Here is a 72,089-nt window from a genome sequence, read left to right on the forward strand (position 1 = left end):
GGTAGGTAGAGCTCTCGCTAATGGAATCATCGCTACAATCGCTGACGTACCAGCAGTGGGGCAGCGCAGAGTGAGTGTGCTGATCCGGGAAGTGCGAGGGTCCCGCAGAAGAGCTGGAGGTGAGAGATTTGTTCTTACTCTGCACCTAAACTCCGGAGGGAAGGGTCGAGGGGTGGGAGAAAGGAGACTGTCCTCCCAGCGCTCCTGAGCCACTGGCAAAATGCACCGGACCTGCGAGCTAGAAGCATAGCGTCCCAGACTGGCAGATTTCGGGCTGTCACATTCGGGGAAGTGGAAAAGTGCTCTTTCATTGATGTTTTCATGGCAGTAAAAAGTGCCGTTGGAAATGGGGCCCCACCCTCCAGCGGGGAAAGAGCAAGTTCCCTCTTCTCCAAATGAAGCGGACTGTCGACTTCAGGCATATCAGCCAAGTTTAGCCCGAGGTGGCGCTCCTGGACCACTAATGTGCACATCGTCCTCCCCAACGCACACGCAACAGACCTAGTGGTTCGAAGAGCATAGTCAGATGCGGTGCGAAGCTCACAAGCCTGGGTTGGACCCACCCTCGTGCAGCTCGGCCAGCGCCTGCACTTGGAAGCGCTGGTAGGTGGCCATCGCGTGCAAGGCGGAAGCAGCCTGGCCCGCAGCCTGGTAAACTCTAGCCCCGAGGGAGGCAGATAACTTACTGGCTTTGGGCGGAAGACGAGGCAAACCCTGCCAAGAAGAGGCGCCACGCGGACAAAGATTGACCGTAATCGCGCGCTCGACCTGAGAAATCGCCTCATACCCTCTGGCTGCTCCACTGTCAAGAGTGGTGAGGGCGGAGGGACAAGCAGCATGGGCAGAAAAAAGTGCTCTCCAAGACTGCGTGAGCCTACTGTGCACCTCCGGGAAGAAGGGGACGAGAGGCTTCGAAGGCTTAGCACTCTGGTCCTCTACGCAGCACCCATCTAGTCGGTCCAGCCGAGGAGCTGGGGGATAAACCATCTCCAACCCTCAGCGAAGCAGCCCAGGAAAGCACGGCTAAAATGTCCGTTTCAAGATCCGTTTTGACAGTGCTCACCTGCCCGAGGCGGGCGAGCGGGCCTGGATTCCCGTAGGACAATGAAAGCCCACCCTCCAATGCAGCAGTGGACGTCTGGACTTTTTTTGTGAAGTTGCAACTTTATACGCACCGCTCTGGAGGACCGGACCCAAAGAACGCCAGGCAAGGGAGAAACCCAGCTCAACCGTCTGCCGCTGCGAGTACACACTCTGGACCGGGAGAACGCTCTCGTTTGCTCGAAATCGCTGGATCACGGCAGGAAGAACCCTCATCGACTCTCTTAGAAGGCTGTAATAGTCTCTGAAGTGAAAAGGATGGCATTTCCTTGCTTTCCCTGTACTTATATGCAGAGCTAATTGACAATCAGCTATATGTGCGCAAGTTTACGCTGCCAACTCATTCAATTGGCTTTCTGAAACAAAATCCCCATTCGTGGATTAAAATCCACTGATAGCATTGAAGTTCCCCACCCGAAGGGGAAATAGAGTCATACAGTGTCATAGTGTCAAACCGCCCTGTAGCATTTATTTTATATACAAAAGAATATAATTAAAATTATAAGAATTAGAATAAGAATTAAAATAAAATGATAATTCATTCTGTCTGTTTAATGTGCACAATTCATCTCTACATGTTTCATTTTTCTTAAAGAGAAAGTGTTTTCTTTTCTTTTTCTTTTTTCTCAGCCTTACGGTATTGAAGACATATATGTCATATAAGAGTTGACTTTTTATTCAGTAAGCCAATAAATGCAATTAAAAAAAAAAAAAAACATGTCCTTTGTGATTCATGAAATGTAAGACAATGGTCACTGGCACTTTTGAATCACTAAAAACAATGGCCAACTGACTTTTTTCCAAAGCAATCCAAAGAAAGCCTCCTGATTTTTAACACGTTTTCTGATCTTACCATGTTCTCACCCTGTTATTTACTTGTTTATTTTATTTGTTGCCCTTTTTTTTATTTGATTTTTTTTTTACCTGCTTTCTGGAAGCGTTCATCACAGGACTTGAACCCCATCAACTCTGCATCTCAAGTCCGCCTATGTACATGGCTAGCTACTGGGCAAACTGGTAATAGCGAAAAATCCATCCACATGGAGTTAAGCGATCATAGTGCAAAAAGAAACAGGCCATCTGCAGTCTCATACCGCCCTGTAGGGTTTATTTAAAAAACGAACTAGGGCCCACTAGAAAGCCTTAGTAAACTCCCTTGGAGGTCGCTTGATGACTTGGGCACATTCGCAACAAGGAAGATAACTACAGTATGAGCATACACTTTTTAAAAAAACATGTTCTCTGTGATTCATTAAATGCAAGGTAATTGTCACTGTCACATTTGAATCAATAAAAAACATGACTGCTGTTGGTCTGTGCAAGAAAATCTGCACAATTTACCACATTATTAACTTTAAATCACAGCCTCAACAACCCGTATGGAGCATAAACTTCCTGTCTTGTCATCTCATATGTGCAGGCACAAACTCACATGTGAGCTGAACCATTACATTTAACCCAGGCTCATTACTGATAAGTACCCCATACAATTCTGGAGATTGCAAAATACAGGAGCTTCGTTCTCTGCAGTTTTTGTGAATTCACCACAGGCTGCTGTTTACACATTTTCAGATCTCAAATTTTACTCATAAGTGCCATTCAGGCCTGGTGTTCTTGTTTAAATCCACCAGAGGCCACTGTCGACTGACTGACTGACCAACCGATCCCCCAACCACCCCCTTCCCTAAACCCAACCAATAGTGTTTTCAAAAACACTAATTGGCCCAATCACCCCCTGCCCTAAACCCAACTTACTGTTTTTAAAGCAGTCCTGAAATAGAAGAGCCCTCGCAGCCGTCTGTTTTTTAACTTGTTTTCATATATTACAATGTTCTCACCCTTATTATTTACTTATTTCTTTTTTTGTTCCTTTTTACCAGCTTTCTGGAAACCTTCATCACCCGACTCAAACTGCATCAATGTGGTCAACTCCTTTCTGCGTCTCAAGTCCACCGAGGTACATGGTGAGCTAAACTGGTAACAGCGAAATAGCCATACACATGGAGTTAAGCGGTCATAGTGCAAAAAGAAACAGAAGCCAGCAGCGACATCATACCACCCCTTAGCATTCTTTTAATAGCTCTGGCTGCATAATTTGCGCTCTCTAGAAATGTATACAGGGGTACATTTTTACAATGAGCCTGTGTTGATTTTATTTTTGACTTGTTGATCATCACAATGGTACTTGGTGTTTGATTCCTGCAAACTATACATAAAAAGTAAGATTTGTCTGAGGGACATAATTACTAGTTTTACAACGAACTACTGCAAAAAAATCCAATGGTTAGCATTACTGTTGAAACTTTGTCAAACCAGCATGAGTCAGCATGCAATGTTTTCTAAATGGGTGAACACATGGCAGAAGGAAGTTAAGCTTCTTTAAAGAACCCAATCTGAAGCAAATTGTCTTATAGATTTTGACATTTTTCCTTTATTTTTATTTTTGTGTGCCTTAATTTAAATCCACTGATACCATTCATTGTTGAAGTGAACTTTTGCCTGTATGGTAAGTAGACTCAACTAAGGCACTGTCTTTTTAAGGCCCTACCATGTTTTTCTATGTGGGTTGCTTGTTCATCTATATGCAAATACAGCGCCAGGTAACTGAAAACAAAACATTTTGAAAAATCCTGCCAAATTGAAGATTTTAAAAACCTGTCCTTACAGTGTTGTTCTGTGGTCATTCTTGCCTCCTGACGTTAATGTGCTCACTGTTTCCTCCTTTGTTTGACATCAGATTTTGCGCAGATCAACTTTTGCAGGGTTCTGATTGGCCAATGTGGCTTTATGCATAGGGTTTTATCGCCACCTGTTGTTTTGGCATGCACTAGCATGTTTTTTGCATATTAATGTGCATGGAAATTGAATAAAAATTTTTTACCTGTTTATAGAAATGATTATAAAATATAAATGTGCATGGCTTCGAAAACCCATTTTATTCTAGCATATTAACACTTCCTTCACCATTGGAAAGTATTTACAGCAATCCAGGTTTTAGGTGTATTCCTGTGCGTTTACACCGAAGGTGGTGAGAGTGTCAAAGCCAGAAGTTATTCATTTTCAATGAGAGCCAGCGGCGCGGCACGTCTTCGGCAATGTGGGCGGCAAAGAGAGTTGAAATAACTTTATGGTAATGAGCTATGATACGGTTCAGCAGCAAGCAATCAGAATGTAGAAGTCCACTGCTTGAGAGGATTCCAGAGAACACAGTCTTGTGAACGTTGGTTCCGACCACAGTTTTTCCCAAAAGTTTGAATATTGCGGTTGCTGGATTTCCACTTTCTTATGATGTTTTCTTACAGGGACACACATTTAAAAGTTACTGGCAAGTTACTGATGTGCATTAATGTTATTTTACAAAACAGTATTGCTTCTTCAGAATATCTCAGACAGATATGGACATATTGGATTAGTGGAGCAAAGCCACACCACACGCAATAACTTAATCTTCCATAGTTAAATGAATTTGATAAAAGGCGTGCAACATTTTCACGCTAGAAAAAAGCACATCTTTTAAATACTGAAATGTAATATGCTGCAATGGCCCCTTTAAATACAAGACGCTCTTGCTACCGAAGTTTTGAATAGACAACGTTGTCACCAGGGTGACCAGAGTGAACTTTGACGCTCACGCCGCCTTCAGCGAGAACGCACAGTTATGATAAGTTAAGCTCTAGCCTATTCAGATTAACATACAGAACTTTTGGGTCTAACAGGTACAAAACACAAAGATGATTAGAGAAAATGTAGATTATATTGCATGTATAAAATAAAAGTGATCAGATTGCATGTAAAAATGAAGAGGTAGATGAATATGCAAGCATTAATGCACTCTGAAATGAAGAACACAATACAATCTCAGACATATGCAAGCTAAGCTGCATGCAATGTTTTTAATGTGCAAACCTAACCCCGCCGCAAACCCTACAGTACTCCTCTCAGTGATGGCACTAGCTTCATCGGATACATTGTGTCTGAGATTGCATGTCTGAGAATTGCGTGTCTCAGCTTGCATAGGTACTATTGAGTCAGTGACAGAGATCTATTTAGACACAGAAGCTTCTACAGTAGCTGTGTCACTTTCCTTTTACATAGTAATAGAAATAATCTTTAACCATTTTAACAGCAGAAAAAATAAATCATATATATGTTGTTGTTGTTTTTTTTATCTGGAAGTTTGATCCCTTTTTTTTAAATGACTTTACATAACATTAGAATAAAATAAGCATTTTCAATGTTTATATTATCAGAAAGGCTAGAGTACAATGTTTGTCTTTAGGGTAAATTTTGACCCCTTAGCTTTAAAGTCAGATTTACACCACAAAGGTCTCGTTTACACTGCCAGTTAAATGTGACCCAATTCCGATTTTTTTGCTCATTTGTGACACAGATTGGATCTGTTCTATAATCACAGGAGAAAAAAAAAAAAACACATGCATTCGGATATTCAGAGGTCAGTTTCAGGATCTCCTTCATATGTGGAAATATGTGATAATGTGACTATCAAGTAAACAAGCAGATCGAATTTATTGAGGCATTCCATTTTGTGTGTCATTAAACTTGTGACAATGTGGTACTCCTCCACGATTTAATGATGTAGAAGGAAAAGCGTGTGGAGATGCCGTTGTAAACAACAACAACAAACGAAACATGGAGAAGGAAAGTGGTCAGTTGCCACAATTTGCTCCCACCAGAACTGAGTCTCATACCCACATACTTCTCTGAGTGGTGGAGGACACCATATATAAACCATAGACGCAAGCTGCGAAGATGGCCCTTTCCCTTCTCCTCTGACCTCAAAATCATTTTAAAGTTGGGCGAACTTATATTTAGCAGAGCTAAAAGCAAGACAATTACTTCCATTGTGGCTTGTGTGGCGCAGATACTAGAACCCGCCTTTATGTATTTGCGGCTTTATAAATTGTATAGCAAGTGTAAACACATTAATCAGGTATGGGTCACAATTAAAAGAACGTGTAAACAGAAAGGCAAAAAAAAAAATCCGATATACAGTAGGCAACAAATCAGAATTGGGCATGAAGACCTGACAGTGTAAACCGAGCCAAATACTGCAGAAACGCACATGTACACTCCAAAACTCGCACACAATAAAAATCTGCTGCTTTAACTTTTATGAATTCTGTTGTGCTAAAAAGTTTTTACACCTATGTAGGTACCTTTAGCACAAAAAAAGCATAAACCTTTTTTTTACCTTTACTTATAAACCTTCACTTAAAATTTTAATAAACAAGCGGTGCCGTCTGATTAAATATATATGAAATATAGCACACTGACAAGGGAAAATCTAAACATTCACAGGGTTTGTGATGAATATTGAAGTTATTTTTTCATGCAAAATAGATGTGAGAATTAAAATTAAATTTTGCTGCTTTATTTTAGAGGTTTAGTCAAGGCTGGTCACTTCTGCCAAGCTGAAAATAAAAAATTCAAAGGCTGCACAAGGGTTAAAATAGTGAACATGCCTCTCTTTTTATTTTAATAGCATTTGCATTGGTTTTATATCGATACAGTGGGAGCTCTTCTCCCCAAATCCCTACATCCCCACCTTCACAAAGAAAAACAACAGCAACAACAAGACTGTAACTGATTTTTAAACCACAAGAGGCAAGAGAATAAATATTTTTTTGCCAACCTTGAACACCAAGTTGTCAAGGAGTGCTGCAGTCACAGCGGAGTAAACAAAATATATATCACACACGTCTGCTTTAATGAGAGTTTTATTTAACTTTGTTCTATTACTAGACCATATTAATGCTCTGGATTTCATATTTAATAACTCAAAATGTCAATTGCATTAGTGTGGATATTCCAGATCTCTGGCACTATGTGATAAAATAGAAAAGCCAGTTCTGTTTCGACCCTGAAAGCTTCAGTCAAAATGAGAATACATTTTATATATGTAGAGAAGAGCTATGCAAAAGTGTGGTTGTTTAGATTGGTATTGTTTTGTTGATGCGTGCTGTTAATGGACCCTGGTGAATAGGTGAGCATGATAAAACCCTGCAGTATGTGTTGAATGAACTTTTTTTTTTTTTTTTTTGCATATCCTGTGCTCTGCAATCCACATCAACCTCTTTTGTCTGTTGAATTGTTGAATGCAATTTATGCTGAATGCACTAATTTACTTCCTCCTGCCACAAATTCCCATATATAGCATATTCCCTGAAATCCTCCTTTTTATGTGTCAATCATTATGCTAGTTAAAGGTTATAGCTCTCTGCCTCCATAGGGTTGGTTTTATGTAATTAAACTTTTTTTGGCAATATCATGCAATTAGTTCCCTGCTATATTAAAGTTATCTCTGAAATAGATGTTCTCAGCTTTGTGAAATAAATAAATAAATACATACATAAATAAATAAAAAATTCTAGACTCTGGCCAGGTAGGCGGCACGGTGGAGCAATGGGTCGCCTCACAGCAAGAAGGTTGCTAACTCAAGCCCCGGCTTGGTTCTGTGTGGAGTTTGCATGTTCTCCCGTGTTCATGTAGGTTTCCTCCGGATGCTTCGGTTTCACCCCAAAAGTCCAATGACATGTGATATAGGTGAAATATTACAATATAGTGTATGTATGTGCTGTATTTTCTAGTCCTTCAGGTTGGGGTTTGAGCATTGGGCTAATGACCCACCTCATAAAAATTAAATATTATGATATTAAATATTATTAAATAATAAAATGTAAAAATTAAATATTATAACTAGGTAGTGCTGTTGCCTCACAGCAAGAAGGTTGCTGGGTTGCTGGTTCGATCCTCGGCTCAGTTGGCATTTCTGTGTGGAGTTTGCATATTCTCCATGGGTTTCCTCCGGGTGCTCCGGTTACCCCCACAGTCCAAAGACATGTAGTACAGGTGAATTGGGTAGGCTAAATTGTGTGAATGAGTGTTTGTGGATGTTTCCCAGAGATGGGTTACGTCTGGAAGGGCATCCACTGCATAAAAACAATCTGCATAAGTTAGCGATTGATTCCGGTGTGGTGACCCCGGATTAAATAAGGGACTAAGCCGACAAGAAAATGAATGAATGAATGAACATGGTGCGGCTAAATATTAATTTTGATATAAACGCAATAGAAGTAAGTAAGCCAGAGTTTACTGTGATTTTCAAATTAACCAGGGGCTTCCTGGAGAAGACTCAGGACAGTTATTGTGAATCATTTTGTTTATTTAGGTTTCCTGACACATCTTTGAGGTACATTCTTAGGCCCAATCCCAATTCTACCCCTTATCCCTTCTCTCTACCCCTACCCCTCGTTTTGCGTTTTTAAGGGGTAGGGGTGTCCCAATTCTTTTAACCATGAAGACAAAGGGCTAAGGGGAAGGTTTATACTGTATACCCCTTCGAACTGAGATTTTTCAGGACCACACTTTAAACCATAGGGTAAGAACATTTCCCAGAATACACCAGCCACAACAGCAGCATAGCTTTACCCGGAAGTAAGGAGATGCACAAATTATTATTTGTATCATTATTATGAAATTTTACAACAAACAAGCATATGTTTTAATACATTCAGAACCGCTTTCTTTTTTTACAGTCATGCTAAAAAAAAAAAAAACACTAAAATAAAAACAGCTGAATTTTAATATCTAAAGCACCTAATTATAACTCCTGTACAGTAGTCCCACAACATTCTGTCACTCGATGACACTTGAACTCAAAAAAGTCTAGTGGCTAAGAATGAGCTTTTTACAGTGTCAGCTATAAGGTAATGTTGTTTTAGTGTGTTTACATAGATGAATATGGCCACTGTGTGAATACACAATACAGTTACGATCTATTGCCACATTAGATCATTATGATAACATGATATATGCCTTCAGTGATTTCCTGAAGATAAATACCAAAAAATTACACAACTGGAATAACTACAGCAGTCGCGATCATCGATTTCATATGAAGCAAGAGATCGCCATGACAAATGATGAAGTGTGCTGTTGTAGTGTTGTCCCATTCCTTAGGGGTACATTTTGAAGCCCTTCCCCTTCACACTCTGTTTTAAGGGCCAAGGGGAAGGGGTATGGGTACAAAAATACAATTGACATTAGGCCTTGGTGTATATTTAATTTCTAAGCTTAATTGTAATTTTTTTTGTGATTGTAAAAGGTCTGGAAATTTTTTAGTAAAACCTCTATGACTTTTTTGTATGCCTGAGGTGAGTCACCAGCAATTACAGCTTTACTTTCTGTGAAAATGTTTTTTAACATGTTTGCAAAAAGTCAGCCTTTGTTCTTTACTTTGAGCTTTTAACAACATCTAATTTGACCATTAAACATAGATCTTAGATTTTAGATCTCTGCGAGGGGGAGGGAGCTCTGGGCTTGAGGATCCAACGCAATCACACGGCAATTCGTAACTTTTTGATTTAGTGGCTAACCCGTATGAATTCATACAATCTAATTCATACAATTCAATATGATTTGCTCATCACCCAATGATGGTTGGGGTTAGGGGGGGGGGGTTGGGTCTCACCCCTAATTTTTAAAATCGTAGATTTTCATACGACTGAACTCGTACAAATTTGTACGAAATAGCCACTAAACTGTAAAAACGTAAAATACTTACGTTTTCTCGTAAAATCAGGCTGGAGGATTCCTTTAGCTCATGGCTCTCTCCCGGTACATGCCAAACAAGCTTATGACAAATCATCCGCTAAGTATAAACTCTTGAAACACTATGTAAACGAGTGATTTATCAAGGTTCTTTTTACATGTATACAAACTTATATTTACCTCATGAACACTGAAAAAGCAATTAGTTAATTTGCTTTACTTTTACCTCACTTCACTTTAGTTTACAAAAAATAGTGAGAGAACCTTTTGCCTGAAAAGCAACAATTTGACTGATTTTGACTGATTGAATAAACACCTTGTAACATGGAACTGTTAAGTTGACTTTCGTTATAATTAGGCACATATTTAATTTACTTAAAAATATATAGACAACTGTTTAATCATTTTTTTTAAAGTATAATAATTGCTTTAAAATCAGGAGGTTTCCTCAGTTTTTTTAAGTCAGACTATTGCTTTTTACAGTGCATAGTCTAATATTTCCAAAGTACATCCTGCAAAATATACTTCACAAACACTCTGTTTAGAATGCACGCTTTTGTTTTTGGTGAAGCATACAGTTGGCAACCACCAGTGTTTCACAAATCTCAGTTTGGGGAGCTCTGTTATAAACTATGAGGGGCCTTGGAATTTAAAAAAACTGAGAAGCGCACAGCGTTAGATGGATTTACAGTCATACGGTTTCATTTGTTCATTTAAGTTAAGGGATGTAAATCTCTGGAGAGCGCTTGGGTGACACTGCAGATATATAGAATCAGATTCCATTTTCAATTTGTGTCTGTGTGGAGAGTTTCAGCTGCAGTGAAGGGCTCTCACACCACAACACACACTCAACGATGGGCCTGATGTATGGCTGTAATAGACTGGTGGGCAGTTCGCTTTATGCTTCTGTGTCCTCTCTCTCCTCATTTAGTGATTTTGTGTGGGCTTTTGCCAGCCTGAAAAGGACTGGGTGTTCATTTTCAGAGCCTGTTTGAAGGAAATTATCTTTTTCTGAAGAACTTCTTTCAGTTTTGTAGATTCTTATGCAAGGCATTTTCTGAAATGTACTATTCTGCCCTATAGTTTAATCAATAGTGCATCTGTTTCTCGTTGTGCTTGTGAAAATGATGAAGTGTTGGCTTTAAAGGAATTTAACATATTTCCTGTTGGGTGAGGTGCGTATTTGTTTCAGATTAGCTTTTTGTGTTTTATTGAATGTGTTGAATGTGAAGTGTGTGTTTGTTTGTGGGTGTGGGTTTTAATGGATGAAAGTGATCTGCTTTTTGGGAGTCTGTCCCAGCGTGTGTGCTGCGCTGATAATGAAAGCGTGCGTAACTGTGCCAACACTAAATGATGGAACGCTAATTGTCACAGCACGCTAGGGCACACGATCCAGACTGCACCCAGACTGGTGAAATTGCTCAGCTATCTGTGTGATAGGATGTCTTTTTGATATGCACACTTCTGGAAATGGTGGAAATGACAGTCCTGGAAATGACATATTTAGAATGAAATGCCTGACTCGTGTGTGTTGACTTTTCCAATAAATTACTCGATAAAAAATAAGAGAACAACTTTCAATTTCCAGAATTTCATGGTTCACCAAGGTCTTATTTGAGGTTTGATCTTAACAGCACTTAAAAGAGCTGACTTCTAAGCATATTTCATGAAAAGAACAGCTAATAAAAACTTAAATTAGATATTTTTAAAGGAACACTGAAATATCTTAAAAATAAATAAATAGATTTGCATTCCTGATTGATGTTAATTTTGCACATTCTGGTAATTTCCTCAGTTATCTGACAAATTTAACTGGAAGCATGAAGTCGCAGTCTTACAGTGCACTTTTCACCCCATAGACTTCCATTTAAACGCATACAAATGCGACAGACCAGAAACTAGAAGCTCGAATGACGAGTTTCTGAGTTTTTTGCGTTGCCAAATTCAAGCTTGGTGAACTCTGACCTGCAAAATCGTATCATGTCCCTGCACGAGACATATCGGAGGACAAAACATGACCTCTCTGGACAGAAATTTTTTAATACAGACCAATTACTCGCTTTTCTTAGTGTCTGATCATCATTTAATCCTGCCTCATTTCACAACGACTTATGACAGAATTTCGCATACTCAAACTCTAGTGTGACCACAGCATACGTTTTCATTTTTTACCAAGAGTATCCAGCTGTAGACCTGCGCACATTTCCGAACACATCCAGACCATTAAAATCCAGGTTGGATTTTGATTTTAAAAAATGTAAAAAGGCTACTGTAAAAATCTGTAACAGCCCATTCCTTAGTATATTTCAAGAGTTCCCACTTAGATATGCTTTGCGTTTATAGCAGGTTTGGCATGCTTGTCCAGGGAGAGAACCCTGAGCTCGAAGATACTTGAGCCCAAGGTTCCCGCCTGGTCAATGAGCATATCAGGGGATCCGAGATCAGGTACGTCTCGAGAGCTCCCCCTTAGAAAGGGGAAAAAAAGGAGGAGATGGGGTGAAGGGGGGATTCTTCCAAAACGAAGATAAAGCAGTAGGGAGAAAACAATCTATTTATTGTAAGCTTGGATGACTCTGATTGGATTATTACTGATTACAGATGAGAAGCGAGTCATGCTCAATCATATCACGTGCTCCTCTCGAAATTAGTTTGTGAAACTTCACATGTTAATAACCCTAAATTGACTTTCTCAGAATTCCCTGCATGACATTTCATTTATTTGCCCTTTGTCAACATTACTATGGTTCTTTTTAGTTTTCTTTCTCATCAGTGATATACAGCATAGTTTTATGTTATATATATACAATGTTTAATTATGTTTATTGGATTGATTTAACTATATGTGTATTATCATGATGGCAATTAGTAGTTGGGTAACACTTTATTTTGATGGTCCATTTGAATATTAGTAGTATTAATATTTGTTGATATTGCTTCTTCAACAGACATTTAACTGACTATAATAAACTTTGCAAGTACATGTCAACTTACACTAACCCCAACCCCAACCTAACAGTCTACTTATAATCTAATGAAAATTAGTTGCAATGTAACTTAAATTCAACAAACGGACAATCAAAATAAAGTGGTTGTGTAGTTGTTTGAAATATAGTAGTTTATTGTAAAATTAATAAAATTATTTTACGATTTCCACTGCATTTTTAACGATAACCACAGATGTTTTTTATCATGAATTTTACCATAAAAAACTACTGACAATGTACGCGTAATTTTTGTGATGCTGTAAAACAATAAATACTATGGTAACACTGTATAATAGCTACACACTATAAATCATTTATCAAGCATTAGCAAATAGTGAATTCATTATCCGTTAAGCATTAACTCTACATTAATAAACGTTAGTAAGCAGTTTATAACTGCAGCTACAAATGCTCTATTCTTGACTTATAACCACATTTAAAATGTTCTTAATAATTGTATTTTCATACTTGGTAAATGATTTATTTTTCATTACTAAATAAAGTATTGCATTATTTACAAACCAGTTGTATTTAAGAGTAGTTGAGGGTTTTTTTAGGATCATTCAGAATGAGTTAGTAAATGATTAATAAACTATTGAAATTAACGTTTGTATGTCTTATTATAGCCAGACTGCAGTTAAAGTCCACCATTTAATAATTTGTCAAACAATTTGATTACTGACGTCCATGTAAACAAAGTCACTGTCTTTCTCCCTTGTGTGTGTGTATGTGTGTGTGTGTGTGTTTGTGTGTGTGTGTGTGTGTGTGTGTGTGTGTGTGTGTGTTTGTTTTGCCTCTGTGAATATCAGCGTGTGCCCAAACCGTCACTCCCATTTTTATGCAAATTTTTTTACGCCCACTTTCCTGACTTTTTCCAAAGTATAGGTGTGAAAAAAACCTGCCGAAACAGGGAGGTTTCATGGCCCTATAAGCAGTCCAAAACCCATTGTTTTAGTTGTGGTTTTAATCAAAGCATTTCTTATTCTGGATCCCATTCTTAGCAAAAAGGAAAATTTGGCACAGCCTACATTGAAAGACAACAAACGGCACTGGCAAAAGGCTACAATGTCAAGCAATGGTGCACTGATTCACACTGAGTTCTGTATTTTGTATTTTGTTGTCCGTTGTGTAATGCTTGATTGAAAAAGCTCATGCACTTGTTTGCAATTTGTGTTATTTGAAGGCAAAATTTGCTTTTGTTGCATGTTTTAAATGCTTTGGCAAAGTTAGAGCCTTTTGCATGAGTGCCGCTGTTTAAGCCTGTGTGTAAACTGTTTTGAAAATGTGAAGTTTCAGTTTACGGCTGCATCAAAGCAAACAAGAAAAACTGTAATAGCCTTTTGTATAACTTGAAATTTCAGAAATGTATAACATTAATATTTCTTTAAAAGGTAACAAAATTAAGGCTTAATCAAAATGCATGGGATTTTAATTTGTTTAATTTTACTCATCACTTGCATTGTTTGCTAAAAAATACAATACGTTTAATTTTGAAGGGTAAAAGTTGGTGACCCAACTATGATTAGTTTTTTTTTTTTTTTGCTTTTTGTTTTTTGTTATGACTGGAAGTCTCCATTGGGGACAAGGGCGAAGATGTAAAGAGTTAATAAATTTTAGCAAAAATATGTATGATAAGGTATAAATAATTGATGAAACTGTTATGCATGAATGATTACAGGAAAAAAATACTGTAGATTAAATAAATGGATTGCCTGACACCCTTTGTCCCCTCCAGCTTCTTCAGAAACGTTTGTTCATTTATTGGCTGTTTACTGTTAAGGCAATCATGCAAAGATGTCGCATTTGTTCTTTTGGCAGAGTTTAGACCACATTGCTTATTTCTGCAGTTTCTGTAACAGTGACTCACACTCCTGGTTCCAGTCCAGCTGATTTATTATATCATGAAAATGTACAGCTCCATTATAAATTTATACTGTCTGAAAAGTGAATAATTTATGGTCTCTGGGAAAAGATGTAGTACCCTTACACCTGTAGGATGACTTTTGATCTTCCCACCTTGCCATCTTTTCTAATTGATAGTGAGGTCTAAACCTTGGGAAAGGTATAGAGAACATTGAGCTTTTGTGGATATTGTTATTCTGGTGTGCTTAATGTGTTTTACTCCGCTTTTTACACGAATAGTGAGTTTGAATATCCCCTGCAGGTACAGGACGTCAGCATGACGTTAGATTGACGTTGTACTCCTATATCATGTGGATGTTGCATTCTGTTTGGAAATGAAAATTGGATTGACGTCAGAACCTAAAGTCAGGCCGACGTCAATGTCCAACGTTCCAACCTAAAATCAATTACATATCAATGTTTAATGATGTTACAGCTTGACATTGTGTGATCGTTACCACTATGACGTCTTTCAGACGTTGGATTTTAGTTGCCATACCTGACAATTAAATGTCTGTCTTTGACATCAATATGAGGTTGGTTTGAGATGTTGTCTCAACATTGGATTTTGGTCACTTTCTAACGCAACCCAAAATTAACCAAACATCAACATCATCTGACATCATTGTTGAAATGTCAAAATATCATCCTTAGATGCTGGCTAGACATTGAATTTTGGTCTCCTGACATCATGACCTAAATCTAAACTAATATTAATGTCTTATGACATTGTGTGCTGGGATAGTTATTTGCTCAAGCATTAGCTTTATTTTTAAGTTTCTAAAATGATTAAAAGATTGTCTCCTTCATTCCACAAATATATTCTATATATTCCTTCCTGTATGTTGTGATTAGTCTGCTGCTTACGTTATGTGTCAGAAATTGTTTAATTTCATATCTGAATTTCAGCAGTCTCACCACTTGTACATATAGTTTAAAAAAAAGAAAATTGTTGACTCAACTTAAAATTGTAAGGCAACTTGCTGCAGAGCTTTTTGAGGTGACTCAACTTAAATCGGGTCGAGTGGAGTACACTGTAAAAAAAATGCTGGGTTCCACACTATTTCTTCATTTAATAGTTTTTACAAATTTAAGTGTACTGAACATACATTAAAATGTCCCAAGAATTATGTAGATTCAGCTTCTTTTAAATAAGTAGTTGGTACAAGCAGCAAAATTATTTTTTGAGTGTCCTTGGGTTGAGTCAACTCAAAAAAAAGCTGTGCAGGAAGTTGCCTTACAATTTTAAGTTGTCAAATTTTTTTTACAGTCATGGCACCAGTTTTATTGTATTTTTTATTGTAGATCATTTTATCGTATATCACATGCTTCAAAGCACAAAAACAGCATCTTCTCAATATGTCGACAACAAACTATTCATGTCAAAGGCCTTGGTTCAAGATGCGTTTTCCTCAATCCAATCACATGTAAACAAGGTAGACACATAACTGTTTACACCTGGCATTTTAATGGGTCTGTTTTGACCACAACAACTTATTTTATGAGGGAGGATCTATTTGTTGATAATAACTTTCTCTGATGTTTCAATCTAAAGCTGCGTTCACACTACAGTTTTAGCTTGCAAAAGTCGTACGGCGCTGCGAAAAGGGGCAGGATTAAAAAAGACAATTAGACATAAACAAAAGCCTGTGATTGCTCCATATTTTAAATTTCTGTACAGATAGGTCATGTTTTGATCCTTGATTGGTCTCACGTAGTGAAGTGATGCGATTTTGCAGGTCAGAGTTCACCAAGCTTGAACTTTCCAACACAGCGATCTGCAAACTTGATGCATGACCTTGCGTGTCCAGTCTGACACATTTGTGGGCGTATAAATAGAAGTCTATGGGGAGAAAAGTGCAGTGTGACTGCAGCTTAACGTTGGGGTCACACATATATTAAGTACTCACGTTTATTACAAATACAATACATACAGCTTAGTAATTAAGTATTTGCATGTCTATAGAAAGTCAATGCGAACAGAATTTGCCTCAAGTCCAAAAAATGTTTCTCAAGTGGAAAGTCAGTGTGAGGGGAAAAACGTTCCATAAGTAAACTAATGTAAGTGACACATTGTTCTAGGTTTGATGTGAACACAGCATATTACTGTGAATGCTAGCGCTATAATTCTGTAAACATCTTTTTAAGAGAAGCAGATCAGTTAAACACACATTATAAATAACTAATAAAATTATAATTGATTTACTTTATTTACAAACAACTTATTAAGTCTACACACTTTATTATGATTGACAGTTTTAACATGTACTGTATGTGTGCTTTTGATCATTTTTGCTGTGAGGCGACTATACTAACCAATTAGCCACCTTACCACCTTTTTATACAATTAGTTTAACATATATTTTAAATAATCAAATGTAATTAAAGTAGGTCTCTTTAAATGAAAGCATTATGTAAAGAATCATGAATTAATTACACAAATAGAATGATCATCAATATGATCCAAATGATGATATTAAATTCAATTAAATTCACCTTTATTTGAATAGTGCTTTTACAATGTAGATTGTGTCAAAGCAGCTTCACATAGAAGATCATAGTAAATTGAAACAGTGTAATTCAGTTTAGCTCAGTTCAGTTTGGTTTTATAATCACTGCTGAAAGTCCAAACACTGAAGAGCAAATCCATCGATGTGCAGCTCTACAGATCCCAATATATGCAAGCCAGTGGCGACAACGGCGAGGAAAAAACATCACCAATTGGCGAAAGTGAAGAATTATAAAACCTCGAGAGAAATATAAATGCAAACTAAAGTTTGGACACACACAATAAGAATGAAGCAGTCATAGCCTATTTCAAAAAACTAATTTGCAGTCGGATATATTTCTTTTAGAAGAGGAAAAAGATGAAACCTATCAGAACTAGTACTAGAGCTTTGTAATGTATACATTTTTAACTCATCATTTTAACTCATCATTCTTCCCGCTGAGTTTATTAATGAGCAGGTGGAGATTCAATGTTTGAGAATGATTGAGACAGTTTTTGCCATTAGGAAGCCTGGTTTGTTTCCAGTAACGCTAGTGTTTTTTTCTTTTCTAAGTGTATGTGACTCATGGAACAGAAAGGGAGAAAGATATTAGGGAAATTGGGGAGATGGAATAGGGAAGAGATGGCATAGCCTTTAACTATTTTGCACAGACCTAGCTTAAGTATATCAATCACTTTTCTTCATTACCATTCACAGAAAAGCCCAAAACAAGCCCTAAAACACTAGTAGGCAGTGTAGTTTCTATGTTCTACTGTGTCAAGTATCTTTTTCTATGACTAAAATGTATTTATTTATATTTGTTGCACATTGCATGTGTCTTTTTCTTTATCCAGCCTTCTTGTGTTGTTTTTTGTTATCCCATAGGCTCCCACTTTAATATGGTCCACGATCTGATTGGCTGCTGTCTGCGAAGACCTATAAAAGGGAACTTTTGGCTAGTTTCAGGGAGATCATTTGTGGTGCAACGGTTGGTAGGAGTAGAGAGCTCCCGGATTTCCCTACACCTCCGGCCGACGACCAACCTTTTGTCTTGCACACCTTATAAATATAAACCATTACAATAAACAGTAAAAGAAAGTATTATTATAATTAATATTATTATTATTATTATTATTATTAAAATTTCTCTTAAGGTTATTTTGCTCACACATAAATTACCCTTGATTCAAACATTTTAGAAACATCAAACATTTCAGTATTTTTTATGCAAGGCATGCTCGAAATTATTATTATTTTTTAATCCCCTGTACATTTTTTTCAGTATATGCAGCCAAATGAGTGCACAAAAGTTACATGAAAGTTCATGTTCATATGAGAATACAGAGTGTTCTGCTCTCTCCCTTCAGCTTTTGCGATTTCATATACAGCATGTCCATTTTAGTCAGTATTATTAACCTTACTGGCATCATATGCCACATCGCCATCTGGAGATGGGACATTTTCTCCCACACACACTCATGCGAATTGCAGTGTGGTCATGTCTATGAAATGGAAGTTTTGTTAACTATTAGTTTTTTTCAATTTATTTTAGCTATGATTTTGAGTTTTTTTAGATGTACATTTCTTATGTGTGTGTTTGTGTGTGTGTGTGTGTGTGTGTGTGTGTGTGTGTGTGTGTGTGTGTGTGTGTGTGTGTGTGTGTGTGTGTGTGTGCGTGCGTGCGTGTATGTATATATATATATATATATATATATATATATATATATTGTAGTAAAAGTTTTTTTTATTCTGTCTGTCTATCTATCTATTTAATCCATTTTTTATTGATTTTCCTATTGCTATTATTTTATTTGGATTGGTTTAGTGTGTGATAATAACCCTGGATTCAGACCACTTTCTTTCACAGACCCAAAACAATTCCAGCTCAGTCTCCAGCACATTTGCTGCCTGTCTCCATTGAGGACATTGTTTTTCATTATAGTAATTACGCTTCTAAGAACACGCTCAGCTCCACAGAGCCTCTGGAAGTGAGCAGTAGCCACGGCTCATGTAAAATTGAAAAGGCAGTCAAATGTGATTAGAGACGAAGGGACATTCTGTTTTATTTGTTAAAAAGTCGCTTTGAAACTTCGCTGTTTGATCTGTTATGGAAAAGGTCTGGCATGACACAGAGTTTAATGGATCCACAGGTGAATAGCTGTCTCCTGTTAATTTTTTATTTATTTTTTTACTTTCTACTTTAGATTAATTAATTCATTCATTCATTCATTTACAATTCAATGTATAACCATATTATAATAAAAATATAAGTGTATGTTAGATTTTAGGGTTCTTTATTTACCTCATTGTAAAAATTATTAGATTCTTTACTTTAAAAAAGTGAGTAAACATGTTGCTTTTTATGTGTATAAATTATTAATTTAGTATTATATATAAATCCTATAATATGTGTATTAGTTGATTTTTGATAACGTTAGGCTGCGTCTCCTGTTAAGTTTTTTTTTTCTTTTTTTAATTTCCTCTTTAGATTAATTAATTATTAATTTATTCGTTCATTCATTCATTCATAGTAACACTTCAATTTATTACTATATTGTCCTAAAAATATAATTCTATCTTAGAGTTTAGGGTTCCTTATTTCCCTCACTGTAAAAGTGATTAGATTCTTTACTTTAAAAAAAGTGTGTGTGTGTGTGTGTGTGTGTGTGTGTGTGTGTGTGTGTGTGTGTGTGTGTGTGTGTGTGTGTGTGTGTGTGTGTATATAATATATAATATAATGTGTAAATGTTTTGCTAATAAATACAGCTTTAAAATAAGCATTTTCTCTAGACAATAAGTTTGGTCATTCAAAATATATTCCAAGAAAAAAGTGGGCCTCGAAGTGAAAAAGGTTGAGAACCCCTGATGTACAGCACTGATTTATCGAGCTTCCGACCTTTCATAATCAGTTTAGCAAGCATTAGGCGGTTCAGCAGCAGTGTGTTGTGTGGAGTTTATGACTATGTGTTTAAACACACACACTCCAGTTTCTCCCTCGCTGGATGAAGATTGACAGACGCAGCAGCAGCACTCAACACTTCAGGCTCCGAGTCTAGCAGGAGCAATGGAGGGGGTTGATGTGCTTGACAATCAGCACAGGAGTCAAATTAAATCATAACAGGATACACAGAGTACAGTAAGAGGAATTTTATTTACATGTGATGCAATTCGGGAGGTAAGCGATCTATACCAGATGTGACACAGTAAAGATCAAAATATGGCTTCAGTTTAGATCACTCTTCATGCTATTGACTACTAGCTTATTACTTGTCTATTTTTTAGATATTAACTGTTCATTTGTAGATATGAAGCATGTGATCTTATTCTGCATCCTTAATCCTACCTGAAGTCAAAACCCAACTAGATCATACTGACTATTAATAAACAGCTAATTAGTAGTTTATTAAGCTTGTAGTGTTAGTTAAAAGTTTGTTTATACCTTGATTTGTGACCTAAACTGTTACCAAAAGGAATATTGTTTATGTACTTTGGGCTTTACGACATGCGAATTCTGCAGATATGACAGCCAATAAAAAGAGTTTGTGAAAGAAAAATGTAAATAATTAAATCTATGTATATTATGTATATATATTTTTTTGTTTATTTATAAAAAAAAAAAAAAACATTCTCTGAAACAATCTTGTTGGTTTTTTTACTTGTTCACAGAGTGTGTTTTGAATGTACTAATTTTCTTCAATCTGCTTTAAATATCTGATGTAAATTAATCATCTTCTGTCCATCATTAGACAATTTTACCCTTAAATAAAGCACATAACCATCATCTGAGATTTTCAGTGTATAAAGTATTTGTTGTTGTTCGAGTCACGAGCCACCGAAATTGACATTTAATTAAAGATTTAGAAATACTGCAAGAGTTATTTTCTAATATTAGCCAACAAAAATCTATAGTATAGATTTCATGTTTCGATAAAAGGTAATACTTTAATACGTTTAATAATATGTATCCAAATATGTATCTATTTCTGCTGCACTGCAATGAATTCCTATAATGAGCCGAGAAGGATAAGTGGATCCTGTGGACAGACAAAAATATTTCAAAATATATGCAAATTAGTCCTCATAATTTCTGATTTAATATATGATTTAACTGTATATGAAGAGTTTAGATGCAAAAACCTAGAGCTCTAAATGCTTTTTGATAGACTATTTTCTTCTAAAATTAGCATTTTTCTCAAACTCCTGTGTTTACACTCAGTCATTTTAATTTTATATAACTGAATAAGTTATTTTTACAGTATTTAATTTTAATTAACAAACATATATGAGCAGGTCCGGATTGGCTAATTGGGAGTACCGGGAGATTTCCCGGTGGGCCAATCTGTTTTTTGGCCACGAGGGCCGGTGTCCCTAGCTGCTTGCACTCTCAGCAGTCACACTTTAATTTATTTATTTATTTGACTATAGCCTTATTCATTTTATTCGTTATTTCACCGCAGCTCCGCTATTTTTATTTATTTTTCACAGCCCCATGAGCAATATAACGCTATTGGTTGTTGCGGACAAAGTGAAAAAAGTTGGTTAGTTGCGGAAGTGAAAGTGAACAGCGGATGAAGGAAGCACAGATCTGGCACAGATGAAGCCCTGAATTAATGGATATTACACCCGTTCAATGAAAATCAGATGATTCACTACATAAATAAATCTGACATAACCTGATCAGAAATCTAAAAAGCCATCAATAGAAAGTAATAATGTGGTTAAGAGTCTTGTAGATAACAGTGCAGTAATTGTTTTATTCTTTATTCCAAACACAGTCATAACAGCACCATTGTGGTTATGACGCACCCGACCAGGAATCAAATCTTATCCTGATTTTTGTTTTTAGTGTTAAGACATATAATACTGTTTGGGTTACTTATGTAGATGTACATATTTTATTTAAATATTTTTGTGTGACCACTGTTACAAAGGGCTGGACATCTTTCAAGAATTTTGCACAAAATATTTATTCAGATATTGCAGGAAAGGACTATGTGATGTTTTAAAGAATAGTGTTGGAGATTTAGCTACCCTTTAATGTTCTCATATTTATGAAAAACATTTGAAGTTCTAAAGCAGCTGTGTCCCTGAAAAAGACGTGATAGTGTCATTAGAAACTGAATTGGAAATAACCTTATTTTAATATAGTCAGTCGTGAACTGAGGTAGGCCGGTCTAAGGCTTGAAACTCCAGGGCTGAAAATGAGTCCCTCTCCGGCCCTGTATATGAGGTTAAAAAAATTCTCATTTAAGGAGAAAATTTCAGATGGCATTTAGAGTTTTTTGCAACTAAACTCTTCATATTATCTCTTTCTAGTTTTTCAATAATTTTATTTATTTAGCTGATAGTTCACCCAAAAATTTTCCCTCGTGAGTTTCTTTCGTTTGTTGAACACAAAAGAAGATATTTTGAAGAATGCCGGTTAATGGGACTTATTGACTTCCATAGTATGAAAAAAACAACCCAGACTCATTCTGATTACATACCCCTATATACATTTCTGAAGAGTGCCAAATACATACATTTTTTTGCAGTTTTTGTTTGCGCGAATCTGCCAGAGGCCACTGTGTATGCTTTTTGAAATCTCTAATTTTCCTCATGAGTGTTATTCCTGCCTGCTCTTCTTGCGTAAATCCATCAGAGGCTGCTGTCGACTGACTAACTCAACTGACCCACCGTCCTGCTTCCCGAAACCCAACCAACAGTGTTTTCAAAAGCAATCCAAAAAAAAGAAAAGCCCTCATAGCAGGCTGATATTTTCCATGTTTTCAGATTTGACCACATTCTCACCCTGTTATTTACTGGCTTATTTATTTTTTGGTTTTTGGTTTTGTCTTACTTGCTTTCTAGAACCATTCTTCACCGGACTCAAACACTGTCGTCAAGGTCAACTCTGCGTCTCAAATCCTCCGATGTATGCAGCAAGCCACTGGACAAAATGTTAACAGCAGAAAAGCCATCCACTTAGGGGTAAGCGTGAAAAGGAATGGCGTCATACCACCCCGTAGCATTGTTTTAATAGTGAAATGCAGCCATAAGTACTTCTGGCTACATACAGTAATTTATAACTCCAGATATGTATATAGGACTACGTTTTCAGAATAAGCCTATGTTGGGAAAAAAAAAAACATCTGATGTGGAAGTCAATGCATGACCGCAACATTTTTCTAAATATCTTATTTTGTGGTCGACATATAAAAGAAGTTCAAATAAGTTTGAAGAAGTGAATGGTGAGTAAATGATGACAGAATTGTATTTTTGGGTGAACTGTCCCTTTAATGGATCTTACACAGTTTTTCTTGACATACAAGAAATAATTAGCTGTTTTGTAAAGACATCAAAGATTATTCTTCATTGAATGCAATCCCACCACTTGGTATAAATTATAAGATAATTGTTAATAAATTAATAGTAGACCTAAATCAAACAGTTTTATAGTGTTTATGTTATATTGCAGTTATATTTCGATCCATGGCCCTTTACAGAGTGGTGAATGAGCTGCCAGCTTTTCTCATTTCAACAGTATGAATGAATGGATATGACCTTATCAATGATTTCCAATCCAGAACACATGAACAGATGAATTAACAGACTGCAATGAACTGCTCATCCTCTGAAAGCCATCATTAGGAAGCTAAACTAAATCTAGCCTTAAAATAAACAGACAAAGATCAGCAATAAACTGATATAATTGATCTAAAACCCTGTAAAACCCATAAGTTAAGGTAGCTCAAACCATTTGAGGAAACCAATTGCAACAAACCATTTAAGTTCAAAAACTGATCTTAATGAGTACTGTGAACTTAATCCATTTGAGTAAATGAAGCAATTTGAGCACATTAAAACCCAATAAATGAAGATAACTTAAACCAGTTTATTGTAAAACCCAATAAGTTAAAGCAACTCAAACCGTTTGAGGAAAAGATTGTTACAAACCATTTCAGTGAAAAAAAAAATACTATACTAAAATACTATATAATAAAATACTATTTTTTTTTATCTTAATTTACATCTAACAAATCTGACTTCTCAGCAATCAGAGTTTACATATTGAAATTGTGACTTTGTTTCAGAAATCCAGATTTATGTCCACGGTTATGTCTTATGAATTCTGATCATTTATTAAAAATAAGAATTAATATTTCACAATTTTCAATTGTCAACTCAAAATCAAATTTTTTTTTTTTCAAAATCAGTTTACGTCTTCTGAAAAATCTATTTACATCTCACAGTTGTTACTTCTTCAGAATTTAGTTCACATCTGACAACTCTTACCTTTTTTCTCAAAAACAAAGGTCAGAACAGTTTTTTTTCAGAAATGTGTTTACATGTAGCATTACAGACTATTTATTTCATCAATATTTAAAATTTATATCTAAATAACAGACATCTACTGTATGATATAAATGTCATGTTTTAATAAAAGGTAATACTTTAATACATTCAATAATATGTGTCCAAATATATATTGCTGCTGCACTGCCGTGAATTCCTATAGTGACACGAATAAAAAAAATCCCATAAATCAGGGCTTACATGTTAATATTGTGACTTTTTTTCTGAAATCAGGATTTATATCTTGAAATTCTGACTTTATCAAAATTAATAATGCATATTTTACTATTTTTTTTTAAGTATAAAAAATTATATTTCACAATCTTAATTTTACAACTCACACTCACACAAAAATCAATTTACCTGTTACATTTATGACTTTTGTGTTCAGAAAATCTGTTTAATCTGTTTAATCTCACAATTGTTACAACATCAGAATTCCGTTGACATCTGACAACTCTCAACTTTTTCTAAAAAAAAAGGTCAGAACAGGTTTTTTTTTCTTGGAAATGTGTTTACATATAGCAATACAGATTATTTTTATCAAAAGTCTAAATTTACATCTCGCAATTCTGACTGTTTTTTTTTTTTTATCCTAAATCTTTTTACATCTTGTAATTCTCATTTTTGTCTTCTTAAATCAAGGATTAGATGTTAAAACTTTGGTTGGTGTGGGTTTCCTCCGAGTGCTCCGGTTTCCCCCACAGTCCAAATGCATGAAGTAGGTGAAATGAATAAGCAAAATTGGCCATAGTGCGACTGTAAGAGTGTATGGCAGTTTCCCAGTGCTGGGTTATGGCTGGAAGGGCATTCGCTGTGTAAAACATATTCTGGATAACGTGGCGGTTAATTCCGCTGTGGTAACCTCAGCTAAGCCTAAGGAAAATGAATGAATGAATGAATGAATGAATGTATTTAGAATTTAATTTACATAATATAATCAGATTTTTTTTCAGTTAACAATAACAATTATTACTTAAATCTTCATAAAATCCATTTAAACCTCCCAAGTATTGTTTTTTTCAAGTTAACATCTAAAAATTCTGTCATTTTTTGTCTCCAAATTCAGTTTCCACCACTCTTGCTTAGACTATAATTTAATATCTCCCAGTTTTGACTTTGACCCACAAAAGACTTTGATGCTAACTTTGTTAAATTAAAGTTAACATCTTTAATTTTGACCTTTTTTCCAGATTTTTTGAGCTAAAAGCTTAATATACAGTTTAAGTCAAAATTATTAGCCCCCCTTTGATTTGTTTTTTATATATATTTTCCAAATGATGTTTGACAGATCAAGGAAACTTTTGCAGTATATCTGATGATATTTTTTTTCTTCTGGAGAAAGTCTTACTTGTTTTATTTCGGCTAGAACTATTTTAAGGTCAAAATTATTAGCCCCTTTCAGCCTTTTTCGATAGTCTACAGAACAAACCATCATTATACAATATTTTGCCTAATTACTCTAACCTGCCTAGTTAACTTAATTAACCTAGTTAAGCTTTTAAATGTCACTTTAAGCTGTGTAGAAGTCTTGAAAAATATATTGTCAAATATTATTTACTGTCATCATACGATGTTATTCTGTTAGCTTCTTCGAACATGGACCTTCAGCATGCACTGGGGCGGTTTGCTGATGAGTGTGACACAGCTGGGATGAGAATCAGCACCTCCAAGTCCAAGGCCATGGTGCTCCACCGGAAAAAGGTGGTTTGCGATCTCCAGGTTGGAGGAAAGTCCTAACCCCAAGTGGAGGAGTTCAAGTATCTTGGGGTTTTGTTCACGAGCGAGGGAAGAATGGAATGTGAGATTGACAGGCGGATTAGTGCAGCGGCAGCAGTAATGCAGTCAATGTAACGGTCCGTTGTGGTGAAGAAGGAGCTGAGCCGAAAGCCAAAGCTCTCAATTTACCGGTCAATCTACGTTCCTACTCTCACATATGGTCATGAGCTTTGGGTCATGACTGAAAAGAAAAGATCTCGGATACAAGCGGCTGAGTTTCCTTCGTAGGGTGGCAGGGCGTACTCTTATAGACAGGGTGAGGAGCTCTGTCACCTGGGAGGAGCTCGGAGTAGAGCCTCTGCTCCTCAACATCGAAAGAAGTCAGCTGAGGTGGTTCGGGCATCTGTTTCGGATGCCTCCAGGACGCCTACCTAGGGAGGTGATCTAGGCCTGTCCCACTGGGAGGAGACCTTGGGGAAGACCCATGTCACGCTGGAGGGACTATATCTCTCGGCTGGCCTTGGAACACCTCGGGATCCCCCAGAAGAGCTGGAAGAAGTGTCTGGGGAGAGGTTCTGGGGTTCAGTCTAGATCTCTACTAAGACTGCTGCCCCACGACCCAGCCCCGGAAAAGCAAATTAAAATGATGATGATAATGAAGAAAATATTATTTACTGTCATCATGGCAAAGATAAAATAAATCAGTTATTCGAAATTAGTTATTAAAACTATTATGTTTAGAAATGTGTTGAAAATTTTCTGTTAAACAGAAATTGGTGCAAAAATGAACAGGAGGGCTAATAATTCAGGGGTGCCAATAATTCTGACTTCAACTGTAAATGCTTAAATAAACCATTGGGAATTGGTGTGTTTTAATATGGTGGTGTAAACAAACGTACATACATTTTTAAACATCTGCCTACAGAATAAATAGTGTTTAAATAAAGAGAAAAAAAAGGAATATTCTGCTTTAGTTTACAGGTATACCAAAAACCTTGTCCTGCAGAAGTAAGCATTGTGTTTTACGTAGTATTGGGAAAGAGGCTGTTTTTATTGTTCTAATGTGTTTGTTGTTCCAGTAGTGCTAGCGGTGTGGCTGCGTTGGGGCTGAAAGAGGGCGGCTAGTGTTACTCTGCTGAAGGCAAAGGTGATAAAACGGTGATTGAGATTCTGCAATAAAACCATCGCTGCAGAAACAGTGAGATTCAATTCCACTGCTTTTATAAACCTATACATCTCCACAGAGGGGCCGAGTGTGGAAAATGAGCGAAACAGAAAAACAGAACAAGCAGCACACAAATGTCAGCAACTTTGACCATTGTCATTTTCACGCACATTCATTAAAACTTGGAGCTTAAGAGAGAGTCATTTTGGTGGTTTTCATTATCACTTCATAATGGGATTGTGTCTGTTTTTTTTATCTATGGTGATAAACAAAAGAGAGAAAGTACAGATAAAAAGGTTGTGCATATGCTTGCAAACTCCACATGTGCATATGAATTATCTCTGACTCCCATGATACTAGAAAAACAAAGAAATAACAAGGTTTATTCATCTGAGAGCTGAATTGTAAAGTAGGCTAATTTAGTCTCAATACACATTTACAAAGACTTCGTTTAGGAACAAATTACTTTCAAAAAAGGTTGTAGTCTTCATTTCTGAAGTCTTTTCTGGTTAAAAAGAATCTTCTTATCCCTCTAACTGCCTGTTCTACCAATGGTTGACCATGTTCTGACTATTTTAAATAATGACTGTTAAAGTAATTTAAAGAAAGACTGTTTTAAATAATGGTTTACACGCACGCATTGTTGGTTTACAAAAAAATCAAACAAACAAAACCCTGTTGCACTACTACACTTGATTTTGGTTTATCAAACAAAAAAGCATGTTAAATAAGAATCTGAAATCTTTTATGGCATACTTTAAAATTAATGATGATTTAGTATTCAAAATTTTTGGATTTTGATTACTGTATGTTTTTAATTAAATTGGCATGTATTGTTGACTAGTTTGATCTTTTCTTATTGTTGTGACAAATCAACTCTAATCTGTATATCATTCTATTGCCGTTTTAAAGACGTCATTTTTTAAATAAATATGTATATATTTTTTTCTCTCTGAATTAAATGAATATTTATATTAAGGAATCAAGGTCAAATTTAACTGGATATATAATTATAAGAAATTAAAATTTGCATGCAACATGATGGGATGATGTGATATTAATTTGTTTAGTTACAGCAAATAAAAGCTAACTAAGATGTGTGCTATAGAATGAAAAAGTTGTATCATCATGTGAGATGTAGTTTTCATCATATTTGTAGTTTAAAAACTGAAAACTTCAAGTAATTAAGTGTTAAAAATATTTTTAAATGTGCGTTTTAAAAATGTGCTTCTGCAATTTTAGCACAATTAATAATAAAAAAAAAATATATATATATATATATATATATATATATATATATATATATATATATATATATATATATATATATATATATATATATATATATATATATATATTAATAATAATATAATAAATATTATAATTAATAATAATATTCATATTATTATTTCATTTGATTTTAACATTGTATAATATGTAATGTTACATTTTTTTATATTATTATTTTTACTTTTTCTTCTTCTTATTATTATTATTATTATTATTACTATTATTAAGCTGTTAAAGAGGAATATACAGAGCTTTTAAAAGATTAAAAGAGACAGTGTTGAAACGAAAGGTTGTGCCCTTTAGTATCAAAGGACTGATACATATCAATGCACAGCAATACTATCAGCCACCAGCACTGCAATTATCACACTGTTCAGTCTCTATTGAACAGTGTGTGTGTGCGTGTGTGTGTGTGTGTGTGTGTGTGTGTGTGTGTGTGTGTGTGTGTGTGTGTGTGTGTTATTGTGGTATCGAATATATTGAGTAACTCGAGGTCTCACATCTAGACTGCATGGAGTGGACCCACACACACACAATTGTACAGCTATCTTTATGAGGACTACCTATCGACTGCAAATTCTATCCCTCTACTCAACCCAACACTGATAAAACATTCTGCAGTTTTACATTTTCAAAATATTTCATTCTTTGTGTTTTATGAGCTGTTTTCCACATGAGGGACAAAGAAATGACACCAATGTCAAATATTACTGGTTTTTCTATGTGTGGAGTTAATTTGGTCCCCACAATGCGATAAATGCAAGATACTCTTACATACACACACACACACACACACACATTCAGACATGATCAGATTTGAGGTGATGTGCTGACGCAAACACTGCTCTCTGACGCCCTCTGATTCACACTCACTTAAAAAGCTGCTGCTGCCAGGCCATTTTATCCTCACCCGCTCTATGTAATACAGATGAATCTATACACACACACACACCAGCTTGACAAAATACACTGAGCCTCTGTTATGGATAGCACTGCTATCATAAACATCTACTTTGACTTCCTTTCTCTAATCACTTAAAACTTCTGTTCTGTTTTACCCTCAGATGTTGCTTTATCAATAGCCTATGAGACGTTGTAGGTTTTTATTTTAACAATGAAATATCAGTGAAAACATTTCTGGCTTTTTCAGATTTCTTGGAATATCTTTTAAGTTTGAGAAATCTCTTTAAGACCCCAGGGGTGACACAAATGAGATTATTAAGAGGTTTTTTGTTTTTTTTCTCAGTGGAAAAGTCAGAAGATTTAAGGAAGTCCCATCCCCTGTCTTTATTCTTTCTAACATCCTAATTGGGTTGCATGCCTTTCTGCTGTTATGTCGTAATGGAGTTGAAATCCTGCATATAAATCAATTTAGTCCAGTGTTGGGCAATAGCTGTTATCTACACTTAAAAGCAGTAATGTTGCTCGTTTAATGGGTGAGTTCACCCAGTTTATGAAAATTCTGTTATTAATAGTGCCATTCCAAACCCTTGAGACCATCGAATTAAGATGTTTTAGATGAAATCTAATTCTCTAAACACTTTACATGAGTTCTCTCATCCTCCATAGACAAGGTTCCCGACTCCTCAAAACAGACCATATGCCTTCAGTTGAAAGGCATTGACCTTTGTACGCATTTACATGTAAAACAAAAATAATGACCTTATTCAACAGATACTTTTCCCCAGTGTCACTATATTGTGCACATTAATGAGCACTGTGAAATGATGTGATACTGTGTTATAGGCCCAATCCCAATTCTACCCCTTAGCCCTTCCCCTTACCTACCCCTCTTTTTGCTGTTGTTTTTGGTGTGTTTAAATAGGTAAATGTGGCCACTGTGTAAATGCGCAGTTACGATCTTATTGCCATATTAGATCATTATGATAACATAATATTTGTCTTCAGTGATTTCTTAAAGATAAATACCAAAAAAATAAAGCAAATGGAATGACCACAGCAGTCGCGATCGTCTGATCTCATATGATGACATATGGTGATGTTTGCAGGTGCTGTCCCATTTCTTACTTACATTTCTACTTTTAAGGTGTGACCAAGCACTATATGTGAATGAGCCCCCTATACTGACACTGATCAGAGCAAAACTGATGAACAGAGTCGCTATTAAGTAGCTTGTAGTTTTATGTGCCCACAAAAGTATTTACATAGCTTAATAATAGTCTCAGGGGGGTTGGAATGACATGAGGGTAAGTAATTAGGGAAACCTACCGTGTGTAGGCCCTATTGCAGGGGTGGCCAACCCTGTTCCAGATTTCAGTTGCTACCCATATCAAACACACCTGTACCAATTAATTAGGACCTGAACACCACGTGATAATTACAGGCAGGTGTGTTTAATATGGGTTGCAACTGAAATCTGCACGAAGGTGGCTCTCCAGGAACAGGGTTGGCCACCCCTGCCCTATTGAAATTGTTCCGTTTCTTATTATTGTCCGGAATTAAACATGCCAAAACCTACAAAAAAGTCTCTTGGATTGAAATCTCAAACCCAACAGGAAGTCAGGTATTTTTAACTAACCTGTGCCATTTCCAAAACGTATTTTAACAAACTCCTCATAGGGATTTTATCCGATCAACACCAAAATTGGGTTTTGCTATCTAAAGGCCTTGGCGATGTTAAATTGTGAAGATTTAGAGTTTTCGTCGAAGGACATGTCCTTGGCAGCCTCGCAAACTTTGACGATTCGCCACAAAACAGGAAGTTGTTATAACTCAGGCACATATTGTCAGATCTGCCTCAAAATTCACACGTTTGATAACAGTCCTGACCTGAACACGTTTACATGCTGATATCCAGACACATTTATAGCGCCACCTGCTGGCAAAAGGAAATTTCATGTTTTACAATATAACAAACTCCTCCCACAAATTTTATTGTATCAGCACCAAATTTAGGTGGTATTATCTGAAAGCTCTAGTAATAATATATTGAGAAGATTTAGAGTTTTCGGCAAAGGGCATGTCCATGGCGGCATGACAAACCTCAGTGTTTATCCATGGAACAGGAAGTACTTGTAACTCAACCACACAATGTCCGATCTGCCTGAAACTTCATGGTTGATAAACGTCCTCTCCTGAAGACATCAACATGCCAACATTGAGTCACAGTCATAGCGCCACCTGCTGAGAGAAGGAATTTTGGCTTTTAACTCAACCAAACAATGTCTGACCTGCCTGAAAAATTGCTTGCTTTATATAAGATTCCTCTCCTGAAGTCATCTACCTGTCAACATTGAGTCACAGTTATAGTGCCACCTGCTGACAAGAGGAAGTTTGGCATAAATCTGTGATTTTATTTTTTTATCAGCTTGAATTTTTATTGTCCGATGTTCTCTGTCATCCTGAGGCCACGTGTCACGTTCGGTGAGGGGAAAAAGGGAGCGAGGACCCAAGCGCAGAGTAAATAGGATTTTATTAAATAATAAAAAGAAAATAAAATGCAAAATAAACTACCCCGAGGGGGAAAACATAAATCAAAAAGGCAAAAACAAACTTGACTGGGCAAGGCATGACTGGAGTGGACACGGCAAGACAGGGAAAGATCGATGACATGTGATGACGAACTCGCACAGGACAGCAGACATGAGGGGTTTGTAAACTGTAGGAAATTAACACACAAACAGATGAACATAATTAACTAATAATAGGTTAACAAGAAGGGTGGGACTAGACAATAGACGGGAGAGCGCATGACACAGAGAGACAACACAAGCTATGCGCTCACATAAAACCAGACTAGAACACGCAGCCAATGAGAACTCAATAACTGCGTGTTCATGACAACACAAGCAACAATGAAGCACACAACAAAAGCACGTGACCACAATGTAAACACATAGCCACATGCTTTGACAACAGATGCAAGACACGAGCACACGATGAAGGAAAACACTCACCGTGCGCTCACACACCAGCGTGCATGCTTTATCCCAGCACCGACCAAAACCGAAACCAACTAGACTGAGACGCTGGGAATGAAACACCACGCTGCAGACAGATGAAAACACAAAAACGAGTACAAGAGCGCGCTCGTCCAGAGACAGAAACAGGACCAGACAGAGCTAGTGTCCGAGCTCTGCCACCAAAACAAGAATTTACAAGACCAGAGTGGCAGAACCCTGACACCACGGGGCAATGGTGAGCCCGGGTGCAAGGTTCCTTTCACCGCTGCTTGCAGCTTTAATTAGTAATGTTATTTTAATTTATTATTTATTTTTATTTTGGTGAACAAACACTTTTACCCTAAATCAGTTAGTCTATTGGTTAAATTGTTTTCGCACTTCCAAAATCATAAGACTTTTTTGTTCAGCCACTAAACATAAATGAAGATATTTTAATCATGTTTGAAAGATTTATGTTCCTATAGGTCTATTTACTTAAAACTCAGGCTCTCTATAAATAGAGAGTTTGGAAAATAAATGTTTATAAATCAAGCTGTTTTTTTTTTTTTTTCAAGAGACATGATACATTTTTTTGGGGATTTTTATTGTATTATTTATTTATTTATTTATTTATTTTATTTATTTATTTTTTTTTTTTTTGATGTAGACATTAGTTTTAGACTAACTTAGCTCTCTGCAACTCTCACATTGTCGCTCACTGAAGCTAAGCAGGGCTGCGCCTGGTCAGTACCTGTATGGGAGACCACATGGAAAAGCTAAGTTGTTGCCGGAAGTGGTGTGAGGCCAGCAGGCATCTGTGTAGGCCCTAAAGCCCCAGTAAGCTGAAGGGGACTCTATACTGCTCAGTTAGCACCATCTTTTGAATGAGACGTTAAATCGAGGTCCAGACTCTTTGGTCGTTAATAATCCCAGGATGTCCTTCAAAAATAAGTAGGGGTTTAACTCCAGCATCCTGGCCAAATTTGCCCACTGGCCTCCTAACTATCCCCATATTATAATTGGCATCATCACTCTCCTCTCCACCAATCAGCTGGTGTGGTGTGTGGTCTAGAGCAATATGGCTGCCGTCGCATCATCCAGATGGCTGCTGCACCCTGGTGATGGATGAGGAGATTCCCCCCAAAAATGTGTAAAGCACTTTGAGTGTCCAAAAAAGAGCTGTAGAAATGTAAGGAATAATTATTTTTATTATTTACATAATAACGTTGATAAACATTTGGACTTTTGAATGTAAAGCATGTAAAGTGTTTGACTTTCACTGTTAAATGTTTCTTTATGAATGATATGAGTTCAATGTGTTCATCATGCACATTTAAAAAAGTGTCCTTCAAGCTGTATAGGAGTACAGAAATCTGTCAGATTTCTGGTTCATTTCAATGAAATGTCATATTAAAATAATCTCTGCTTTAGTCTCTTTGTTTGCTCTCCACTAGCTTTCCAACCACATATTAAACTGTTGGTCAAATTAATCTATTTCAAAATGTTGCAAAGTATCAACAAAATTATGATGTTCTGTGGATTATCGGTGCTAGGATTTCTGTGGGTCAGGTTTGACCCACATACAGCTACTTGCATGGTTAAAGGCAGCTGCAAAGATTTAAAATAAAAAACTTTTCAGATGCATTTTGTTTGGCTAGATTCTCAGTTTCTCTCTAAGGGTATTTGCATTTACATTCATGCTTTTGGCAGACACTTTTATCCAAAGAAACTTAATACAACATTGAAAGCATACTTTTTTTATTATTCATTCAGTTTGCTGGGAATCAAACTCGTGATTCTGGCATTGCTATAAACTTGCTCTATTTTTTCAGTTTCTTTAAACAGAAAATGTGCTTCTGTTTAGAACAAAATAATACACATTAGTTACTAAAACACTAATAATGATTTTCACTGCAACAGAAAATTATTTTAAGTAATTTGAAGATTGTTATTTTTATTTAAGAGTATACACTATACAATTTTTAAGATCTCTTACAAGATTTTATTGTTATAATTTTTTTATAGAGCAGCTTTGGCCAATCAATCCTGCTAGAGCCAGTTTGACCAACACTACATTAACTGCAGCATTTTTTAAAACCCCAGTACTAAACCTAAATCCATGACTAAATATAAATACTTTAATATAATAAATAATTACTAATCAGGTAAAGAGTTGGAAAACAGCCCTCTCGTCCATTTATGGGAACTCTTATTACTTTCCTGCAGAGACTTAACGTAAACATTCAAAGGTAAGACATATTACCAAACTAACAGTACTGTTTAAATGTGACCAGTGAACATTCATGCTACAATTTATCATGAAAATTCTCATATGTAAATATATACACATTTTTAATTCTAATGGTGGGACGATATATGTAAATGACCAAGAATGTGACTGCAAAACACATTCATTTCTAGTAGCCCTGACAGCTAAACTAACTTATAAATCACTGGGATTAATCTTAGCACTGGAGCAGGCTAACTGCAAAGAATAAATATCCATGGTAACTAAATTTAGCTTAATTTAGCTGACTAAATTCAGCCAAAATAGCATGAAAATCCCATTTTAATCCTTCATATTGCTTTTGTTGACTCCTATTTTCAACCATTGTTGATTTGGTTATTATATGGTATGATGAAAATCATCTTTTCTACATAAGCTGTTGGGACATAACAGTGTCCACTATCATATTGAGGTGCTATAAAGACAGTAAGTCTCTTTTTTAAATTTTCTGACTTTAAGACAGGATCATAATCCCTCCCATTTTGAGACACACATTAACATGACATAGGAGTGTGGTTTCCCTTCCCACCGAATTGATTGACAGCCGCGTATTAACATATTAACAAGACAGGATGTACACAAAGCAAATGGGATTAAAAACTCTTTTGAGCTCGCTGTGATCATTAATCATTATCTAATGTGATCAAGAATGAGTTTTACTAGTTTAAAACGTTTTTAAAACAGTGCATGTTTGTAATGAATTACAGTGTTTACTTCAGCTTTACTTATCACCACAGTATCATGTCAGTACAATTCTAAAACAAAACGCTTTAATCCTGGTTTGTGGACTTTAAATCAGGTTTATTTTGCACATTAACATAAAGGATATATATAAGTTAAACGTCTGCGCTGTGTGTGTGTCTGGGTGTGTATGTGCACACTCACACTCAGGGCCCTATCATACACCCGGCGCAGTGTGGTGCAAGGTGTGGCGCTATAGTCTTTTGGTAGTTTCAGCTTGGCGCAAGAGTCGTTTTGAGGCGTTGAGCTACGCTGTTTAAATAGCAAATGCATTAGTGCTCATTTGTGCGCCCATAGGCGTTCTGGTCTAAAAAGGAAGGCATTCTGAGGCGGACCGCTGGCGCGTTGCTATTTTGAGAAACTATAATAGATTTTTCATTAGACCAAAACTAACCCGGTCTAAACTCCGGCCCAGAGTTGCGCCTCGCTTACACACTGCTTAATACGCACAAGAGAGCAATAGGCAAATATCTTTACATATGAAAAAAATTAAATATTAAGGATGTAGATAGGATATAATAAGAATAGATATAGAATATAAATATAAAGGATTAAAATATTACAAAACATATTATTTTCTAGCCTATATAAATGTGAAAAATCACTGCTTTTATTTCTTCTTTATCTCGGGAGGCTTTTTCAGTTCATTCATAACAATTTGCTTTTGTATAATGTTATTATTATTAGCAGTATTATTTATTATATCCATATTTATATTTGTTTTATTAAAAACAAGCTTAGATTTGCCCACCTGTCAGGTTTTAGACCATATGGGGCACAGCATGTGTTTTAGGATATAACTCAGGTTTTTGAGCAAATTTTGCTATTATTATTCATTTATTCGTTTGCTGGAAATTAAAACTGAATTTAGAAATAGTTTTGAAACGAATATTTGCGCTTAACAAACAAAATTATTTATTTATAGACTAATTGATGTCTGTGCGTAAAGGTTTCCCTATCCAAGAGCGAATGTGAAAGTAGTTCAATTATCTCTCATTCTCATGCAGTAGATGCTCTGTTTAACAGTTTTCTGTTAAAAATTTGTTAACTGTTTGCTTGTGAAATGCTCATTTTTTCCACTTAGACTTACTTTGCGTCCTGTAAATAGCGAATGCGCTCTTGGCGCGACGCAGCTGACTCTTAAAGGGAATGGGAGATTAGACTCTAATTGGTTTATTCTCAAAACACACCTATAACTCATTAAGAAAATAAACTCAACCCTTTTAGAACATACGCCGCGGCGCAAGGCAGATTTCCCATCCTTAAATTAGCAAAAACGCATCCTGACACGCCCTGAAAGCGTTTGCGCCCTGCGTTTTGCGCTCTGCGCATGGACCGTCAAAATAGAGCCCTCATTGTTCTCTACACACATTGTTCTCATCGACTTATTAACTCCATAAAAAATACATCAAACAATAATTCGGAAAGTTCTTACTGTATTTCTCACAAACATTAAGTGAGATCTGCTTCCTTCATTTCTGTCACTGTGCTGTTTATCTGACGCAGCCGAGGCAGAGATTGAGGCACACTCTGACAGGCACAGCCAGGGAGAACTAGCATTGAAGGCACAGGCCACAAAACAGCTACATATTGTTAAGAATGGGTTTTAACCACAGCGGTTCTAACTGTAGTTTTGACGAATGACTAAATAGTTATCAGCATGATGGTAAAAAACTGTACATTCTAGTCAAACCATTCTTCTGTAATATTTTACCAAAAATGGAATTAACAGCAGTTTTAATAGCTTAGAATGTGGGAGAGCGTTGATATTTTATTGCAATATGGAGCAATTAAGTAATGATGTTAAAACAAAGTAATTCACAAATACTTGAAAATTAAAGGATTTAATGACAATAATTCTCTATGGTTACAACTGAATCAGTTACAAATAGCTGTATAAAATGATAAAGTATGAAATAATAAAAACATGATGATAATTGTACCCTGCTCAAATGTAAAAATAAAGTCACCAGATATAGAAGGAGAGACGGGGTGGGAGAGACAAAGAGAGTAAGTAGGCCTCAAAAAGCCTGAGAGCAGTAGAGCCAGAGAGGAGCAGAGCAGGAGAGAAGCAGACCAGGGAGAGGCAGACCAGGAAAAGAGATAAAATTTACCAGCTATTTTTTCTCTTTCTTGACCATGTGACCAAATTCCAAATACTGAAATATGTAAACTGACCAATCAACATATGACCACGTCGTAAAACCCTTAAAGTCCAAATACCAGGCCCTGATCTAATCAGTATCTGCCTTTGGAATTTGTGTGAGCCTTCTTTGGTGAAAAAGACCATATAAAGAAATGCATATGATAATTGGTAACACTTTACAATAAGGTTCATTAGTTTATGCATTTATTAACATGCATTTATTGACATGAACTAATCATGAACAACACTTGTACAGCATTTATAAATCATAATTGAACATTTACTAATGCATTATTAACATCCAAACTCATGCTTGTCAACATTAGTTTATGCACTGTGAGTTAACATGAACTCACAATGAACAACTTTATTTTCATTAACTAATGTTAACTAACATGAACAAATACTGTAGTAAATGCATTGTTCATTGTTTGTTCATGTTAGTAAATGCATTGTTAGTAAATGCATTAAGTAACATTAACTAATGAACCTTATTGTAAAGTGTGACCTGATAATTTAGACTCTTACAATAGCAGAAAATTTCTATATTCTGAAAGGTATAAAAAATAATCTGATGGGTGTTTTGACACATTCTGGAGAAAAAAAGACTTATCTTAAATTTTGAAAAGGGGGTAAAATAGGTGCCCTTGAAATACTTTCATATGCCTGTAGATTCAAACAAAATTGTAATGTTTAAATAGTGCTGATAAAGTATAATTTCAAAAAACAAACTTACACTCTGAAAAACTATTTCAAAAAGTTGTCATACTGATACACACTCAGAAATAAAGGTACAAAATCTGTACCTCTTAAAAGTCTGAAAGTGTACTCTAAAATATTGTTTCTCAACCATGTTGCTGGAGAACCAGAAGCACTGCATGTTTTGGATGTCTCCTTCATCTGTTACACCTATTACAGGTCTTTCAGTCTCTGCTAATGAGCTGATGATCTGAATCAGAGGTGTTCGCCTAATACTACTACCAATTTAAATGTACTACATGGCTGAAAAGTAAGTTCTATACAGTATGAATGTGTGCAGTATGAATGTATAACAGATGTACTACATCTGCCATTTTCTGCCATCATGTGACCTATCCTTGTGAGTTGCATCAATTCACTCCCATTCATGAATTCTCTCTCTCATGAGATGAGCAGCATCATGAGCAGCATCAATACAGATATACTACTCAGCTCACATACTGATTTTAGTGTACTATATGGTTTGTACCCAACCCTGGAAAATGTGCAGAGCTGGTGGTCCTTCAGGAACAGGGTTAAAAAACACTGCTCTAAACAACATAGGCTCATTCTGAAAACAAAGCCCTTTATACATTTCTTGAGACCACAAATTTTGTAGTCAGAGGTACAAATATATAAACAAATGCTACTGGGCGGTATGACGGCATTGCTTTTTGTGCTTAACAGCTGACCGCTTACCTCCATATGGACGGCTTTCCCGCTGTAACCAGATTGACCCATAGGCTTGTCATATACATCGGTGAGCTTGAGACGCAGAGAAGAGTTGACCACAACGACAGGGTTCGAGTCCGGTGAAGAGTGGTTCCAGACTGTAAGACAAAAACAGAATCCAAAAAATAAACAAGTAAATAACAGGGTGAAAACGTGGTAAAAATCAGACAAGGACTTTTCTTTTTCTGGATTGCTTTTGAAATTATTGGCTGAGTTTAGGGAAGTGGGTGGGTGGGTCAATCAATAGAATTGGTTGGGTTTAGAGAATGAGGAGGGTGGGTCAGTCGATCGTTCAAATCAGTCAAACAGTCAGTCAACAGCTGCCTCTAGTGGGTTTACGTGAGAACAGCAGGTTCGAATGGCACTCGCTAGAGAATTTAAAACTGCAAATAAAAGTACCTCTAGGGATGTATTTCACAGTCTCCAGAAATGTATATACAGGTACATTTTCAGAATGAGCCTGGGTTACCACCCAAGTGATGGATTTTGTAACTTTCTTTCTCAAAGTGAAAAATATCAAAGATCAATTGCAGTGGACGCATAACAAATCCAATTAAATTGGGATTCCAATTCTACTTCAATACCCCGTTTTCACAATTTGGCAGAGCAGAAGCACATAAAACTTATCTTAAACTTGCTAAAAAGTAGCTAACACTTTAATAAATGTGCAGCGGTAAGCTCAGCAAGACATTTGGTTTCAGTTACTGTGTTCAGCAAAGTCCAAATAAACCAACTCTAAACAAATACTAATAGTAATAACAAACCACAGAAATTCCCATGCAGACTGAATAAGATTCCTCAATAGATCTTGTCAAAAACAGTAATTTTCTTGGTTGTGTGAGAAAAACACTGAGATTTCCATTTGGGATAGGTTTAAAATAACAAAGAACATCTGTGCAACACAAATTTACCTCAGAGAAAACTAGTCCAGTCCAAATAGGGTTTAGGAGAGAAGAAGTGATTTCATTTGGGATTATTCTTTGGTGCAGGTTATACTTCTCTCTCGCTCACACGCTCTCTGGCTGAGGTGAGAGTTTCTTCGCCCACCACCCAGAATAAAGAATGACTCTGCAAAGGAGAAGAGAAGAGACAGGAAGGCAGAAAGAAACCTCTGCCACCTGCTCGAGGCACCGCTTCACCAGCCTCGGCGCAAGGGTGGACATTAATTGTGATTGAAAATGACATTCCCCTCTCACACACACTCATATCCCCAAACACAGATCTACACAGTCAGTAAATCTTCATTTGGTTGCTGTGGAGGTTCATAATGTTCGCGAAAGAGAGATCCTTCAATTTCTTTTTCTCGTATTCTTTTTTTCCCACATGCTTGGTCCCGCAAGGACACTGCCTGTGAAACCTTATCTTCTTTTTCCAGGCTATTCACCTCTCTCTCGCTACATCGGGGATTGGAGAATATGTTTAAATTTTAATTTCGCATTTGAGCTTGTCATTATTATCACAAATCACATTCCTAAATCTCTTTCAAAATGACATGTTTAAAAAACGGACAAAGAAAATTCTCCAATTCGCTTTACCCAGGTGGATTGAACGCTGTCGTGAAGTGCAGGATTTGCAGTGAACTTTGTGCACCACAGAGACTTTTTTGATGGACAAAAGGTGCAGGCTGTGGCAAAGGTTCTTCTTCAGTTTGAGAAAATCTGGTCCATGCTGTCATTTCAAAGCTGGGGTGTCTCAGTGATCAATATTTTTATTCTTCTTCGTTGTTTTATAGAACTATATTGATATTCTACTCCCTATACTCAAAGTCTTTAGTTTGTTCACCCCTTCACCCAATGTACTGTCCTTTTCAGACACCATTAGTCGAGGAAAGATTAGTTTCTGGCTTAGAAGTATCTAATCAATGGAAAAAGTGAGACTACAGAACTTGCAAAACTTTACTGTTTGGGTTTAGTTATCATTTGAAGAAGTTATAATGATTGAATTTTCATTTTTAGGTGAGCTACACTCTCAGGAAAAAAGGTACATGGGGGTACACAATGTTCCTTAAGGAACAGTTTTGTACCATTTTAAAAGTTGTATCTTATATGGTACAGAAAATACCTTTTAGGATACTGTTCTGTACCTTTTATAGTACAAGGTACACAAGTGTTCTCATAAAAAGGTGCATAAGTGTTGGAAAACTCCTTTATTAGAATATCTATGAAAATAAATATTACTGGAAAGGCAAAGTGATTTTATGAATATTTTTCATATTAAAACATGAATCATAATTTAAAAGCTTATGCTTAAAGAAACATATGCATTAATTATTAAGTTCTATAATACAAAACAACTGGGGAAACAAAACATTTAGGGCATTTTTAATAAACATGTAGTAAGCACATTTTTAAGTAAATGACATTATTCATTATTGATATCCGCACCTTTTGGCGTTTGCTTTCACCTAAACATGTGAGCTGGCAAAAGTGCTGCATATGCAAAGTGTTTATGCAGACATTTTAATATTGTAAAACTGATCAAACAGTGTGCCGATCTCATTACAATACTTTTGCATAATTATATTTCTAATTCAAATTAAGTAAATTAAATTACTTTTTAAATGATTCCAAAAGTAGTGCGTAAAAACGGGGGGGAAAAATGTTTTATATCATACATGGGACAATGTATTTCTGTAACATTTTTGTGAAAATGTTTAGCAAAAAAATAGATCTTTTGATTTCTGTTAGAGTTTATTCTATATTGTAAATGGAAATGGTTCTTGAAGGAACTTGAAGGTACAGTGTCTTCAGAGGCGGGTAGTAACGAATTACATTTACTTTGTTACAACTACTTGAGTAAAATTGCTGGGTAACGTGTACTTTTTGAGTGCATTTAAAAATGTGTACTTTTACTCTTACCCAAGTAAATTATTAAAGAAAATCATTACTCTTACTTTGCAGCATTTGGCAGCGTTCCTTCATTACTGTCAAATGATAACAAATATGATTCATATGACCTGTTTGCAGATATAGCAAGGCACTGGAGAGGTTGTCGCAAGAGGTTGCTGTAGAAACGCGTCTCTCGTTTTCTGTTGCACGCACCCACCTTTGTTGGTATGATGGCTAAAGTCGAGAAAGAAATGTGAGTTTATACTGCGGTCATGCCATGGCCAACTGCGTTTTCAAGAACGTGTCACCCGTGGCCTCAAGTCCAGTCTATGTTATCACTCCAAGATGTCAACAAGATTAGTTTGATAATGGGATCCTTGCTGTACCTCGAACTGACATTGCAACGTATACATGAGTAAGTGTAAGTGCATTTACTGGTAAGTGTCAATATTATCCCACCTTATTAATGATAACTATGGGTCAACTAAGGAAACTGTTGTATAATGGAATAACGGAGAGTTATATTTTTAATGGTTAACAGTGTGTGTGTGTGTGTGTGTGTGTGTGTGTGTGTGTGTGTGTGTGTGTGTGTGTGTGTGTGTGTGTGTCTGTGTGAAGCTTTTATTTAAGTCGATATAAAACGAGCAATACTTTTACCAGAAGAAAAAATATTATAGGAAATAATGTGAAAAATGTCTTGCTTTGGTAAACTTAATTTGGGAAATATTTTTAAAAAACTAAAAAATTCACAGGAGGGCTAATTATTTTGACTTCAGCTGTATATATAGCTGTATATATTTCATTATACTATATTATATATACTATATTATATTTCAGTAACTAGTAACTATTTACTTAAGTATTTTTTTTTCATCAAATACTTTTTTACTCTTACTTGAGTAACTTATTTGAGTAAAAATACTTGAGTAAAAATTTCTGCAAGTACTTTTACTTGAGTATATATTTTGGATACTCTACCCACCTCTGAGTGTCTTGTCACTGTAGTGATACCTTCATGGATTACATTTGTACCTATGATGAAGGTACAATCTGCAGATTTTAAAAACCAAGGGTACATTTTCGTTCCCCATTGTACAAATCATGTCCTTAAAGGTAAAAACTGCAATGATACAAATTTCTTTGTCTTAAGGTACAGTTCTGTTCCATAAAAAGATACTTATAAAAAGAGTGTATGAAAGTAAATCTGTTTGCCATTAGATTACTTTTGTTTTGGGAAACTTTCATTTCACCACCAGGGTATTATTCAAAACCATGTGGATTTCAAAAGTGGTGTGCAGCACACAGATCATACATCAAGTTTGGAGATTAATTAGAAATTTAATTATCATGTGCACTGTTGAAAAAAGTAGCAAGCAATTTTTAGATGCATAAGAGAACTTACAGTTTTTCTCGACAGTTAAAATACTATAACTAGACTTTTAAACTAAAATGTCAAAACAACAGCGCTGTTTTGTATTATTATTATCAAACTAAATTAATTTCCCTAAACTATAAACACTTTTCCCCTGCTTTGACAGGAGTCAGAGTTACTACAAAATTTGACACACAAATTCCTACATTTCTCAGCTCTTTACACCATGTGGTCCTTTAAAAAGTACTAGCCTTCTATATTGTTTACTCAAGTCAGCACAGTTTGAGATCAATTAGCACACAATTACCCAAGTGGAAGCACTAGGAGTCAAAATTTATCACGCACCAATCAGAACCTTCGATGGATATAAAAAAAAAGGACCAAAGGCAGCTTATTTAGGGTTGAAAAAAATGGATCCAGAGAGATGTTAAGGAAGAGTTCGTGGACACAAGAGATGAAGAAGAAAAGTGAAGGAAGAAATGGAGGAAAATGAACAATAGGAGGTAGAAGGAATAGGAGGAGAATGAGTACAAAGAGGAAGATGAATAAAAAAGCAAGAAGGCAAGTTGTCTCATGCTGAGTTCACACTGCATGACTTTAGCAGTTTTAACTGTTTAGCAGTTTTGTAAAATCTCAGACAAATGTCTGATATCAAATGTAAGTCTGTGCTTGTTCACGCAGTGCGAATTATCAAAGACTCAATCTGTGTGAATATCCCAAACATTGCTGATGGCTGTGGCATATTAAATATGTGGACCTGTTGTCCATTCAAAATCATGCTGGTAAAGACATATTGGTAATGATATCCAAGTATGAAAAGTAAACTTATTCTGTTCAGAATGTTACTGTACACTGTAAAAAAAAATCTGCAATTCTAATTCTAATTCAGCCGGGGTGCCAGAAAAAAATAAGTAGAATAACGGTAGTTAAATTACAGAAATTTAACAAAAATGTAAATTTAAGGAAATTTCGGTAATTAATTATCCATTATTTTATGGTATATTTCTGTAATTTAACTACCGTTATTTTCCCAGAGATGGGTTGCATCTGGAGGGCATCCACTGCGTAAAAATGTGCTGTATAAGTTGGAGGATCATTCTGCTGTGGCGACCCCTTATTAATAAAGGGACTAAGTCAAAAAGAAAATGAATGAATGAACCACCTTTATTTTACATTTTTAAACCGTAAAATTACTGATTTATTAACCAAATGGTATGGAATAGTGCATAAGTATGTGATTGAGGACACCCACCATCACCATAAACAGGTGAGTGTGAGTGTAATGTAAAGTCAGAGTTTATTTTGCAAATGCATTTTTATCTCCCAAACTTTGTCTGGGTTCTGTCTTATGTTCATTTAATTCTTAGCTTGTGACAGAACACTGACACTCTCTTGTTTGTTTTCTTTTCGTGAGTCCATTGATTTGAGTTAGCTTGAATCATGTACTCTTTTCTGTGTTGTGAGTGCACAGCATCAAGTCATCTTGACTTGAGCTGTGTACTTATGTCTGTAATTTATTTTCTGTGCTTTTGTTTTATCCTGTTTAGCACATGGCTTGTGTTGTGTGTTTTCCTATGTGCTAATTTTTAAAAAAGAGATCACTATTTCTTTCTCCGGCTGAACTTGATCTGCTTATGCAAAGTTATAGCAAATATGAGTGTATATATTTCTAAAGAAGCAACCATCAGTGAAACAGAGACAGTTCGCATGGGAAAACAGCTCAAGTTTATGCGTAATTTTTTATTTAAAGTATTTAAACATTTAAGTATAATAAAATAAGTGATGTAATGTGTGACGTTTATACTTTTTTTCTAAACTTTTATACACGTTTATCAGTTTTAATAGATTTAACAGTGCACTTGTATGTCTGCCTTTTTATTGATCGAGTGATAGAGGTTGATATAACAATAAGAAGGTAAGCAGTGCTAAAAATTATTTTTAGACAGAATAATAATCCAATTAATCTAGTAACAGTACATGTCGAAGGTTAAGCTATTATTTATAAATTAAAAAAGGACAAGCCTCGTACGTGACTTTGTTCTGTGTGTGACAAAAATGTAGGCAATAGCTGTGTTTACATCAAAATATAGGCTATTACATAAATTTGTACAAAACTGGAATAACGCCTAAAAGATGCGAATAAAGCAGCGTTTTTATCAACGAGTCAAAGAGAACACAATCGTCACTTCCTGAATAACTTGCGCCAAATATCAACAGTAAAAACAGAATTTACTGCGGTAGAATAAGCTGCATCAATGATTTTTTATTTAATTAATGTACTTGCGCCTCAGAAGACAATTGACACACAATGAACACGTGGGGGCGTTTGAAGCCAGACGCGGAGACTCTTGACACGCTCCTCTGAGGTAATTGATAATATACACTAATACTAAAACAGTTAAGGCATTTTAGAATGACTAAAACAACATTTAAGATGTTCTACAGTGTGCTCAGTCTGCTGGTTCGTCCATTCGCACACATTTTCATCATCATCTCTAACAAACCTTTTTTTAATGTACATACTATAATTTGTTAAGTGCATATCGTAGTTTATGCGCATCTTTTCTTATCAAATAGAAGTTTATCCTACTCAGTTATGCACGTTTTATTATGCGTATTTTCAAAAGTTATGTAATTTATGACGTTTCCATCAATAGTTTTTATAGTGTATCTCTAAAATGAGCTCTAAAATAGATGTGTGGAAACGTAAGGCTAAGGCGAGAAATACCGCTTTATCTTTAAAAAAGGGGAGGAGACTGACAGAAACTCTGAGTTGAGAGAATAAAACCTGCTACGGACCAGGTTAGATTCACAGAGTAAGTTACCACGGTAACTGACTCAGAGTTAAAGTTACCTTTCTTTTAGAAACAGGCTTGACTTACCCTAATTTCTTGAGTTTCTCTCATTTCAGGGTTAAAATACTCAGAGTTTTCATTTAACCTCCTTTCTGAAACAGGCCCCTAAGCTCCTCTTTTCGGACTTTGTTTGCTCTTCTATTTATTCTCCCAGTTTACTGTTGCTGTGTAAAAACAAAAATATAGTAAATAAAAAGTATTTCAATTCTGAAATTTCTAAAATGGGCAGATGGTTGATTTCTGAGTAGTTCTGTAAAGGAATATGTCGTCCATTTGGTTCTCAGATTTTTGTTCTTTATTAAAAACACTTTACAAATGTACAAACCATGTCATTGTCCTTGTCCTCAGCCCATTTAAACCTACAGCTTTAATAGTTTTGTTATGCTAAAAACTGTTATTTAGAAGAAAAAACTTCAGAAATAGCAAAGTTTAAGTTGTTGTCTGTCACATTGCATGCACTCTGTTCATGCTTCTTGTTGCCTTTCTTTGCCTTTTTTGTTGCGTGTTTACATCACGATCAGCAAAGCTAACTTAGCTTACCTTTTAAGAATGAATCGGACATCGTGATTTCGTTACTCTATTTTATGATCTCTCTGTGTCTTGTCAGGATCTGCTTGGGCTGGCCTCCTTAATGTCTTGTTGTGAATCCTTATCCTCCGACTTTTTTCCACATTGCTTTCGCGCACTGTTAGCATTGTTGTTGTACTCTTAATTGTTGATTAACTTTCACTTGCACTTGAATCCATTTAAATACCGTAACCTGACAGTTATCATTCACATCTACTGTTTAAAAAACATGAAATTATAAATAAGTTCTACAAATAAATACAAAAAATATATAATTTAAATAAATTTACAATCGTCCTCATGTTGCGGTCAGTCCTGTCACAGTTGCAATAAATTTAAAATAAAAAGCAGGCTATACACCTTTAGGGCTATGACCCAAAGGAAGTGGCATCATTTGATGGAGGAACTGACAGTGATAAAGGATGCATTTTATCATTGAATTGTGTGAATTTACAAGCTTAAAGCTTAGGCCCAGTCACAATATTTATAAGTTAAAATGTACGTTTCTGGTAGAATGTCCCATAATTTACAGTATGGCGAGGATAACAAAATAGGAAATAGCCATGTTTTACCCATAAATTCTTAATACAGTGGGCTAAATAACAACAGGAACCCGAAAAGCCTGCTGAAGAAAGTCTGGAAAATATTGAAATTCAGAGACTACACACTGTCATTGGGAATCAACAGTGTATTGATAGTTGCATAGTTGTGTCATGCTAACTGTTGTCTCAATTAGTTTTGGTTAGTTTTAATCCATTATATACTGTACCTTTCTATCAAACATATTTTCGAAATTAATTTGTTCTGAAAGAGATCAACTCTTCTCAAATATTAATATGATTTTTTACTACAAGAATAATCACAATATATATATATATATATATATATATATATATATATATATATATATATATATATATATATATATATATATATATATATATATATATATATATAAACTAGAACAATAAAAAAAATATGATTTGAGAAATGTTGAAGGTGTCTGAATAATGTTTGGTTTGACTGGATACGTGTACTTTAACTTTTGCACTATGCTGCCGCAATAAAATGAAATGCCTCATATACAGATAGAATTTATATATGTGTTTCAGCTACAGTGAAAGCTCACAGACAACAACTTATTTCTTGAATTTACCTCATCAGTGTGTAAGACTGTTGCAATGTGTGTGTGTTTGAGGGTTTGTGTGTTGTGTCTGAGAGCAATGTTTGGTTTTTCAGCAAGACTATTTTTGTATTGAGTGGTGTGTTTAATTTTGATCTGAGCAGAAAGTTGGAGCAGTTGAAAGATATGGTTTTATCCAATAAATTAAATGATCTTTATTCATTATACTCAATTTCAATAACTTTTTTTTCTATAGCACTTTTACAGTGTAAATTGTGTCAAAGCACCTTAACATAAAAGTTCTAGTAAATTGAAAATGTGTCAGTCCATTTTTCAGAGTTGAAGTTCAGTTTAGTTCAGTTTAGTGTGGTTTAAATTTCTCTGCTGAAAGTCCAAACTCTGATAAGCAAGTCCAATGATGCGCACCAAGCAAGTCAGTGGTGAAAATTAATGGGGTTAAGGGGAAAAAAACTTGAAAGAAAAAAAGCAACCATTTATCCTCTGGCTAAACTACTTGCGTAGAGTTGCAGTCTAGGCGCCGGAGGCTGGAGAACACTTGACGTCCATCATGGAGAACTGCAGGTGTGAGTACTGTAGGTGACCGGCAGGTGTTTAGATTGGCCCACAGGACAAATGCAGAGACATGTCTGTCACTGTGGAATCAGTCTCAATCTCTCTGCTCCTGCATGAGCACCACAGCATCAGCACAGGATACGGCCTGGTCCAAGATTATAGATACCTTGACATCATTTTTTTCACAGGTCTTGGCTTGCATCAATGGCACTGCATAATCTCTAGTGGCCTTAGGATGTGTATCCCTAAGTGAAAATAGAGAATAAAAAATAAATAGTGTTTTTAAACAAGATGCAAAAATGAAGTTTTCTAAATAAAAATAGTAGTTATAAAAACAAACATTAAAACAAACATGTAAAGCATAGGAGTATTTCTAACAAAATGTCTGGTGCGTTAAGATAGAAAGAGTGTGTCCTTACTGGTTGTTGTCAAGCCCAATCGTTATGTGATGCATTGTGTGTATGCTTTACTAAAAAGATAGGTCTTTAATCTAGTTTTAAACTGAGAGAGTGTGTCTGAGGCTTAGGAGACATAAATAAGAAGGCTCAACCTCCTTAGTAGACTTTGCTGTAGGTACTACCAGAAGCCCTGAGTTTTGAGATCTTAAAGTGCAGGTTGGATTGTAGCAAGAAAGAAGGTTGGTTAGATAAACAAGTGCTAAATTATTCAAAGCTTTATAGGTAATAATCAATATTTCTTCCATAAATCAATATTAAACTTAACAGGCAGCTAGTGTAAGGAGAAAAAAATTGGGTTCATATCATCATATTTTCTAGACCTGGTAAGAACAGCTGCATTTTGCACTAACTGAAGTTTAATAATAGAGGATGCGAGGCAATTAGCGAACAGAGCATTACAGTATTGAATGGATTATGCTCAGAAAACTTTTCTTCCTTTAACTTGACCGCATGCAGCAACCATGTGCAAAAACAAGCAACTTATTTAAAGTTTGAAGGACATACAGACTTGCCAAATGTATAAGAACCTGGTCAGCAGCTAGAAATACATGACAGCTATTGAAAAACCTTCAACAGTTCATAAAAACCCACTGTGGCATAAATAGAACCACGTGGACTATACTGTATACATGAAGGACAGGAAAAATTATGTGAACACAACTTAGCTTTGTTGCATGAACAATAAAGTATTACTGGCTTCAAAATCTCTCCTTAAAAACGTATTTTGATCAAGAATAGTCCACCATTTAAGAAATTTTAAAAAATAGTAATATGGTAGTTTTCAGTGTCCATACACAGAAAGATACACACTGATAGCAAAAGAATACCAATTTGAGTCATTTTTAATGCTTTTTGGGGAGGCTTGGATGAACAAATATACACAACAATAGTATATCAAAATACCTATGCTTCAATTATTTACATAGACATAAATCATAAATGCCTTAAGTCGGTATAAACAGTAAGTGTTACCTTACCTAAGGGCCATGATGACACTCCAAGAAGATAGTTGGACATCGACTGGTGTCTGTCAGGGTTTATTTTTGTGGTGTGTTCCACGTGTCAGCTCTAGGTGATCTCATATCAGTGGCAGTTTGAGAGTGAAGAACTTTTGCAGTAGCCTGTAGTCCTTTTGGTGTTTTGAAATGCAGCTTTTTGGCCTAGAGGCAATTGACATGAAAATATGACACAACCATCTTTTGCCTCAAAAATCACACTGAATATTTAAGTTACCTGCAGCTGCTGTTGAGTCAAACAGTCAAAGATTTTGAGTCAAAGGGTCTACAGATCAATGTGAACTATTTCCCACTATTTAATACTAATAGAAGTTGGGTAATAAAAAAATAGTAACTTAATACAAAGACCAACGAACGAACATTCGAAGCGAACGCGAGGTACAGTTCGTCCTGTCAAATGCACATCACATGACAGCAACTACTTATACACCAACATACTAATAAACAGAGAGTCGCTGTGATTTCTGGAAGACATTCACCATCAAGACCAAGTTGTGGATTACTTCAGAAGAGCAGCATGATCTGATGATCATTATCCAGAGGATTATAATGTGTAGAACCGGCATAAATGAGGTTTGTGTCGTTATCTCATTCCTTTTGAGTGTACATGTGCAACCTGAAAATACACAGATTTTGTTTGATTCAGACATTTATAAACAAAACTTATGAGAAAGATGTTGTTTAATTTCATTGGTGATTACAAATATGTAATCGTAAGCTTGACAAATAAATTTTGAGAATTTAATGTTTCCTCATTTAGACAGAATGCCCAACCATACTGCCTAAGTGACACTTCAAAGATGTCTGCCGCATACCTGCCAAGACTGCCGTTTTTCCGTGAGTCTCATTTCCTGTGAGACCCATCTCACAGACCCATCTCCTGTATTGTTCTTTCTCCTGGAAAACTCCCGTAATCCCTCCCCCCCCCAGGATATTACGCTCTCGTGATCTTTCTCTCTCCTTAACATGCATAAATACGTGTGCTATTTGATAATATAAAAGTGTATTTAGTCCTCGTGTATGAGATTTAAGGTTTGGGACTGCTGAAGTCTGTACTGAAATGAAAGTGTCTGACTTGACGTCATTCGCTATGGTTTTTAATGACACGTGAATCGCCTTGACAGGTGAAAATCCGATCTACCTGCTTACACTGCAGACACGAGGTACAGATCATTCATATCGGATAAATTTCCACAAATGAACAAGGCCTGAATCTGATTTCAGTAAATCAGAATCCATGTGATTTTTTCCTGCTTACACGTACACAGGCCATGTCCGATCTGTGCCACATGGGAGAAAAAAATTGGAATTGAGTCACTTGAACAGTGCAGTGGAAATGCAGCCTCAGACATCTATTTGACATCTTTTAAAAACAAAAAAGCTTGCTGGTCACTGACATGTTTATTAATCCCATCGAAGGCTCCATCTTCCCTAGTGAAAGAAAATCCCATTATCCGAATTACTGCTACCTATGTTGTATGCTAGGTTATTTTGCTTGCTGAAATGGTGAGAACATCTGAAGTAATTCAAGTTTAATAACAGGTTATTTCTGATTCCTACTCATCTAGTGATATCCTCATCTTCTAAACACTGTTCAGCCTCAAAGTTTAATTTGTATTACATTTCATTAGTCCCTTGGTTTCTTAGCAGATATGAAAAATAAACATATATAAATCTATTACAGCAGCTGCACCCATGAAGATAATTATGTGGCACTTTCTTATGACCGTAATTAGTGCTTTTGGGAAAGGGGACTGTTAGACTTTTATTTCACGTTATGATCTGAGACTCGAGTAGCGTTAGTGCAAATGCAAAAGAAATGAGATCATCAATCAAGGCCAGATTAGCCCCCTGTGGAGGAAATGCAGGGACTTCGAAAAACGAATAGAGGGAGAAACAAATAAACAGACTAATAAAAAGATAATCGACTAGATGAATGGGTAGGCAGGAGGAAATGGAAAGAAATTGAAGTTGAGTGACAAAAACAATAGACGAGGGGAGAAATGTTGTGTTTAGGATGAAGGATAATTTGATGTGTGCGTGTGTAAGTGTGTGACAGCCCATAAGTTTGAATATATGTTGTATCTATGTTGTTAGATTATATATATATATATATATATATATATATATATATATATATATATATATATATATAAATATATATATTTATTTTTTAACTGAAAATATATTTAATTTCTATTAAAATATAAAAAAATACATTTCCATTTCCATATTTCCCTACAAAATATTTATATACATTTTTGTATTATTAATTATTTTCATGGTCAGAAATTTGACTTCCTTGACCTTCTTTACTGTCAGGAACTTTGATGTGGAGACTGAAGTATAAGATGGAAGAAGGAGCGCTATCCTGCTGAAGAATTTGCCCTCATGTACCCCAGGCTGTTGATGTTGCCATCCACTCTACAGATCTTTCACATGCCCCCATACTAAATGTAACCCCAAACCATGATTTTTTTCTTCACCAAACTTCTGTTGGAAATCCATGAGGGTTCCAATAGACCTTTTGCAGTGTTTGTGATGATTGGAATGCAATTCAACAGATGATTCATTGGAAAAATCTACCTCCTGCCACTTTTCCAAATGATCAACTAGAAGTTAGGTAGTAAAGTAGTATAGTAGTATATATATATATATATATATATATATATATATATATATATATATATATATATATATATATATATATATATATGAGGGCATAGATCATTTTTTTTAAATCTAGATTATTCTAGAATAAAATGGCTCATTTAAATTCTTCCTAAGGCATTCAGAATATGTGTACTACCCAAATAATAAGTCTTTGAGAACAGGTTTCTCAAAGCCAGGTGGCACATTAGACCAGGGGCTCATCTCCTGTCTCCAAAATGCATCACAAACTGCTTGAGAAACTGTTCTATGATAATTGGTGATGAAAATAAATAATGTACAGTGAGATGTACTTGTGTTTACTAACTGTTCATTCAGTTAAACATAAATTTTGAACTGTAAGCCTACATAAGCTTGAAACTGTGATTTTCGATTACCTTAATCCAACTAAAGTCATAAATGAACTAAACAGAAATGTGGAGTGTACATATATTAGTGGCATTATTGAAGTAAACACCGCAATCAAACTACTACCGTCATGTAGGACTTTTTGCCATATTTTCCGACAAGATCCACACACGCGGCTGTCAGTAAAGGACCGCACACACACACACACATCGTGAAATGCAGACGTTTTTTTTTTTCTTTCCATCGACGTGCGTTTTTAAATTCCATAAAATTCTCTCCCCAGTCCTTACTCTTTTTTGCTTTTAATACCTCAGTTTGTCACGCCGGCATAAATAAAATCTTAATGAGTTAAAGTGAAACTGCCGAACTGCAGTTAAAGTCAGGCATCCTGATGATGCTAAAATATCAAGGTAAAAGTCATCATAGCTTGCCTAAAACAGACCCAGCTCCCAGCCCAACTTTGAGAATAGATTAATGGCGCCATTTTTTTTTTATAATAAGAGTCTCGTGTTAACACAGTACGTTAGCGCCAATATATATATATATATATATATATATATATATATATATATATATATATATATATATATATATATATATATATATATATATATATATAAAATTCAAAAGGCTAATAATTCCGACTTCAACTGTATATATATATATATATATATATACACACACTGTGTATATATACACACACACACACATACATAAGGCATTATATATATATATATATATATATATATATATATATATATATATATATATATATATATATATATATATATATATATATATACACAGTTGAAGTCGGAATTATTAGCCTTTTGAATTCATATATATATATATATAAATTACCCAAATGGTTTTTAATAGAGCGAGGAAATTGCACAGTATTTCTGATAATATTTTTTCTTCCACAGAATGTCTTATTTGTTTTATTTCAACCAGAATAAAAGCAGTTTTCAATTTTTTTACAAACCATTTTGGGTCAAAATTATTAGCCTCTTTAAGTTATATATTTTTTTCGATAATCTACAGCAGGGGTCACCAATCTTGGTCCTGGAGGGCCGGTGTCCCTGCAGGGTTTAGCTCCAACTTGCCTCAACACACCTGCTTCGATGTTTCAAGTATACCTAGTAAGACCTTGATTAGCTTGTTCAGGTGTGTTTGATTAGGGTTGGAGCTAAAATCTGCAGGACACCGGCCCTCCAGTAACAAGTTTGGTGACAACTGCTCTAAAGAGCAAACCATCGTTAGAAAATAAATTGCCTAATTACCCTAACCTGCCTAGTTGACCAAGTTAACCTTGTTAAGCCTTTAAATGTAACTTTAAATGTCACTTTAAGCTGTAAAGCTTATTATACGTCTTAAAAAAACATCTAGTAAAATATTATTTACTGTCATCATGGCAAAGATAAAATGTATTAATTAATTAAGTTATTAAAGATGAATTGTTAAAAATATTATGTTTAGAAATGTGCTGAAAACATATTCTCTCCGTTAAACAGAAATTGGGGAAATAAATAAAAGGGGACTAATAATTCAAGGGAGCTATTAATTCTGACTTCCACTACATATATATATATATATATATATATATATATATATATATATATATATATATATATATATATATATATATATATATATATATATATATATATATATATATATATTCGCAGATGTATTTTTATTATTTTTTGTATATTTTTTGAATGATATATTTATATTTTGCTTTTTTAAATGTTAACAATACAGAGCATCTAAACTAAGCAGCGAACAAACTAAAGTAGAACACACACAGTATAAAAAAAATAAGTAAAATAAAAATAAATAATTAAAAAGGGAAGGAGATACAGTATAAACCAATGGAGAAAAACTATTTTGTCAAATCAAGTTATGTGGTTCTGTTTTAATATAATTTAAAATTGGATTGCAATTTATGGTATACAGTTGCAAACTCCTGAGATCCACAGTTTAAGTGGTTCATCAGTGTCTGTTTTCCATTTTAAACAGCCATGTAGAATGCAAAAATGTACCTTCTTCTATACCACATCTGAAGCAAAAGGGAGAAATACTGTTTTTAAATGTGAGTAATCTGGAAAGAGTATAATAAAGCTGGCGTAAGAAAATAAACTGGAATAGTCTAAATCTGGAGTTCAAAGTTAAGGTAACCCCATCTCTACAAAGCTGAACCCTCAGGTAATTTTTTGTATATTCTTAAATATATTTACAAATTTTTAAAAGTATTTCTCACCGTATGTGTGTGTGTGTGTGTGAGAGAGAGAAAGAGAGAGAGAGAGAGAGAGAGAGAGAGAGAGAGAGAGAGAGAGAGAGATTTTGGGTAAAGAAACAGCATGCAGGTTTGCATTCAGAAAAAGAAGAAATAAACAAAAAAGTAGACATATAAATGAAAAGAGCAGCATTGTGTACAACTCACAAAAGACTGATGTGAGAATACACAAATAAGCAAAGCAAGGGGAAAACAGCATAGGGTTGAATACATAGATCACGGTCAGGTGAATGCTTTCACATTTGTTTGATGTCAGCCAAACAAAAGGTGGTTTCACAACACACAAGCCATTACATACAAATCCCTGCTCTGGAGACACGCATTACAAATGAAATCTGTTTCAGCCAACCCCTCGCAACACCACTGACAGATAATGTGTTCAAAATGCACAGTCTCTGTTTTTCGGCTCATTGATGCTATTGAATCACTGAACAATAGATACTCTGCAAAACTGTTTGTGATTAGTTGTGCTTGCTAAGGTAAGAATGACTAGTCCTTTTGTCCATACTTCTGGCTAGACATATAACTCCAAATTTTGAAACACACTTTCATCTGTTTTGCTATGGATATGAGTAATACATATTTTCCGGTAGAGAAAAAAATAAATAAGTAAATAAAAAAGGTGCCAAATCTAAAGCTGAGTCAAATTTGAAAAAGCAATTCTAAGTCATATCTAGTGAACAGAATGTCATTGTGCAGTGAATAACCATGCAAAACAAAAGTTTTAGACAGTATTTCATGTACAGGCTATGTTCATATACATGTATAGGCACCAGAATAGAAAATACAAACTTGACGTGGCTTTTATACCTTATAGCTTTGACTCACACATGACTGGAACTTTTTTCATTGAAATCATTATGGTCTAGGGCAGGGGTGGGCAATCTCGGTCCTGGAGGGCCGGTGTCCTGCACAGTTTAGCTCCAACCCTATTCAAACAGACATCGCTATAAAGTTCAAGTGATCTTGAAGACACTGATTAGTTTGTTCAGGTGTGTTTGACTAGTGTTGGAACAGAACTCTGCAGGGACACCGGCCCTCGAGGATCAAGTCTGCCCATCCCTGGTCTAGGGTGTCCTTTTTTAGTTGCTAGTTTGCTAAGGTTCATATTACCTACTCCAACTAAGACATATACAATATGTATCAGAAATCTTGAATGTAAACAGACCATATTTATATATTCCATATTTTCCATATACTACTGGAAAATTGTAATCTGATTACATTACTTATTACTTGATGTAAAAAGTAATCAGATTACTTATTACTTTACTTTGAAGTTACTTTACAAATATATATAAAATATACTTATAAACATTCAACATAAACTGCAGCTCCCTCTGTCACGTTTCAGGAAGGATGAGGGAGCAAGGACTCAGATGCAGCATAAGATGATTTAACAATTCATTCTTAATGATTTAAGAATTATTAAGACCTAAGTGGCAGAATCATGGAGACGGGTCTGGATGCAGACCTGGTGCAGTGCAATCTGAGCTGCATCCAATGCTTTTTAATGTGCTCACCTAACCTCACCCCTAACCCTAACCGTCACTGTGACTCCATTGATTGCATTGTATCTGACATTGCATCGCTGAGTGATGCAATCTCAGCTTGCACCATAAAGGCTGCATCCAGATACTATTGGAATTCTGACACCCACAGTAATTTAATATTCACCGAAAAACATTACAATGAGTTGATCGCAGCAGCTTGACATATTCAAAAGACTTAAAGGGACTTGAAAAATCTACTTTACAAGCTGTTTGGACAGACATATGTGTATGTATAGTGTATGGACCGTCATATTAGGATGATATAAATACACCCAGTCTTTTTTTTTTTCAGTTCAACAACATAAAAACGGTGGACCAATTAGAGCGATCTTGAGATTGACCGCAACTTGAAGTAGGAGTGTGGTCCCCCCGCCTGCCAATATTGATTGACAGGTGCACATTACAATATCCTCAGTTTGTTGTTTCACATCCGCCACTTTCAGCGTGAGTGAAAGCCATGTCACCATTGTTTCTAACTTTAGGTGGGTTTGCAAACCTGTGTACTTTTCATTGCGTCTTCCTCAAAATTCTGCCGTTTGAATCTCCTGCGGTCATGGAAGCTCCCTGTCATCTTAACTAGGTGCAGCTCAAAAGTGCGAGCGCAATGGCTCACGTGCGTGTCCCTCCATTGGAAATAACAAACTTGCCTTAAGCAAGTTGCACACCTGAAGCGCCACTCAGCGACGCGCAGTATTGCCCCATGCAGTGCCATGTATTTTAGAATTCCAAACATAGGTTTCTATCAGGGTACACAAACGGCGCCGCAAGTCGACGGCTGTCCACAGCGCCCATCCACTACTCAGGACACTGTTCATATTTCTGCTACGCCACAGAGCGCAATCCGAATAGTTTCATTTTAGATAACATGCGAATGTGCTTGTCTGGTGTGACGTGTCACGGCTCTGAGCACCGCATCCGGTGTGTGACACCCTTTAGTTATAGCCTCAGTCAAAGTTAATTCACTGTGCATGGTTATTAGTCTCGGTGTACAAGCTCTGAACTTTAAACTGGCATAGGGTTGGCTGTAAAACAATACAAAGACACAAATGATTTTGTTTGCTTGGTCTGTGTCAGAGTCGTACATGTATGGCTGAATGCTGCCAAAAAAAAAAAAAAATCCGAAAAACGCACCTCCTGGGACATATTTGGCGCTTTCCAAAAATGTATATAGCAATAAATTTTTAGAGTAAGCCTGGTTTTCAGAATTGTCTTGAGTGGCTTCTCTCTCACAGAGCAGTCTGATCCATCCAAAAGTTTCTGTGCATTCACTGCATTGCGTCTTTGTCTTCTGAGGCACATGTAAATTATTATATTTAAAAAGGTCCACAGTGAATTCTGTTACCACAGAAAATGCCATTTTTTATTTTGATATTTGGTGCCAGTTTATCAGATGAAAACAGTACTTTTTTTCACTAATTATTATCTATTTAATTTTTCCGGTTTTCCACATAAATCAAATTTGCATCTTTGGATAAAATCATAGCTGAGAGCTATGAAACTTAGCTATGAAAAAGAGCTAAGCGATATGACATGATGCATAAACATGCATTGAACACTAATATTCAACATGTGTTTGTTACCTCATTACAAAAACAAGTCGGAAATCTGCACAATATATGATAAATTAGCAAAGGATACAGTTAAAACAGACCTTAAGCCTCCTCTAGGTGGCGCTGAAAAAAATGTATAGATATAATGTATAATGTATAGATCTATAAATATTTGTTCATTTTCTTTTCGGCTTAGCCCCTTCATTAATCAAGGGTCACAACAGCGGAATGAAATGCCAACTTATCCAGCACAACCTTGCAGCTGCAACCCAACACTGGGAAGCATCCACACACTCCTGCAGCTTATTCAATTCACCTGTGTCGCATGTCTTTGGGGGAAACCAGAGCACCCGGAAACCTACACGAACACAGGGAGAACATGCAAAGTTCACACAGAAATGCCAACTGACCTAGGAGGGGCTCAAACCAGCGACCTTCTTGCTGTGAGGCAATTGTGCTACCCACTGCGCAACTCCAACATCATGACACAATAAGTTTTGTGTCGGTAAGCACTTAAAATTCCCTTCAAAAATTGTTCGAAAATCCTCTTGCATTTATGTGTAATGTTCATAATTAAATTCATAGCCTGGAAAATGACAACATTTTCTTAATAATAAGAAAGAAAACTCTTTCAAACTCCAAACTCATCTTCTCTGTGATTGCTTTCACTCTTCATCAAACTACTTCAACTAAACTGGGATATGTAATTTCACCAAGCATCCTGAAATGACTTCCCTGAGTAGCGTGTGTGGGAGTCTTCTGGGAAAGCTGTACCAAGAGACTGATTAGGCTATTATATTATGATTGGAGATGGGTCGTAAAATGTTCTGTTCTGTCTTCAATAGGTCTCTGTCATTCAGAGAAGTATTGTATCAGAGCTGGTATAGGCTCGCTTCCTCTCTCTCCATCTCTATTTCTCACTGCAGCTCTCCATCCTTCATAGTAAAAAGGTTATTTTCCTGAGAGAGGCTCTCCTGACAGAGCGTTCACTCCGTCCTTCTCACGCTCCTCTTTTCTTCCCCATGTCTCTCATCGTTTCTGGGTCCTTTCACCTGCTCTATCTCTCTCCTCTTATTCATACTCTCCAAAATTCGAAAGGTTAGTCTTGAGTGTGTTATCTCTCTCACTCTTTTTCTCTCTCTGTAGTGTTAAAGGCCTGAAAGGTTAACAGCAGCCCATTAGGAGGTAATAGACTCCACGCCGACTCCTTATGTAAGACAAATTCACATACCCTGGCTTGATAGTGTGAGGCAGTTAATGGACTTTTACTTCTGACCTCCTTTATTTTCTAATTCGTTTATTTGTCTAATAGCTTTAACTTATGTTGCTGTTCACTTTATTGTTTGACATATTTACAGACTTGCTGGCTAAGAGAGCACATGATATACAGTGGGGGAAATAACTAATAAACACATCACCGTTTTGCTTACGAAACTAATTTCTAAACGTGCTGTTGATGTGAAATTTTCACCAGATGTTGGTAACAACCAAAGAAATCCATATATGACAGGAAAACAAAACTAATCAGTTTACAAATTAAGTTATGTGTAATAAAATGAAATGACACAGTAAAAAGAGTATTGAACACATGAAGAAAGGGAGGTGTAGAAAGGGAGTTAAACCCCAGACAGCAGCTAAAATCTCTCAATAGATTTTCAGCAACCCTCTGCCTTTCCTCAATGTAAATTAGCTGCTTCAACATCATCAGTCCAGCATCTACATTAGCAGGATGATGAAGATGAAACCAGGGTGGACATTTCAGCAAGACAATGATCCAAAAGCCGAGGAAACTGTCAAATGCTTTCAGAGAAATAAAATCAAGCTGTAGAATGGCCCAGCCAATCACCTGACTTGAATTCAATAGAAAATACTAAATAAAGATCAGGTTTTGTAGACGAGACCCACAGAACCATCAAGAGTTTTACAAAAAAAAAAAGAAATCACACCAGAGCTGGTGTTTTAAGATGCTATTATTATAAAAGGCCTTCTATATAAAGTATTAAATATGTTTCAGTAATTCAGTACTTTGTCATTCCATTGTTATTACACATAGAGTAACTATTTTTTTTGTTTTGTTTTATTTTTATGTTTGTATTGTTTGGGTTTTTACCAAAATCTAATTTAATTCAATGTTAACATCTCCTTTAGAAGGAAAAGAAAAGCAAGATGGCTGCGTGCAAAACCGCCTACTACTCAGTAGGTACTGCATTTGAATTTAAGTGTACTACTCGGCCGTTGAAAAAGTACGTTCTATACAGTACGAACGTGAAAAGTATGAATGGAATTCGCACGTACTACATCCGCCATTTTGTCATGGTCACGTGATCTACCTGCGTCAGTTGCGTCGCTTTACTTCCATTCATGAATTTGCTCGTGGGGCATCATGGGATAGCGCAGCATGCATGGGATGCGCACTCCAGAATCTCGCCGGAAGTATTAAGTCATCCGGGTACTTCTCGCATGCTGATTTTCGAATTCTATGAATTCGGACATACTACTCGGCTCGCATACTGATTTTAGCGTACTATATAGTATGGAAGTATGCGGTTTTGGATGCAGCCGATATGTTCAATACTTTTTTCCCCCGCAATATACATAGATATCATTGAGATATTTTTTTTAAAGATTGACAGAACCCTTAATAAAACATAGGCTATGGATGTCATTGGTTATTGTCAACTGTTTATTGTTCGTAAATATCTAATTTTCCCTACAAAATAGGTTTAAAACAACTTGAGGGAGAATAAACAGTGACTACACTTTTTATTTTATGACAACTTTCTCTTAATTTCAGGCTCACAGATAAGGGCTGGTGATGGCTAACTACCTTTTCAAATAAAAATAAAAAACATTTTTTTTAATAGGAGCATTTTCACACTGTACCTAACCCCAGGTTATTTCCTTTTCAAAACTTTGCTTTTAACCCTGAATAAAGAAATATTTCAAGTTACATTAAATGCACGCATTTTGCAGACATTTTGATCCAAAGCCACTTACAAAAGATGACAAAGCAATGCGTCAAAGATCCAACAATAGTCCTCAAGGTGCCACAGAATAGAAATCTGGATATATCTAGGCATAGATGAATAATAAGAGTTCCGTACATGGAAATGACATGCAGTGAGCCCCAAACACTGATCCTGACTGTCAGGGTCAAACCTTAAATTTGATTCTGGTCACAACTGGAAGCCAGTGGAGTGAGAACAGAAGAGGTCTGACACAAGTCTTTTTTGGCTTATTGAAGACAATGTGCTGCTGCATTCTGAATCATCTGCAGAGACTTAGTCATGCTGGTTGGAAGTCCAGACTTGAAATTACAAAAGCTTGGACAAGTAATTGTGTTGTTTACTCTGACTGGAATGATCTGATTTTTATAATGCTGTAAAGCGCAGACTTACTGTACATGAGCAATCTGTTGCTGAGATGAGTACAGAAGCTCAGTTGGTCGTCAAATTTTCCCCCAGGTTTCTTGCAGGTTCCAGCTGTGTTGTAGATGATGTTCCTTCACCTAAGGCAGATTGATGTAAAGTATGAGCCGAGATGATGGGACCTTCAGTTTGAAAAGAAAGAACTTTACAGTATATCATCTGCAAAGCTTCTACAAAGTTGTTGCAAACAAGTTGAATTTAAACAAACAATTTAAATTTAGTGGTTTAACTAAATTTGTTTGTTTTAAATTCAGCCCAAATAAATTGTTTACAACCACTTCATGTAAAATTATTATTATTTATTTTTTTTTTTTTCAGTATATCAGTGATGGGGTGTCTGCCCTCTGCCGATTCTTACAAATTCTTAAATTCCTTAGAGTTGAATGTAATTTAAATGTTCTAAATCTGTTTCAAAGGTCTTAAATGCAATCTAACCAATCTCATAAAAAAGATTTTGTTTCCTTTTTGAAATACACTTAAAATCTCTATTTGTCACCCAGAACAATATAGGCAAAACATGATAAAATACATGCTCGCTGAGATTTTGATTACGCAAACAGTTTTCACAGGGATTTCGCTCTTTATGACAGCTGCGTTAACTCGTACTTTTGCAAATAAAGAACAGGAGATGCACTGATTGGACTGGAATTGGCCCATTTTTCACATAACCGACCTGGAGTGCATTTCCGAAAATCATCGTTAGCCAACTAAGGTTGCAAGTTGTGTCGTTACAAACTTAGTTCGTTGATGTGGTGTTTCCCAAATCCATTGTTCTAACGAACATTCGCAAACTTGTATGCTTGCAACTACACCTGTAGAGCTGTAGTTCGAAGCGTAAAGATCTATTCCCAGTTACCCCCCTATGGCAAATTCCTTTAAAATGTACTAACATTTAAACTTGGAATGGTTTAAAAAAAAAAAAAAAAACATTAAGGTCATCTTTCTTGGCTGTAATTTGCTTTCAAAGTATTTTTACTTCACTGCAGCTCTTTATGAGCTTTTATTAAAGCTTTCTGACATTTTTTGGCCAGAGAACTGGTCACCATGGATGAGCCTGCAATCATCCTTCAACATCGACAAACTAAACTAAGGGTGCTTTCACACCTGTGAATCAATTCAGTTGTTCCGAAACAGGGATTCAAATTATTACAATGTTACTCTTTGTTAAAACTGATCTTGAAACTGATGATGCACTGATCCATGTACTGCCACAGTCCCTTATAGTCTTTTCTGATCCTTCCTTTAACAAACAGCCGATGAAGTCTTCTTTGTAAGCATGTAGTTTCCAGAAGCACTGCACAAGGCTGGGGTATAATGCTGAGGTATTTTTGCAAAAATAAATCTCAACCACTGACTCTTCACATGTTTGGGTAGAGACTTTCAATAATATCCTTCTGAGCACAGCGTGACTTCATTCAACCAGCATCTGTATGTGTGCCGTTTTTTCTGTGTTAGTAGGTGGGGCCACAGGTTTCAAATCTGCTGGGTTTGCGCAAGCAACTACAGGGCGGGGCTTGTGTTTCGTAGCATTGCAAAGCACCTAATGACTCGTTATCAAGAGAAAAGCAATTTGACAACTGAAATCCTCCCCACCAGTAAAATAATTGAATACTTATTGGTCAGTTACAATAACAACCAAAAGGTATCTCAAAAGTATCTGAAAACCTTATATTATTTCGTGTTTACTTTTTTCAAAGTACACCATACAATATTTTTCAGGGTGTTTTTTAAAGGTCGTGCTTTAAAAACTTCAAAATAATGCTGGTAAACAAATATAAATCCAAGTGCTTCAGTGGAATTCACTATATAAAAGAACAACTAGGCTCTAAAGCATTTTTTTTTTCTTTTATCAGCAGTGTTTTGACATTTTTAAAACAAATCTCAGAGTGGGCTGAAAGAAAACTTCACAACAAAAATAACAAAAAAAATTGAATAGAAGTTTCTTTGGTCAAAATATCCTTTTCTTTTTTTTGTCTTTGTTTTTCTTTTTTTTTCTTTTTTCTTTTTTTTGATGCAATGAAAAATAAATAAAGTTACATGAATGTACATACAGTTTACCACATTAAAACATATACCACAACCTCTAAGGCTCTATCCACACACAAAAGGGGTGAACACATTTTTAAAGTGTGAAAATGTGGATTAATTCACTCAATTGATGGACAAAAAAGTCAGCTAACAGTCTATGGACTAAAAGTGAGGTTTAAGCTTAAGTCGGTGTATGTTTCCCTTTAGTTTAATTTTGTTTAACCCCCTTGTTAGTTTCCAACCATTAGTTTCAAACTTACCATTCATTCATTCATTCATTTTCCATTGGCTTAGTCCCTTAAGTCATCAGGGGTCAACTCAGCAAAATGAATCACCAACTTATCCAGCATATGTTTTACACAGCGGATGCCCTTTCAGCTGCAACCCACTACTGGGAAACATCCATACACATATACTATAGACAATTTATAGTAGCTTATTCTTTTCACCTGTACCACGTGTCTTTGGACTATAGGGGAACCCGAAGCACCTGCAGGAAATCCACATGAAACCAGGGAGAACATGCAAACTCCACACAGTAATGCCAACTGACCCAGCCGGAACGCGAAGCAGAGAGGTGACAGTGCTGCCCACTGAGCCATTGTATCACAGAATTAGTTCTGTAACATGTTGCTCTTTATATTACCATACATTAATGATCATATGTTTCACATACCTGTAGTACTGCCATCATGGCACATACAAACATGGCACATATAAAACTAATGTATTCCAATGTATTTTTAGTAGATGTTTTTGTTCATCTGTTTAATTGCTTGTTTAAGTTTACAGTATTATGGAAAATATTTATCATCTTGTTTCTCAACATTTTAAAATAAAAATCGAAACTGTTCACCAGTGTTGTTTAGGTAATGTTAATATACTATTACCGTTTTATTAAGAGTTGATATTATTAATGTTTTTATTTCAATGTCAGATAAAGTTTTAGCATGTAACTTTTGGGCAAGGCAATAGTGATGGCTGCTTTCAAAGCACTGCTTTATGAATCTTTGAAACCCTCATGAATCTTTTATTTCGAATCAGTGGTTCATAACACATAATAAATTGGCAAGGTCATGTGATTTCAGTAAACAGGGCTTTGTTACATCATTACTGTTTCAAAACACTTTGAAAACTCAATGGTTCTCTACTTAGGAGCATTCAGTGTAATAGCCTAAAATCCACATGAATCATGCGGTTTATTCTGATCATCCCCTAGTGGTGAATCATTGAACAGGTTTAATTTTTTTTTTATCTGATCTTGGATCAGTTTAATGAGTTTTCATAATAGACATTTTAACGAGACATTTGGAAAATAGAAAAAAAGAATAAAAGCAGTTGAAAATTCAAATGCTTTGAAACAGTGAACAATTTTGTGTAGTAATTGGCTCAATTGTTTTAAGGCTTTAAAAAAAGCTTTGTTTCACCCATCACTAACAAGGCAAAGACTGAAGGAGACGCAGATCCACATAATGTAACTACATAAAGAGTAACAAGCGTGTAGAAAATCACTGGGGGAACTATTTAAAGTTACCATGGGGATTAACAAGAATGTGGCACAGAGAGGTGGAGAGGTCAATGGAAGAACACAAAATTTAACACACCATTTCTGTGTGGAGTTTACAGGTTCTTCTTGTGTTGGCATGGGTTTCCTTCTGGTGCTCCAGTTTTTCCCACAGTCTAAAGACATGTGGTATAGGTGAATTGGGTAAGCTAAATTGGCAGTAGTGTATGTGTGTGAATGAGAGTGTATGGATGTTTCCCAGTGATGGGTTGCAGCTAGAAGGGCATCCGCTGCGTAAAACATATGCTGGATAAGTTCATTCCACGGTGGCGAACCCAGATTATTAAAGGGACTAGGCCGAAAAGAAAAAGAAATGAAGGAACGGCATTCTTGAAAATATGTTATAATTTTTTACATGGGTCTCTGGATTACTTGTTTCTGATTGGTCAGTCATAACATTCCAAGGAATGTTATTCCGAGATAACAACCTGTAAAACTAATAACACAATTTCATCCGAGTTCTTCAAATCATCTTGACTGTTAGTGAATAGGTTGACATCCATACAGCATTTGCATGTTTGTCTCTACCCTTGTTTTTGACTGTTTGGCACCATCTTGTAACTGAATAATATGTGGATTAGTATATACTCCATTTGATCATTTTTGTTTCTGTCATCTTTGCCTGAAAGGTGCTGTATGTACGTTTTTGACTCTTCTTAAAGCATAAAAATACCATAATATGTTTGCAGATATTTAAGAAGCATTCCAAGTTAACATACTCGTTTATCTGAAAAACAATACTGAAGCCAGATATTCTGCTTTGAAAATGTACATTACATGCTGGAACGCTGTCTTTGTTTTGGGTTTTTTAACCCGGCCAAAGCCACTTTAGCCAGTTATTTCTCTGCACCCCAGGTTGCCTTGGTGTAAACTGCATATTTCATTCATTCAGTGAGGAAGGCTCTCAGATAATGCATCCATGACCGAAATGTGACCTCCGGTAGCAGAGAAATGAGATGCAGATTTAAAGTTACACATGAGGTTATTAATTAGCAAATAATATAAATATTAGAACGTAAACATTAGGTGAGCAAGTTACACTGTAACCCCGTGTCCTAACAACATGCTTCATGAGAAGATTTGCAGTGCTAATCAATTGGGCTGTTTGCACCAAACGAAACACAACAGAAATTTAACTACAGCCATTCAGAAGCACAGAATATGCACTCACGCACAATATGGTAAGGTTTACCATACCTTAATTAATCTAATTAATACATATTAAACCTCATTATTAAATGCAAATACTGAATCACTCATATGTGTTTAGTTCTAAAGTTCAATTTCAAAACGATTATTTTATTTATAAGATCTGAGGTAAACAATCTGCCGCTGCTTTCAGTAATATCACAACAAATATGGCAAAAATATGAATATGAAAATATTACTTCTATCGCATTCCGTTGCTTTTATTTAAACACAATTTAATTCAACCTTAAATCAGCGTTTAGGCTCAATGGCACACTCATGTTGCTTCTCAGTCTGGCAACCTGTGCTTGCATTTGTTTTGATCCAGGACTGCAATATCTAGTTCAACCACTGGGTGTCAAACTTACATACTGCACCTTTATATAAAAGAATTAGTAAATTATTATGTCATTTTTTTGTTTTGTTTTGTTTCATTATTACATTTTTTATCGAATCACGTTGACCTTCAGCAAACATGTTCTAATTCATATACTTAGATCCACAGTTTTTTGACTGTATTTGCCTGTTTGGCTCAGTATTGTGAATAAATAATACATAGGTTAGTGTATAGACCATCAGCTGTTTTTTTATTTATTTTAGCTTTTCGTTTATTAAAGAATTAATAAACTATTGGAGCTCAGAACAGGGTTTTGAGTTTTATCTTCATGTTTTGTGGCAAGTAGTCATGTATTACAAGGGATAAAATTCGGGCTGTATTCTGCGCTGACACCCTCCTGGATGTACTTCATTTAGTTAGTAATTTATTTTAGTATTTAAAGAGATATAAGTAATTAATACTGGTTAAATGTCTTGTTCTCCCTGCGTTCGCATGGGTTTCCTCCAGGTGCTCCGGTTTCCCCCACAGTCCAAAGACATGAGGTGCAGGTGAATTGGGTTTGCTAAATTGTCCGTAGTGTATGATTGTGTGTGGATGTTTCCCAGAGATGGGTTGCGGCTGGAAGGGCATCTGCTGCGTAAAAACTTGCTGGATAAGTTGGTGGGTCATTCCGCTGTGGCGACCCTGGATTAATAAAGGGACTAAGCCGACAGGAAAATGAATGAATGAATGTCTTGTTATATCTTGATAAATAAATAAATATATCATCAATAAATAATCAATTTACTGTCAATAAATCATTTGGTCTGAAAATATGGATTGTTTTTGTTCATTTAAGGAAGTATTTACCTTATTTATTTGGTTAACTCAATGTTAACCACAGCTACTTTGTAAAATGAAGCTAGTTTATGTTACTATTCTTCATCTATATCATGCTGGGTACTGTAACCCTATATTAAACATGTTTCGTATTTTCATCGTGTAAGTGCGGAAAAAATCAAAAAACAGCCTGCATCAGCAGAGTTTGTGGAAAGATTAGTGTATTCGTACAGTGGCTAAAGCTAACGTTAGTTAGAACATAAGTTACTTTGATGGCGATGTTTACAGGATGAATTGCTGTAGGGTCAAGTCAGCTTTGCCCTGTGAGACGCTGTAAATTGGAGATGACATTTATGGTTCAGTATGCCACATACACTGCGTTACCCTGCTGCAAAATGATCTAAATTCAAGACCCAGGAAAGCGAGCGGCCAGCTCACCGTGAATAATGACAAACAACCGTCTGCGTGTATGTGTGTGTGATTGAAGACTGGCAACTGATGGTTTATACAATAATTAAGTGTGTTTATTCCAGGGCCAGTGCCCATTTAGGGTGTCAGCATGGCACTCTGTAAAATGCAGCTGGCAGAGGAAAAGAGAAGGCACCGTGCCATCATCCATCTCCGAAGGAGGGAAAGAGAGCGGGGAAAATAGATACAATGTTGGCTGAGAGAGGCATACGCCAATATTAGTCATCACTGCTCTATTGCAGACCAGACACAATGGATATGATGATCTGAGTTTGTCTGCATTTACAGAGTTATATTTAATGGTGGCATTTTCCTTTAGCCTAAGTGATATTTTAGGAAGTTTGGTTTATTTTTATAGAGCAGTTTCATAACAAACACTTCTTGGAACATAAATACGTTTTTGAAGACAATTTCTCACTTTAGTTTAACGTAAGACCCATTCAGACCCATTTTTATTGTAATTAAATAAGCTGGGGTTAATCCTTTTTTTAATTTTCTTTTCTCTGGTCCTTTTAATAGCCCCATTTGTTCCCCAGTTCATTAAACTGGATGATTTCTGAACCAAACGTCCATTTGTTAAATGCTATATTGCACTTATTCCCCTTTAAATATCATTGCCTGTTGCCTGGAAACTATTTTAAAATAAGAAAAAAAAACCTTCATAAATAGCTTTCTAACCTTTTAATGTTCGAAACACCATTAAGTATTCATAGCAATATAAACTAGCAATAAAAGCTTTTTTTTTACTCAATGTGGCACTTTTTAATTACAGTAAGCTTTTAAAAAGATTTAAATATTCAGCTAGCTTGTGGTAAATGCTTTAAAAGTTACAAAACAAGACGTTTATGAAGTTGGAAAAGATTAATATTTCATATCAATCTTATTCTTGTGAACTTCCACGATAACACCATGCAGATAACTGTTTTAAAAACTGATAATCATATAAATGTTTCTTGAGCACTAAATTATGTGTATTGAAACGTTTTTAGCCAAATAAAAAAATAAAAAAATCCAGCTTAGAAAACATAACAAAACATAGATGTCAAACTGTCACGAGTATTAGCTGGAGTACCCAACAGATTCACTAGAGGGCACTCCAGTTTCACCCAGACTAGAGGTCTGCATTCCCGCGGCTGTCCTGCGGGCGCCGCAGGACCCGACCAGATTTCTGCGTCGCGGGAATACATTTCCGAATAAATCACGGGAGCGGTCGGTAACGGGTTTAATTTGGGACGGGAGCGGGCTGTCTAGCAATATCGCGGATATTGCTATGCGAATGAGAGAGAGAGAGAGAGAGAGAGAGAGAGAGAGCGAGCGAGCGCCTGTGTGTGTGCTTGGTGCTTGTGTGTGTGTATGTTAGTGCGCGCGCGCGAATGAGAGAGAGAGAGAGAGAGAGAGAGAGAGAGAGAGAGACCTTTCCCAGATAGCAAAATATACTCGGGCCAGTTCCGGCTAGATTCTCGCCTGCCAGAGACTTACCACTCAGCTCGGCTCCGGCTGCCGGACTCCGGATGCTTGTGGAGACACTGCCCGATTCCGGCCCGAATCAATCGGGCCAGATGCGGCGGCCGTAAGCGAGTCGACGCTGCCGCATCCACGCCGGAATCGGCCCGAGAGTAATGTGCGCTGCGGCCCGGAGCTGGCGCGACTCAGTATTTATATACCTTTATATAAAACCTTTTGGTATTACATTGGTACTTGATACATGGTATTACAAGCATTTGAGTTGATATAACAGCAAACGCCTGTGTGTCTGCTTGGTGCTTGTGTGTGTTAGTGCGCGTGTGCGCGTATGAGAGAGTAATTTGTCTGTGTGTGTGTGCTTGGTGCCGTGTGTGTGTGTGTTTATACAGACAGCTTGCCTGTCTGGACTGTATAGCAGGGGGATTTTCGGTTTTGTTCTCCCCCGCTCTTTAGCAGGATCGTGCGCGGCGGGCAGAAAACGGGGCGGGTTGGGCAGCGGGACAATAAATTCTTAATATAAGTGGGAGCGGTCGGGTTCGGGCTAAAACCTGGCGGGTGCGGCCGGGAGCGGGATTCAAAATTTAGTCCAGCGCAGATCTCTAACCCAGACTACACATCCCATTATGCTTTGTGCTGATACAGCTGATCTCAATCCGGACACTGACATACACAGCTGCAGATCATTCACACTGATTACAGACACTATTTTAGCACTACAAACAAACACATTCATTGCTCAGTATTGTTTAATGTTGGACATTATCTGGCCTGTTCTTGTTTTCTGTTTTTTTCTATGTTTTGCCTTAAGACTGTTTTTGGATTGCAATTGTTTTCTGCCTGCCCTGACCTTTGCCTGTCTCTTAAGTTACTCAGTGTAGTGGTGGGCAGAGTGAGGCTTTTTGAAACTCTGAAAAAGTTGAAGCAAATGTGTCGAGTCTTCGAAACGTTTCAAAATCCATCTCTATAAGGACACCTAGTGATCATTTTTAATAATGGTGTTGATGATGATAATGAAAAGCCTTTATTTGTCACATACAAGTTTACATGCAGTGAAATTGGACCCCCCTCAACCTTACACATATATCCCACATTCCAGGGGAAGACAGGTCAGTTTGTTGATAGGGGCAAGAACAACAGCTTTATGTTGAACTGCCATGCCCAATGACTGAAGGCCCGTGCACACCGAGACGTTTTTTGCTTGCGTTTTCCGTCGACGTTTAACGGCTCGTAACTACATAAAGGGCATCATTGTGATTGTGCACACCAATGCGCAAAACGCCAGGCACCTTGTTTTTTTACCAATCACCAATCAGATCGGCACTTTTGTTCATGTGCACGGAGCTGCTGAAGTTACAGTAAACAGCACTTGGAGGCGCTCAAGCACAAAACTGTCAATGCAAGTGCACATTGAAGAAGTTGCCCAGAGGCGATAAGAACGTGGAACTGCTTATTGCACTGGTGAACAATAATCATTTCTTCATCGCTAGAGCTGGAGCTGCTGCTTAAACCATCCATGCTTGTTTGAGTCACCAGTAACTTTATAAACAAATGTGTGAACTTCCTCTCCTCCTCTTCTTCTGTGTTATAAGCGCATGTCAGAAGCTTATAGTTGTGCAGCGCCATCTAACGACTAAAAGAGTGATTTAGCATACTCTTCTCCTTGACACCAGTGAAAAGCGCTTGGGTTTGAACACTGAAAAACGTCTCGTAAAACGCTGACGATAAATGCAAATGAAAAACGTCCCGGTGTGTAGGAGCCTTGAGTCAGGATTAGTCAGTCGCTGAGATAGTTAAGGATTTGTATTCCCTGTATACCTAGTGGAGCTAGTGATGAATAGATAACCTTTATGAAGGTGTGAAGTGGAAGTTTTAGGTCAAATGGGAGAACCCAGATACTGGTATGCTTTATACCAAAAGCGAACCTCAGGAACTCTTGTGTTGAATCAAGTATCAGAAGTAACCTCCCCCACACCCCCCCGCCCCTTTTTTTTTTTTTTAGAAATGATGAAGAATTGGCTGTAAAAGCTTGATTCTTTCCCTAGGCCCCTTTGCTCAAGACAGTTTTAGGTCAAATGGGAGAACCCAGATGCTGGTATGCTTCATCCCAAAAGCGAACCTCAGAAACCTTTTGTGTTGAATCGAGTATCAGAAGTAAGCCCCTTTTCTTAGGAACAATGAGATATTGGCTGTATACTGTAGGCTCTATTCTTTCCCTAAGCCCCTTTGCTCAATAAGGAGTCCACTTATGGTTTCATCACCAGAGGCTGGTCAGGTTTAATTACCATATAAAGTATACTGTTGAAATGAGGTGGACAGGATTCCACATGAATTCTGTATCCTTTTTTATAGTGAGCAGGACCCACTGCAAAACATTCTGCAGACTTTCCCAAGCTGTCAGAAAATTATCCAAAGGAACTAAACTCTTGAGGTTGGCCTCTGGATAATCCCAAGTAGCTAACTCAAGGACCTAGAGCAGGTG

The 72,089-nt window shown here is 36.2% G+C and overlaps 1 long non-coding RNA gene across 1 annotated transcript; it reads left to right on the forward strand.

The window, feature by feature from the left end:
- Nucleotides 1-1,669: 1,669 nt before the first annotated feature.
- On the forward strand, nucleotides 1,670-27,457 carry LOC147842817 (uncharacterized). Its single transcript, XR_015498367.1, has 3 exons — nucleotides 1,670-3,058; nucleotides 22,898-23,017; nucleotides 27,181-27,457. It is a non-coding gene; the product is annotated as an uncharacterized LOC147842817 (long non-coding RNA).
- Nucleotides 27,458-72,089: the final 44,632 nt, after the last annotated feature.

The sequence above is a fragment of the Danio rerio genome, chromosome 8, assembly GCF_052040795.2.
Source record: "Danio rerio strain M-AB ecotype USA chromosome 8, GRCz13ab, whole genome shotgun sequence".
Classification (NCBI taxonomy): domain Eukaryota; kingdom Metazoa; phylum Chordata; class Actinopteri; order Cypriniformes; family Danionidae; genus Danio; species Danio rerio.